At 39.8% G+C, this 72089-nt stretch overlaps 2 protein-coding genes and 2 long non-coding RNA genes across 5 annotated transcripts; 2 read left to right on the top strand and 2 right to left on the bottom strand.

Moving 5' to 3' along the window:
• The first annotated feature begins 45934 nt into the window (after positions 1–45934).
• On the top strand, positions 45935–46900 carry LOC121968355. Its single transcript, XR_006108088.1, has 4 exons — positions 45935–46005; positions 46341–46451; positions 46655–46708; positions 46797–46900. It is a non-coding gene; the product is annotated as an uncharacterized LOC121968355 (long non-coding RNA).
• Positions 46901–47390: 490 nt separating this feature from the next.
• On the top strand, positions 47391–48552 carry LOC121968354. The gene is made up of 4 exons (XR_006108087.1): positions 47391–47575; positions 48192–48307; positions 48373–48438; positions 48520–48552. It is a non-coding gene; the product is annotated as an uncharacterized LOC121968354 (long non-coding RNA).
• A 6171-nt stretch (positions 48553–54723) lies between these two features.
• On the bottom strand, positions 54724–56671 carry LOC122056546 (peroxidase 18-like). 2 transcript variants are annotated; one of them, XM_042618544.1, is made up of 5 exons: positions 56494–56670; positions 56169–56349; positions 55930–56109; positions 55681–55846; positions 54724–55272 (listed from the first exon to the last, which is right to left on the bottom strand). In XM_042618544.1, exons 1-5 carry the CDS (start codon positions 56514–56516, stop codon positions 54863–54865), a joined length of 960 nt encoding a protein of 319 aa, XP_042474478.1. In that variant the 5' UTR covers positions 56517–56670; the 3' UTR covers positions 54724–54862. The 2 variants fall into 2 exon arrangements, with proteins under 2 accessions (XP_042474478.1, XP_042474477.1); XM_042618543.1 differs by having other exon boundaries at positions 56169–56671.
• A 1609-nt stretch (positions 56672–58280) lies between these two features.
• On the bottom strand, positions 58281–63864 carry LOC122054933 (indole-3-acetaldehyde oxidase-like). The gene is made up of 5 exons (XM_042616346.1): positions 63847–63864; positions 58936–59901; positions 58621–58713; positions 58433–58531; positions 58281–58343 (listed from the first exon to the last, which is right to left on the bottom strand). The coding sequence occupies exons 1-5, from the start codon at positions 63862–63864 to the stop codon at positions 58281–58283; spliced, it is 1239 nt and encodes a 412-aa protein (XP_042472280.1).
• Between the last annotated feature and the right edge of the window lie 8225 nt (positions 63865–72089).

The raw sequence follows: 72089 nt of genomic DNA, 5'->3' as shown, positions 1-72089 counted from the left end.
CTACTTTGCTCAGCACTCTAAAATCTATGCACATTAGCATGGATTCGTCTTTTTTAACGAACAACTCTAGTGTTTCCCGGGGTGAATGACTAGGGCGGATCCCTTGTCAAGTAACTCCTGAAATTGTTCTTGTAATTCTTTCAGTTCTGCTGGAGACATCCAGTACTGAGCTTTTAAAATTGACTCTACTTCTCTGTTGGGAGGTAGTCCAGGTAGCCTTTCTGAAAATACCTTTGGATACTCACAGACCACCTGAACATCTTCCTGCTTGGGTCCTTCTTGTTCTTCTGTACTCCAGTTCTGATTACTTGACTGGGGTCTCTGTTTCCCCACTGTCTTGTCTTCTATCTTGATTGACTTGTGTTACGTTTGTTGTGCCTTATTGCTGTTCAGATAGTGCTCACTAATGCCCTGCTGACCAGCTCTTCACCAATCTATGGTCGGTGAGTTTCACTACTCACATTAGGTGTTATTTCTGGTCTCAGCATTAGGAGCATCAGTCTGACTCGTTCTTTCACTGTATTTACTTACTCTAGGCAAAGGTGAGCTAGCCTGTCAAATCTTTTGACCGCTTCTTCTACCGGTAGATCACCTTGTTTGAATTCTATAAGCTCCTCATACTGTTTATTGGTGATCCGTTGGCGGAAGACTTCTTCGTAAAACACTGTCTCGAAGTCAACCCAGCTTATCTGGTTGACTGCTCACTTACTCTTAACTCGCTCCCACTACATACAAGCATCTCCAGATAGGCAGAAAGAGGCACACTTAATGGTATCAACCTTCTCGACTTCTGGTTAGTCAAGAAGCTCCATTGTGCTCTCAAATGTCTTGAACCAAGCTTGGGCATCCCAGGGCTCAGTCGTTCCTGAGAAGCTTTCTGGTTTCAGCTTCAGCCACTGGATGAGATATGCTTCTTATCTTTTAGATGCTGTGGCGACTTCCAGGGCAGCTGATGGGACTTCAGTCACCACTGGGGTCTCCACATTAATGGTTGGGGGAGTGGGAGGAGCTGGCTTCTGATTGGCCATTAGATTGGCAATCACTTGTTGCTGCTCTACTACTTCTCTTTGGAGTTGGGTAACAACTTCAGAGAGATTGCGCTCAATTGATCTAAACTCTTCGTTCTCCTAATCTTGGTCCTCAGTACGAACGGTACAGGGATGTCCTCTTCTTGACATCTAGTTGTACAGAGAAAAAGACTTGGTATCTTCTCTACTCTTTCCTAAACATACATATATATGGATCAAGAAAGGAAAAACAATAACTTCTATCTTACTTAAGTACTCATAAGCAATTACTTTGTACTGCAGTTAATAATAAGGAAAGCAGAATAAAGAAAGAATTTAAATACTTTCTTACTTGAAGACGGCAAGGATGATGCTGATGTGTGTGATGCTGAAGAATGGGACCTGCTCTGATACCAACTATAACAACCACCCTTCTTACTACTACTACTACCCTCTAAGAGTGACCGTTACTTATCTACTAACTCTACTTAACCGGTTTATTAAAAATCTCTAGGAAAACCCTACCGAAAAATTTCGGCAAAGTCACCCTTGTACCGGTGACCATTTTCCATAATACAAGCATAATATACTCAGCCACAAGCGGCTGGAAATATATTTCAATCAACTACGCAGCTTAATAAGAAATGAAAACTAACCACAACCACGCAGTTTAATAATTCAATTCATGCGGATAATGAAAAACCGAAAACATAACTTCTTACTACATAATTTTCTTATCAACTTAATAAGAAATTAAACTAAATAAATTCTTAAACTAAATGAGTTCTTTAGCTAAGTCCCAAGGACCTCCATAGTCCACACATCACACACTCCTCTTGCATCTCCTTGTCGCCTTCCTTCACTGTATCTTTTCTTTCCCTTTATCTGCAGTAGGAGGAAATGCAGTCTATAAGCATAAAGCTTAGTGAGCGCTATCTACTCACAAAAACTCGATATGCATGTATATAAATAAAAACATGCTAAATCTGAATGCTAACATATAAAACTACTCATGCTCATATATAGCAAAGGAATCATGCTAACTGAAATACTAAACATGTATAGCTAATCATGCTCATAAGAATAAAACTATAAAAGAAGCATTCTAAACATGTAAAACTACTAAACATGTAAAACTACTAAACATGTAAAACTACTGAACATGTAAAGCTAAACATGCTGAATAATCTAGTAGCAAGGAAACAATTGAAACTACTACTGCATGCCTCAAATAACAAGAAACTAACTTTCTAATTCTAGACAGTTTTGAAGCTCGTTTCATTTGTTTCAAAAACTTATACTTTAATACTTCAAAATAATAATAAACTTCTTTTGGGCCCGGCATTGTACCACTTTGCGCGCATTCTTAATAAGAATCGAGGTAGCTAATCCCGAAACTACTAAGATACTTCTAGGCCTTGTGCCTAGGGGCAACTTGGAGCCCATCCCTTGGACCTTGTGTCCGGTACATGCCCTTTAAAAGTAAAATACTTATTATCTTATTTACTTCTTCTTTAAATGCCTTGGCATTTTAATAGACACCTTGTGTGCCAAAATCCCTAAAGTTTTGACTTTCGAATTTACTTAAGGCCTTGGCCTTTCTCTTCCCTTTTCTTTTCCTTTCTTTTACTTGTTAATACTTCTAAAAGTATTTACTAGGATTCTTATTTTTCCACTAGAATACATGGCTGTTCATGCTTATTAAAATAGCAAATGAAAACAACTTTGAGCTTACTAATCATGCTATAAAATAGAGCAAAAGAAAGCTAACTTGGACATTCTAAACATGCTGTAAAATAGAGCAAAAGAAAGCTAACTTAGACTTACTAAACATGCTATAAAATAGAGCAAACGAAAGGTAACTTGGACTTTCTAAACATGCTGTAAAATAGAGCAAAAGAAAGCTAACTTAGACTTACTAAACATGCTGTAAAATAGAGCAAACGAAAGCTAACTTGGACTTACTAAACATGCTGTAAGATAGAGCAAAAGAATGCAACTTTGAGCTTCCTATACATGTTGTAAAACAAAGGAAAAGAAAGCACATCTAATCTTACTAATCATGTCACAAAATACACTATATATATATAGCTGTTCGTGCCCTGTTTTGCACTTGCTAATAGGAAGGGCAACTAAATTCAATCCAGCAATACCAATAGCAAGTGAAACCTATAATTTCTCTAGCGATTAAAAGAAAGACTTCTAATAAACTCTTAACAACCTTACTATCCTTCCAAATTCCTGAAACCCAGCAGGAATCGTGATTCCCTTCTAAAACAGATCTGCTGTCCAGCAACAGCAACAGAAAACAAGCTAAAAATGACTACAATTCTTATACTTTTATAGAGCAACATGATCCTAATTTTTTTCTACAACAGATCTTAAGAGGAAAAGCCCAAGAACGCATGCTATGCTTAAACTCCCGGACTAACCCAATTTTGTACTCTATAATCTGAAACACCTTCTTAGCTTAACCCTTATTGTAAAGCGACCTAAAATTTCCAATTATACTTAATCAGATTGGTAAGGAACAATTCAAGGTTTAATTGCTTCATGAAAACCACAGTAGACAGCCAAAAAGGATACCAATGTGCTGCTAATAGGATAAATTGCTACTAGAAACCTAAATTTTGTAACTGTTCATCATGCCTAACCTAAACTAATCCTTCTCTTCTTCCTTTTGGTTTCACGGCAGCAAACCCAAAATAGCAGGAACCAAAAGAAAACTAGCCGAACAACAGGAAGGCGCAGAAATACCAAATCAGAGCTCATTCGCAAATCAAAACTCGCGGAACAACTCCTACTGCAGGTGAGAAGCAACTCACCTTAGGCTTTCCTTGACTTACAACCATCGGGAAGAATTCTAGGGTTCGGAGGAGCTTGATCTTCTCGGCCTCTTCCTCGTCTCTATGAACTCTCCTCGACAATAGGACCACAACCACCAAGGTTCGCCGGAAGGAAGCCTTCGCCGACCGTCGGAGGGAGGAAAACCCTAGCTCGGCTTCGTTTTCACCCGAGAGGGAGCCGTCGCGCGCCGTCGCGAGCGTGAGAGGAGAAGAGAGGTAAAAATTAGGTCTCGGGAAATCAAGCCCTAAGTTCCCCCTTTATAACTCCAATATTTCTATTATCAACTATCCTTTAAATTATTTCCGTTCTTTCCTTAATTAACAAAAACTCGTCGGCACAGCTGGTTAACCGGCTTTTAACCGAAGCAAGGGGTCTCGGCTTCAATCCCTCAGCCGCGCACTTTTTTTTCCAATTTATTCCCTAATCATTAACTATGTTATAAACTTAATTCTCACCATATAAGGTTAACAAAACCGTGTAGCTCAGCTGGTTGCGCCGGTTTTGCTTGGGTCAGTCCGACCCGAGGTCGTGGGTTCTAATCTCACCTTCAACGTTTTTTTTTTTAAAACTTCTTTCTTTTTGTAACCCTACTAAACGACCTCCAAAAATTATGTAAAAATACTCTAAAAATTCCTAAAAATCTCTAGAATATTTTAAAAGTATTTCCAAATATTTTTATGGACTTTTAGAACTTGAAATAGAGAAAATTGGGTCGTTACAAAAAAGGCATCAACAGAAAATAAAGCAATCAACACTCTACAGTGTGGATTAACAAGAGAAGAACTAAATAGAGTCGGTCCACACAAAAACGCTAAAGAGCTGTGGGACAAATTGATCGAGCTGCACGAGGGAACGAGCGATGCCAAGGTAACCAAACGAGACTTGCTCTTAAATAAAATTTTTAATATAAAAATGCAGGAAGGTGAAACGGCGAATCTGCTCCACGCGAGGATCAAGGACATCCTCAACGGGCTTCATGCGATAGGCCACCAGATGGAAAATAGAGACTTAATAAGGTACGCATTAAATGCTTTTCCACGTAATAGTTTATGGGCATAAATAGTGGATGCCTACAAAATTTCTAAAAATCTTTCTAAGTTAAAGTTAGATGAGCTTTTCTGTGAATTAGAATTACATGAACAAACTAATGCTGGAGCCGAGAAAGGTATAGCTTTATTTGCAGGTTCCACCAAAGAAAAGAAAAGCAAGCCTGAATTTGAAGAAGATTCCGACCAAGATTCTGAAGACGAAGAACACCTGGTGAACTTGGTAAGAAAAATGTTCACCAGGAGAAAAAGGAGCTTCAGCAAAAAGGACCTTCAAAAGATCAGTTCTCCCCTAGAACAAAAGAACGTGACTTGCTACGGCTGCAATAAAAAGGGACACTACAAGAACGAATGCCCAAAACTGAAGTTTGACAAACCAAAGTCAACCAAAAAGAAGGCACTCAAAGCAACGTGGGACGACTCCTCGGACGAATCGGAGGAAGAAGAGCAAAAACATCAGAGCCACCTCGCACTGATGGCCCGCGAAGATGAAACAGAAGACGAGTCGGAAGATGAAGACGGGTCTGAACCCGAAATAAGCCACGAGTCCGTACTCGTTTCCGAAGGCCCTAATGAGGTATATTGTAATTTAAACAAAAAAAATTTTAAAATTATTTCCTGTTTAAATAGTAAATTAATTAAAATAGAAAATGAAAACAAGTCACTTATTGAGGAAAATCAAAGCCTCAAAGAACAAATCAAAAATTCAAATCCAACTCAAGATCTAACACTTGAGGAGGAGAATTTATCACTAAAAAATGAGATTAACAATTTAAAAGAAATGTTAGAAAAATTCACAACAAGATCAAAAAATCTTGACTTAATCCTGAACAATCAAAAAGCATGTTATAATAAAACCTGACTCGGATACAAGTTAAACTCAAATAAAACTTTTAAGTCATTAATAACTCAATACAAATCAACTAATCAAGCTTGGGTTCCAAAAGCGTGTCTGACCACGCAAGTAGGACTTAATCAATATTATATACCTAAAGAAAAAATACATTATATAAAATCGAATAAACCAAACCAAAATCCTAAATACAAACCTAAATCAAATTCAAAATCTAAACAAAATTATCACCAAGTTAACCATAACTATTGATCCGGCAGTAAGAATGGGGAACCCACTTCCTGAAGGGGATCAACCTGAGGACCGATGAAAGGCTGTGCGGTGGATGGCCGAGCCGAGCGGATGGGTAGGTCCGAACGGAGCTAGAGATAAGCCCATCCATGGGCTCATGTTTCCGACGCCAGGGCAGGAAGACCGAAGGGCCGAGCGGGAGTCCGCTCGGCAGGGGCCAAGGGCCGAGGGGGTTGTCCGTTCGGCCAAATAGGGGCGAGGGTATAAAGGGTGCCGAGCGGCCTATGCGCTCGGCTCAGGATATGAGATATCAGCAGAAGCATGTCTGATGATTAGGCCGTACACAAGATCGCACGATCTTGCCGTCACATCACGGAGAGGCTGATACAGTAACATTATGGTCTCATGGACGTCTCCCTGACAGATCCATATTCAGACATGGCCCTTCTGACAGACCCATACCTGGGCATGGTCAAAGGCAGGTGGTTGCTTTGATTGGCACGCCCAGGCTTCTTTGAGAGATCTATATAAGGCTTCCATTTCTCCACTGGAGGTATGAAAAATCTTCATCTTGAAGCCACCTTTTTGTTATTCCTCGCCTGACTTGAGCGTCGGAGGGCCGTCGCCGGGACACCCCTCCCGGCTCGGTTTCGTTGCAGGTTCACCGGAGCATTCTCTAGCATTCGGACAGGATCAAATTGGCGCCGTCTGTGGGAACGCTCCCGCATCCGATCGGAAACAATGGACGAGGCTGGACGACAACACACGGTGACGCTTTCTAGGGAAGAACTCGACGCTCTGGTCGAGATAAGGGCCAAAATTGTTGAACAAAAGCGAGCGGTAGAGCAGTAGAGCAACAACAACATCTGCGTCGGTGGCGGCGGAAGCACCTCCGACCACCGTCGCATTCCACCGGCCTTATTCTGAAGCCGGACCAGCTCGGAGAGATAGAGACTCTTCTTGAGACGAAATGCCAAGCGAGATGCGAAAAGGAAAGCTCACGCGGATTCATCTCCGGCGGACCAATCGCCAATTCTGGAGGCTATTCAGCGGGACCCTCTACCCAAGCACTACGTGCCTCGGCGATAGGCGAGTACAATGGAACAACGGACCCGGATGACCATCCGGTAAGTTTGACAACATGACCACGCTCCATCAATACACCGATGGAGTGAAATGCCGCGTCTTTCTTACCACTCTCTCGGGATCTGCTCAACGGTGGTTCCGGAGGTTGCCGGACGGATCCATCACGAGCTTCAAGGAATTCCGAACGGCCTTCCTCCACCACTTCGCCAGTAGTCGGCGGTATCAAAAGACAAGTGTCATCTTGTTCGCCATCAAGCAAGAGCCGAGAGAATCGCTTCGAGCTTACATTCAGCAATTCAACCAAGTGGCGATGGACATCCCAACGGCCACTTCGGAGACGATGATGAACGCCTTCACACAAGGCCTGGTAGATGGTGACTTCTTCCGGTCGCTCATCCGAAAGCCGCCCCGAGATTATGATCACATGCTGCATCGGGCCAACGAATACATAAACGTGGAAGAAGCGCAAGCCGCTCGGAAAAAGGAAACTCTAGCCGAGCGTGCACCTGTTCAGGCCGAGCGGAAGCAGCACGCCGCTCAGCAGCCACCTAGAGGACCGAGGGTCGAAGCAATTCGATCCCCACACGCCAGATCGCACGTACAAGAGGTGGCTGCCGCTCGGCCCAAACCGAAGAAGAAGTGGAGCCCTCTGTTCTGCTCCTTCCACCAGTCGGATACGCACAACACGAGGGATTGTCGAAGTCTTCCCTTCGTGACTAATCCCGTTCCCAGGAGAGCCGAACGACGGTCTCCTCCCATCGACAGAAGGCAAAGGACCTATGAAGCTGACCGGACCCGCACCGAGAGGCGACATCGCCAGACGCCCGATCGGCACCGATCCCCAAGACAGGAGAATCGCCGGGCGTCCAGGGAACGGTCCCGACCGTCCACTCGGGAGGAGGAAAACCGGAACAATACTTCCCGGGGAGAAATCAGCGTTATTGCCGGCGGACCGACCGGAGGAGACTCCAATCGAGCCAGAAAGGCGGGCGTCCGACAGCTGCAGATCCACGAGGTCGGCTGTAGCCAAGAGCGGGCAAGTGGACCGGAAATCACTTTCGGACCCGAGGACTTGGAAGGAGTAGAAGTGCCCCACGACGACGCGCTGCTCATTAAAGCGGTAGTAGCAAATTACACCATTCACCGCATATTTGTTGACACAGGGAGCTCGGTCAACATCATATTCAAGAAGGCGTTCGATCAGCTGCAAATTGATCGAGCCGAGCTGCTGCCCATGACGACCCGCTCTACGGGTTTCTGAACAGCAGTTCGGTCGGACGGATCCGGCTAGCCACCTCATTGGGAGAGGAGCGCTCGGAGGACCGGGACAATAAACTTCGTGGTGGTCGACTCTCCATCATCCTAACGTCATTTTGGGACGGCCGGCGCTCGGCGAAAGCGGTTGTCTCAACCTTCCACCGAAGATAAAGTTCCCGTGGAGGACAAAGTAGGAGAAGTGAGTGGAGATCAGCTAGCACTCGGCGATGCTATATAGAGATGATCCGAAGAAGCTTGCTCCGCTCGGAAGGCGCCCGAATCGAGGTAAATGCCATAACCGAGAAACCTCCGCTTTAATTTATGATGAAAGGAGGAAGTTCAGATCCATCCGACCCAACCGGAGGCCCGACTTTATCTCCTCGGATCCGGAGGAAGAGCGAAGGAGAAGGCGATCCAATGCCTCAGCGAAATCATGATGTCTTTGTCTAGTCGACATGAGTTGCCCGGAATTTCGCCAAGCCTGGCGCAAGATGAGTTGCATGTCCGGCCGGACGCTCGGCCGATGAAGCAGAGAAAAAGGGACTTGTGCCGAACAAAATGTCATCATCCGGCGGAAGTAGAAAAACTTCGGTAGGCCACATCTGCGAGTGCAGTTCCGGTGGGCGTAACGTAGTATTTATCTCAAGCCGGGCGGCAAGTGGAGTGCATCGACTTTCGAGACCTAAACAAAGCATGCCCAGGACTTTTATCCTCTGCCGGATAGATCAATTGGTGGACTCTCGGCCGGTGCGAATTAATTGCATGTAGCGCCTACCAAGGATATCATCAAGTGCCGCTCGCGGGAGGATCAAGAAAAGTAATGGCCGACGGCACATATTGCTACAAAGTGATGCCGTTCGGATTGAAGAATGCGGGGCCACCTATCAACGCTTGATGAACAAGGTGTTCAAGGAGCAAATCGGGCGGAACTGGAAGTTTATGTGGACGACATTCTTATCAAATCCGTCCGAGCGGCCGATCTTTTCAAGGATATGGAAGAAACCTTCCGAACACTGCGCAAATATGGAGTCAAGCTAAATCCGAAGTGCCTGTTCGGAGCTAAAGGAGGGCGTTTCTTGGGGTATATAGTGACCGAGCGGGGAATCGAAGCAAATCCCAGCAAGGTGAAAGCACTGCAAGACATGCCGCCCCCAAGAAATACAAGAGAAGTGCAAAGGTTGACCGGTCGGATAATTGCTTTATCCAGATTCATCTCCAGAACCGCCGACCGGAGCCTGCCATTCTTCAAGATCCTGCGCAAGGCTACTAAGTTCCAGTGGGATGAAGAGTGTGACCGAGCATTTGAAGAGTTGAAGACATATCTAAATTCTCTGCCTGTGCTGGCCAAGCCGATCGTGGGTGAGTCACTGTATATGTATCTGTCGTCAACTGAGCATGCTGTAGGCTCAGCACTTGTGAGGGCGAGCGGCGAGGAGCAGCCGGTGTATTTTCTAAGCCACATTTTAAAAGACGCTGAATCTCGTTACACTGGGCTCGAGAAGTTGGCCTTAGCTTTGGTTCTAGCCGCTCGGCGCCTTCGACCGTATTTCTTGGCTCACACCATCATTGTCCGAACGAACAGTCCACTCAGAAGGGTGCTGTTGAATCCAGAAGCGTCCAGACGGCTTATCAAGTGGACGACAGAATTAAGTGAATTTGACATCCAATATCAGCCCCGCTTGGCGATTAAAGCCCAATCCTTGGCTGATTTTGTGACCGAAGTGCAAAGACCAGAGCCGGAGGCTATGTGGAGAATATATGTGGATGGATCCTCCACCCGGCTCGGAAGTGGGATCGGAATATTACTACTCTCACCTCAGGAGGAAAAGATGCACTTATCCATCCGGCTAGATTACAAAGCGACTAACAATGAAGCCGAGTACGAGGCCCTTATAGCCGGATTGCAGGCCGCTCGGCATGTGGGGGCCGGTCGGGTGACACTTTATTCGGATTCACTGTTAGCCGCTCAGCAACTCTCCGGCACCTTTGAAATCAACTGTGTTCGGCTTAAGCTCTGTTGAGGCCTTTGAAGAACTCAAAGCTACTTTCCGAGAGGTGCTTATTCAGAAGATTCCCCGAACGGAGAACCAGGCGGCCGATGAGTTAGCCAAACTCGCGAGTTCAATAACGCCGGTCGCCATTCAGCAACCAATTGAAAAAATGCTGCTGGTGGCGCATGTCGACCGGATGCAAGGCCTCACATTTCCAAGAGACTGGAGGACACCTATTATGGAATTTCTCCGTTCGGGCACCACACCATCCGATGAATATGCAGCCCGGCTCCTCAGAAGAAGAGCCGGTCGATTTACACTCATCGGAGATCAGCTTTACAAGAAAGCTTTCTCGCGTCCTCTGCTGAAATGTGTAAGCTCGGAGGACTCAGCTTACATCCTCCAGGAAGTACATCAAGGATCATGCGGAGGTCATCCGGGAGGACGCTCGTTAGCCAAAAAGATCCTCTTAGCCGGATACTTTTGGCCAACTTTACAAACAGATGCCGCTCGGGTAGTATCTACTTGCCTTTCATGCCAGAAGTATCACAACTTCTCTCACCGACCGGCAGAGGAGATGAAGGCATCAACCATCTCATGTCCGTTCGATCAATGGGGAATGGATATTGTGGGTCCATTTCCGATGGCGACCGGGCAGAGGAAATTCTTACTAGTGGCGGTGGATTACTTCTCCAAGTGGGTGGAGGCCGAGCCGCTCGCAAAGATTACTGAACAAATGGTTAAAAAATTCATCTGGCAACACATCATTTGCCGGTTCGGCATCCCTCGCCGACTAGTGTCCGACAACGGGCGGCAATTCACAGGGAAGATGTTAGAGGATTGGTGCAAGAGCTACGGCATTGAGCAACATTTCACATCCGTGGCCTATCCTCAGAGCAACGGTCAAGCCGAAGTCGCCAACCGGGAAATTCTTCGTATTCTGCGCGCTCGGCTCGACCATTTGGGAGGGAGTTGGCCAGATGAAGTGCCGAGCGTCCTGTGGGCCATCCGAACGACGCCGAAAGAAGGAACAGGAGTCACACCGTTCCATTTGGTATATGGCGGTGAGGCTGTCATTCCGGTCGAAGTTGGAGTTGAATCAACCCGGATCCAGAGCTACGATGATGACAACGCCGAACGAAGAAACATGGAGCTGGACTTGGTAGAAGAGGAGAGGGCGAAGGCGTCCGTTCGGCTGATGGCATACCGTCAGCGGATGAAGCAAAACTACAACCGACGCGTCATTCCCCGATCATTCCAGGTCGGCGATCTTATTTGGAAGAAGATCAAGCCGGTCGGTGACGTCGGCAAGCTTGAAGCTCCATGGGCGGGTCCTTTCAAAATCATCGAAAAGCTCCGCTCGGGCGCGTATTATCTGGAGGATGAGGACGGTCGGCAGCTAGATAGACCGTGGAGTGCGAACCACCTCCAGCCTTACCGGGCGGGGTGAAAGGTGTATCACTGTAAATCACCATGTGTACATTTTTCGACTGATTACTGAAAATGCAGAAATGAAAGGTCAAAAGAGCGAAAATAAGGCATTATCATCGAAAAACGAAGGCCCCGTGCCGCTCGGCCGGAGGTATATGGGTCGAGCCAAGCGCTCGAAAATCGGGGGCCCCGTACCGTTCGGACGGAGGTAAATTATCTGAGCCAAAATGCTCGACGAAATAGACAATGAGCCGTTCGGTCGGGAGTACGTTCTCCACGCTGGGTGACAGGTGCGCTAAATATAAATGTATATACTTTTTCGTCGCCTATATGCTTGCGATGCAGGAAGCAAAAAGATAAAAACACATTGAGCATTCTCCGATGAACGGTTCACCGTTCGGCCGTAAGGTTCATATCCGAGCCGGGAGCTCGGACTTGAAGACCCCAGGCCGCTCGGCCGGGCTGCGTATAGAATATAAGCACTGTTCGAACTTGAAGACCCCGAGTTGTTCGGCCGGGCAGCATACTAGGGTGGCAGAAACAAAAACCAAAACCCTGCGCTGATCAGGGTGATAGCGGGAGGTTATGGCCTGGAACGAAGGCCTGAGCCGTTCGGCCAGGTGTGTAGTCTCACTGGGACGCGTCGACGAGCCCCGTCGTTAAAAATCGAGAGACGGGCCGGCGTCTATAAATAATCCGAGCGGAAAGTCGACGAGCCCCGTCGTTAAAAATCGAGAGCCGCGCCGACCGGCTATAAAAACCGCGCCGTCGAGCTCCGACGATAAATATCGAGAGACGAGCCGGCGTCTATAAATAATCCGCGCGGACGCGTCGACGAGCCCCGTCGTTAAAAATCGAGAGCCGCGGCGGCAAAACCGGCGAGCACCGTCGTTAAAAATCGAGGCGGCGTCTATAAATAATCCAGTGGAAAGTCGGCGAGCCTCGTTAAAATCGAGAGCCGCGCCGACCGGCTATAAAAACCGCCGTCGAGCTCCGACGATAAATATCGAGACGAGCCGGCGTCTATAAATAATCCGGGCGGACGAGCCGTCGGATCGAGAGCCGCGCCGGCCGGCTATAAAAACCGAGCGGAAGGCGATAAATATCGAGGCAGGCGTCTATAAATAATCAGCGGACGCGTCGGCCAAACCCGTCGTTAAAATCGAAACACCGGCTATAAAAACCGCGCCGACGAAGCACCGTCATTAAAATCGAGAGAGGCCGGCGTCTATAAATAATCCGGGTGGACGAAGCCGACGAGGTTAAAAATCGAGAGCCGCGCCGACCGGCTATAAAAACCGCGCCGTCAAGCTCCGACGATAAATATCGAGGCGAGCGGCGTCATAAATAATCAGCGGACGTCGTGACCCGTCGTTAAAATCGAGCCGGCCGGCTATAAAAACCGCGGCGAGCACCGTCGTTAAAAATCGAGGCAGACGGTCTATAAATAATCCAGTGGAAAGTCGGCGAGCCCGTCGTTAAAATCGAGGCCGGCTATAAAAAAGCGCCGGCGAGCACCGTCGTTAAAAATCGAGGCGGGCGCGTCTATAAATAATCCAGTGGAAAGTCGGCGAGCCCGTCGTTAAAATCGAGCAGCGCCGACCGGCTATAAAAACCGCGCCGTCGAGCTCCGGCGATAAATATCGAGACGAGGCGGCGTCTATAAATAATCCGGGCGGACGAGCCGTCGTTAAAAATCGAGAGCCGCGCCGACCGGCTATAAAAACCGTGCCGTCGAGCTCCGACGATAAATATCGAGAGACAGGCCGGCGTCTATAAATAATCCGGGCGGACGACGGGCCCCGTCGTTAAAATCGAGACGCGCCGACCGGCTATAAAAACCGTCGAGCTCCGACGATAAATATCGAGAGGCGAGCGGCGTCTATAAATAATCGGCGGACGCGTCGGCGAGATCCGTCGTTAAAATCGAGAGCCGACCAGCTATAAAAACCGCGTCGAGCTCCGACGATAAATATCAAGAGGCGGCGTATATAAATAATCGCGGACGGCGTCGGCGAACCCCATCGTTAAAATCGAGAGCCGCGCCGGCGTATAAATATCGCGCCGACGAGGCCCGTCGTTAAAAATCGAGGCCGCCGGCTATAAAAACCGCGGCTATAAAAACCGTCGGTCGAGCTCCGACGATAAATATCGAGAGCGAGCGGCGTCTATAAATAATCGGCGGACGCGTCGGCGAAACCCGTCGTTAAAATCGAGCCGACCGGCTATAAAACCGCCGACGAGCACCGTCGTTAAAATCGAGAGCGGGCGGCGTCTATAAATAATCCGAGTGGAAAGTCGGCGAGCCCGTCGTTAAAATCGAGCGCCCGGCTATAAAAACCGCCCGTCGAGCTCCGACTATAAATCTCGAGGCGAGCCGGCGTCTATAAATAATCCGAGCGAAAGAAATCGAGAGCCGCGCGACCGGCTATAAATATCCGCGTCGACGAGCCCCGTGAGAGCCGCGCCGACCGGCTATAAAAACCGCGCCGACGAGCACCGTCGTTAAAAATCGAGAGGCGGCGTCTATAAATAATCCAGTGGAAAGTCGGACGAGCCCGTCGTTAAAATCGAAGCCGCTCGACCGGCTATAAAAACCGCGCCGTCGAGCTCCGACTATAAATATCGAGGCGGCGTCTATAAATAATCCGGGCGGACGAACCGACGAGCCCCGTCGTGCGGAATACCGGCGAGCACCGTCGTTAAAAATCGAGAGCCGCGCCGATCGGCTATAAATATACCAAGCGGAAGGACGAATATCGGAGTAAGAAACTGCGGAAACTATAAATATTAAAGCATTCAGGCCCGAAGGGGGATTGGTCCTTCGACACTCGGCGTTTGTTGACTTCACGCAAGCAGGATACGTGCAAAGCGAGTAGGTCTGCTCACTCGCACTTTATGCAATGAGCCAAGCCTATCGGACGCGTGAGGGAGAAAGCTTAAGAGCACGACTGGCGAAAATTTTACAAGCATTAGTGTTAAGCAAACAGAAGAATATTATGGACAATGGGTAGGAAGACAGGAAAAGGGACATCGTTTCATTAGAAGAAAAATTATACCGAACGACACGTACAAAAATTTCACATCCGTCGAGCGGAGGAAGTACAAAAAGTGCTTGAAATAACCCACATCACTCCGGGTCCTCAAAATTAAAAAAGGTGTCCGGGATGTCGTCGATCATGGCCGCCAGTTCGGGAGGGGGAATGCTCAGGTCAGCAGGAAGATGCCCCCCCTTTTTGAAGTACGCCGTGGTGACCTTGACGGCCTCGAGGAAGGTTGAGGAGACGTTGCCACCAAACTTTTCACCAAATCGCTTTGAGCGGATGTATTCTTAGCGCGCTACAGCTAGGCGACTCGGCTCTCCCTCCTTATATTTTTTGAGCAACGCCCGGGAAGCAGTTAAGGAATCTTGGAGTGCCTTCAAGTCCTTTTCAGCCTTTGTGCGTTCAGCCGAACGGACCTCCCGTTCGGCGTTCAGCTGGGCCTCCAGATCCTTAGATCGCTGATTTAGCGCATGGACATCTACTTTCATTCTGTCCAGGTCAGCGATCGCCTGCCTCTTCCGGCTACCGGCGCGCTTCACATCTTTGTCACGCTTCTTCACCAAGTCCGCTAGCCGAGCTACTTCAGCAGCCAGGTCGGCAGCCTTCTTCTGTTCGGCCTCAAAAGCTTGTTTCTCCCGCTCGGCCGTGGGACCTTCCGACACTTGGAGTTTTTCCAGAAGGCCCTCCAACTCGGCTAGCCGATGGCTAGTGGCAATTTGCTCAGCCCAGCGCTGTAAGGGAAATAATAATGTCAGGAATCAAACAATAGCATGACACGGGAATGAAGATGGGTTTACCTGAGTGGCCTGTTGCATATTGTTATCGCCGAGCTGCTTGGGCGTCATAAGGGCCACCTGAATCTGGGCGTCCTCGAAGAGTTTGGACCAGTCAGGGTTATTTCGTGAACGGGGCTCGATGGCCGATCGGCAGACAGTAAATATTCCTCCGATGGGAATCGGAGGGTAGTCTTGATGGTAGGGTGGCCGGACGGCGCTTCTTCAGTCGCGGCCGCCTGATGCGAGGACTCCCCTATGGTGGAAGTTTCGCCCAACCGACGTAAGCGGCGGCGAGGTCGGGGAGGAGAGCCAGAAGACTGTGCGGCAGGCGAAGCCATAGGGGTCCCGATCCGGGATGGCGTGCGGTCGGGCGAAGTTACGTCGATCGGCGCCTGTGGTTCCCCCTCTTGGGCTAGCGGAAGGCGGGGGTCTCTTCGACGTTTCCGCCGAACCTCCAAAGGTGGATCTCCAACCTGGGGAACGCCCAGCTCGGCGGGAGCCGAGGAAACAGGATCGATTTCCGCCTCAACCGCCGCTGAAGCGGATGAGGCAGCTTCTGTTTCAGGAGCGGACTGTGCCCCTCCCTCTCCTGCACCTGCCGGGCGGCTAGGGATTAAACCCCGCTCGGCGAGCTCCTTTTTGGTGGCCGCTTCAATTTCTACAGACTTCAATTTCAAGTGAGCGGTAGCCTTGGAGCGCCACATGACATCAGCTGCAGTGAAAGAAATTAAAATCAGTTAGACAAAAAAGACTAAGAGAGTAAAGAGTCCTTACTCATGCGGAAGGGGAGATTCGCCCGAACGGGAGATAACCCGAAAATATATAGCACCCCCTTCAGGAGCAACTGGTCGATCTTGTATCGCTGGCCGGACAACCAGTTCGCCGCATGAAGATAGGCTGGATTACTTCTGAACTTGCCGAGCTCCGGCTGGGTCGGCACGGCGGTTTGCCATTGGGTGCGGAAGGCTGGCCGATCGGGAAGTCGGATGAAGAAGAAAAACTCCTTCCAGTGTTTGTTGGAGGTCGGCATGTTATCAAAAAATTTAAAGCCTATTCTACTTTGGAAGATAAAGGTGCCCGGCTCGGATTGTTTGGGGTAGAAGAAGAAATGGAATATCTTGGGGTCAAGAGGAATACTGTGCAACTTAAAGAGGACGACCATCCCGCTCAGCAACCTAAAGGAATTCGGCACAAGCTGGCCGAGCGGGATGCGGAAGTAATTACAAACCTCCAGAATAAATGGATGGGTAGGAAATCTAAGGCCGCCTTGGAATTGGTCTAAAAAGAAACAAATGGAGCCGATCGGCGGGTCATGTGGACAGTCGGTCGGGCCGGCTATAATTATTTCGTGGTCATCAGGAAGCCCGTATGTCCAAACAAGGCGCTGGGCATGCTCCTCATCGAATCGGCTCTCCATGGTCAGGTACCAGGGGCCCGAAATGTTAACAGCGGGTTCGAAGGAACTCGCCATCTCAGAAAAAAATCAAAGGAAGGGAAACGAAAGGAGCGAAATGAGCAGGGAAGACCTATTAAGTGAAGGCAGAGGACTCACTGGGAAGGAAACGGGGGGAAAGAATCACCGATGAGGTGATCGCCGCCTAAAACCAGAAACTAGATCGCCGGACGCCGCAGCAACAGAACGAAGCAGAAGGCAACGTGCGAGCGAATATGCGGCCAAAAAAGAGACGGAGGCTTTATACGGCCGAGGCCGGTCAGCCACCGCCGTCCGATCCAGGTCACGAGAAACAAGGACGCCATCGGGCCGTCCATTTCAAACGGGGGCGTCCCATCGTAAGTGACGCCGCCGCCACACAAGGGTCGACACGTGGCGCCCTGTCACCGAGTGCAATTAATGCGCCCATACCGCGCATGCTCCGACTTAATGGAGAGGATTTGCATAATTTCCGAGGAGATCTAGACAAGCAAATATCAACATTAAGCGACAAGACAACCAAAATAAAGAGCCGAGCGGCTGAATTTGGCAGAAGGGCCGGACGGCCCCAGTGATATTATAAGCTACGGAAAAGCGGCGACCGCCCGCTCGGACACATATAGTCCAGTCAGTCGGACTCACTGCCTCCTTCGACTAGACTTGAAGGGAAGGCAAGTGATCCGGCAGTAAGAATGGGGAACCCACTTCCTGAAGGGGATCAACCTGAGGACCGATGAAAGGCTGTGCGGTGGATGGCCGAGCCGAGCGGATGGGTAGGTCCGAACGGAGCTAGAGATAAGCCCATCCATGGGCTCATGTTTCCGACGCCAGGGCAGGAAGACCGAAGGGCCGAGCGGGAGTCCGCTCGGCAGGGGCCAAGGGCCGAGGGGGTTGTCCGTTCGGCCAAATAGGGGCGAGGGTATAAAGGGTGCCGAGCGGCCTATGCGCTCGGCTCAGGATATGAGATATCAGCAGAAGCATGTCTGATGATTAGGCCGTACACAAGATCGCACGATCTTGCCGTCACATCACGGAGAGGCTGATACAGTAACAGTATGGTCTCATGGACGTCTCCCTGACAGATCCATATTCAGACATGGCCCTTCTGACAGACCCATACCTGGGCATGGTCAAAGGCAGGTGGTTGCTTTGATTGGCACGCCCAGGCTTCTTTGAGAGATCTATATAAGGCTTCCATTTCTCCACTGGAGGTATGAAAAATCTTCATCTTGAAGCCACCTTTTTGTTATCCCTCGCCTGACTTGAGCGTCGGAGGGCCGTCGTCGGGGCACCCCTTCCGGCTCGGTTTCGTTGCAGGTTCACCGGAGCATTCGAGGATCCAGCAGGAAGCGCCACGTGCCCAACGTCCACTGATTCCCGGTTCGGACAGGATCAACTATAATAGAAATAAACCAACTTATTAATGGTTACATAATACTTTGAATATGTTGACACGGATTTGCCTGCAACTTAACTGATAATTGTTTGGATGGTATCCTTATCATGGTACTGGTGAAATTTTTGGATGATAGTACGTTAGGGAAGCTTGGGCATCGCATGTCTAGAAATATATGGCTTCGATCTGGTGCATTTGGCCAAGTGGAACTGACCGAAGCTACCCTTAAATGGATCCTAATCAGTTAGACCAAGATTTAGTACTAAGCTCCGTGGATAGGACTATTCGGAAAACCTCGAAAGGTTGGTTACTTCTAATGACGTCCATCTGACTCACCAAGCTTAGAAGTTTATCCGAAGAATGTCTGTTTGTACAGACCAAAACTAAACTTGAATCTAATGCTAGTTAAACCAAACTCTGTAACCAAACCAATTTTATCTCACAAAATCATAGGATTCCCTGATTGATAATATAGATCGGGTGAGATGAATAAGGCTAAAATTTTTAAACTTAATTTCAAAATTTTAATTTTTAAACTTAAAAATTAATTTCAAAATTTTAATTTTAAACTTAATTTCAAAATTTTAATTTTAAACTTAAAAATTAATTTCAAAATTTTAAATTTAAACTTAAAAATTAATTTCAAATTTTTAATTTTAAACTTAATTTCAAAACTTTAATTTTAAACTTAAAAATTAATTTCAAAATTTTAATTTCAAACTTAAAAATTAATTTCAAAATTTTAATTTTAAACTTAAAAATTAATTTCAAAATTTTAATTTTAAACTTAAAAATTAATTTCAAAATTTTAATTTTAAACTTAAAAATTAATTTCAAAATTTTAATTTTAAACTTAAAAATTAATTTCAAAATTTTAATTTTAAACTTAAAAATTAATTTCAAAATTTTAATTTCAAACTTAAAAATTAATTTCAAAATTTTAATTTCAAACTTAAAAATTAATTTCAAAATTTTAATTTCAAACTTAAAAATTAATTTCAAAATTTTAATTTTAAATTTAAAAATTAATTTCAAAATTTTAATTTTAAACTTAAAAATTAATTTCAAAATTTTAATTTTAAACTTAAAAATTAATTTCAAAATTTTAATTTTAAACTTAAAAATAAATTTCAAAATTTTAATTTTAAACTTAAAAATAAATTTCAAAATTTTAATTTTAAACTTAAAAATAAATTTCAAAATTTTAATTTTAAACTGAAAAATCAATTTCAAATCTTTAAAACTTAACTTAAATAATGTCTGCTCAAAAAGACTAACTTTAAATCCTACTTACTGTAGGAAACTAAGTGGATTTTGGACAGTGGTTGCTCCAAACATATGACTGGAGATCACACCAAGTTCGCTCAACTCACTTACAAAAGCTTAGAAACAGTTGCCTTTGGAAACAACGGCAAACTCAAGGTAATTGGTATAGGTAATATTGAATTAAAATTAGACTTTATAATTACAAATGTTTTACTTGTTGAAAATTTTAAATATAATCTTCTAAGTATAAGTCAATTGTGTGATACTAGGTATAAGGTTAAATTTCTATCCACAGAGTGTTTAATCAAACATCTAGATAATCCTACTATAAGGCCATTAGGACTACCTGCATAGATAAATCGTTTTTTCTAAGGTCATGTCCCTCCGCTTTAGAGGTTATAGACCACTATAACTTAAGGAACCTTGTCGAATGTACCAGTCCAATAAACATAAGTCTATGTGCCGAATTTTGCAATAACCTAGTGAAAGTAGATGATCTCACCTATACCACTAGGGCAGCGGGCACTGATATCACATTTTCCCCTACGACTATCCGAGAGTTTTTAGAGTTGCGTCCATCTACTTGTTCCTTTTTGTGCTATCCTCCTAGGGATCTACCATTCGAAGATCCCTACTCACATATTACTCTCGATACGATTTATTCGTATTTTTTGGGGGGAGAACGAGATCCCACTGTGACACAGTTTAGGTCGGTAGAACTTCGGGTCCAGGACTACGCTCTTTATAGGGTTGTAGTCCTTTGCATTTTACCACTGACTACTCGGGACATCATTCGTTCTTACTCTATGCCCTGAGTCATAGGTTAGAAATTGACATCAGCCTACATATTTTCTCCACCATTATCTACTCGGCTGGATTCGTGACTGATAGACGAGTCCATATGCCATTTTGTCACATTCTGACAGCCTATATGTCCTCGTTGCGCATTGATGTCACTAGAGGAGACATTGCCCATATGACCGAGTTCGATGTTATAGCAGCTCGAAACTTCTCCCTAGCTGGTGTCCAGATAGATAGAGATGACGGGACTATGTCTTGGCGGAGGGGGGCACAGCACCAGCCCGATCCAGACGCACAGGTGGACGAGTTCATGCTCGCACTATTTCCAGAGGAAGCCGCACCGGCTCCACCACCTCCCCCAGCTCGAGCACCACGTCACGCTCCCCGCACTCTAGCCGACCGTATGACCGGACTAGAGAGAGCTATGGCGAGTCTCCAGCAGGAGAACTCTGATTTTCATCGGGACATTCGGCGAGAGGTTGCCGAGTTACGAGCTGCCGGGGATACCCGACACATTGAGCTGATGGCGCTTCTCCGATCCTTGGGATCTGGACCACCCCCTTCATCATCTTAGTAGATCTAGTTATGACTCACTTCTGTAGCTACACTACCTGTAAAATATTTTGGATTTATCTAGTGATATTTCAGACTTACATTGATTATGTTCTATTTTGATAGACTAGGATCTTTCAAAAATACTTTCAAAAATGGTTTTATCAAATTATAAGTTAAACTTGTTTGTTTTCAAAACTTTCCATTTTTAGATTTTCAAAAACAGTTTTGGCCTTAGACTAGTTTTGAATCCTTAGAAAGCATGTACCCATAGGACTAGTTTTTGAGCATCTCACCAACACCTTAGGTTTACCTTGCTTGTGTTTGACAAACATAGAAAGGGGTGAGATGCATAGGCCAACTGTCTGAACTTAAGATGCTTATTTCAGTGCATCAGCATAAGTCTGGACGTTAAATACAACTCAGATATTAATCAGATTAAGTTCATCAGTCAAGTCAAACACTGACTGCTTATAATCAACTTAATCTGACTAACCAAGTGAAAGCTACTATCTTCTGATAGTTAGTTAGTACCTAATTGGTTAAACAGCTGTTTAATTTTAAGTGTCAAGTTCATGGGGAGAAATTAATTACTTGTTTAATCAAATTAGCTTTAAAAATTTATTTTGGCAAATTTAATCTTACTTGTTTAATTTTTGTTTTGTTTTGAAAAATTGAAAATTTACCTTTTGAAAAGTAAATGTTACTTAAACCTGAAAAGAAAATTTACCTTTTGAAAAGTTGAAAAACCTGATTTAAAAATTTTTACACGCTTGAAAAGTTAAAACTTGATTAACTTTAAATTTATACTTTTCAAAATTCAATTTGTCTCCCCCAAGTCAACTTGATTTTTTTTACTTGGATTTAAAAATTGTACTTTTTGAATTTTGAACCAAACTCAGATATTTTTCAAGATTAACTGTGATTATTTTTTTACAGTAACTCTACACTATGATTGTTTACCCTTGTTTTTTTTTTATGAATGCCAAAGGGGGAGGGTTAGGTAGTTAAGTTAGATAAACCAAATTGAAAACACTAAAACTAACTTTAAAATCGATGTAGCTATTTTTTGCGTTCTTTCACTAACTTAACCAGGTTGTCATTCCATCAAAAAGGGGGAGATTGTTGGTGCGGGTAGCACTAACGGTCTAACCTAGGTTTTGATGAATGACAAATAGGTTAAGTTAGTTTTGTTATTGTCTGACACTTTGATCGAGTGTGCAGGAGAAGTCCAAAGCAGTCGGGGTGATCGGATATCGCACGAAGTCGGCTAGGTCGACGATGGCCGGATAGTGGCGAGAAGTCAAGCGGTCGGCAGGTGGCCGGGCAGCAAGAAGTCAGCGGGTCGACGGGTTGACCGGACGCTTGGCGAGAAGTCGAGGTCGACGGGTGACGCGTCTGGCGGTAAGTGAGGTAAGTCCTGGAGGGAGTGATGCGAGGGGCGTTCCCGGGAAGGGAACATTAGGCGTCGATCCGGCTTAGATCCATTTCGGATATCTAAGTCGAGATCGTGACTAGATTCCGGTCTCGGAAAGACGGAATCTAAGTCATACTGTTTGTGCTAATTCATACTATTATAAAATGTGCTAACAATCTATGTTACAGGTTATATATTGCCTCGGACTAACTTTGTTTTGCAGGAAAAGGGAGTTTTCTGGAACAAGGTGGTCCGGGCGCCCGGAGGGGATCCGGGCGCCCGGAAGGGATCCGGGCGCCCGGAAGGCAAATTATATCCAGCCAAGTCGTCGCCACGTGGAGCATCTCGGTTTGAGCAGCTACGTCACATTCCAGGCGCTCGGAAGGAATCCAGGCGCCCGGAGCAACATATAAAAGAAGCCCCAGGCAGGAGCTTCAGATAATCAATCATCAATCTGAGAACTCTTCTACTGCTGGTCCTGCTGCTCTACGTTCCTGCAACGCCGACAAAGCTCCGACAAAGTGCTCCTTCGGTTTTTAGTTTATTTCTTTGTCGGTATTACTTTGTTTCATTAGCATTTCCTGTATTCATCTTGTAACTATATTCGAATTGCTAGTGATTGCCCAACGAAAGTGGTCAAGGACCACGGGCCTTTGAGTAGGAGTCGTCACAGGCTCCGAACGAAGTAAAAACAACTGTGTTCATTTACTTTTCCGCTGCGTATTTTTACTCGACTTTTCGAATCGATATTCACCCCCCCCCCTCTATTGAATCTAACGGTCCTACAATTAATTCCATTAAATATTAATTTCCATAATTGGTTCCCAGTACTGACATGGCGAGGCACACGACCTTCTTGGATATGGGAGCAACCACCACCGACTAGACAAAACCTTTTATAGAAAGCTAATATTTAATTTTCCTAAAATAACTTTAGGTTAACCGAAAAGAACAATCAAATCACAAGGAAAAATAGAACAAAAGAACACAACATCGAAAAACATATTCAAAATACTAGAATCGTAAGCCTCTTGTATTTTGTACTATTTCCAAAAATAACTAGTATGATGCGGAAAGAAAAATTACTAGTTATACCTTGTAGAAAAACCTCTTGATCTTCTACCGTATTCCTCTTCTAACCTCGGACGTTGTGTGGGCAACGATCTTCCGAGATGAGAAACTACCAAGCACCTTCTTCTCCTCCTAGCTAGGTTCGGCCAAAACAAGAAAGCTTCACCAAGGAAGAAGAAAAACACCAACCAAGCTCCAAGAGATGCAAGCTTTCTCTCCTTCTTCTTCTTCTTCTCCAAGTAGTATCCGGCCTCCACAAGAGCTCCAAGCAATAGAGAGTTTCGGCCACCACAAAGAGGAAGAGGAGAAGAGATGATGGTCGGCCACAACACCAAGGAAAAGAGGGAGAGAAATAATAGAGGTTCATCTCATGAAGGCACCCCCATCCCTTCTTTTATATTCCTTGGCCTTGGCAAATTAGGAAATTTAATTACAATAAAATTTCCTTAATTTATTTGACATTATTTAATTGAGAAAAATAAAATAAAATTTCCCAATTAAATCAATATTGACCGGCCACATCAAGAGAAAGAAATTAGACAAGTTTTAATCAACAAATTAAAACTTCCTAATTTGTTTCCAGAAATTTTAAAAAATAAAATTTCTCTTCAAAAAATCTCTTCATGGTTGATAAAAAGAAATTTCTATAATTTTAATTTTACAACATGTGAATAATTTTTAAAGAAAAAATAAAATATCTCACCAATCTACAAATAAGGAAAGAGATCTAATCTCTTTCTTTAATCTTTTGTAGATCCTTTTCAAGAGAGATATTTTAATTTTAATTCTCTTTAATAAATTATATCTTCCACATAATAAAAATTAAAATTAAAAATATTTTTTAATTTAATTATGGTCGGCCCTACTAGCTTGGGTTCAAGCTAGGGTCGGCCACCCTAAACCCATGCTTAGGCCGACCCTAGCTTGGTTCCCAAGCTTGCTTGGCCGGCCCCCTTTAGGTGGGTATAGAAGGTGGGTATAGTACTCTATAAATAAGAGGCTACGATAGGGACCGAGAGGAGGAATTGGTTTTGGTCTCCCGATAAAATTAAGCATCCCGTGTTCACCCCGAACACACAACTTAATTTTATCAATAATAATTCATTCCACTAGAGAACTATTATTGAACTACCGCACCAATCCCAAATTACATTTTTGGACTCCTTCATATTATGAGTGTGTTAGTCTCCCTGTGTTTAAGATATCGAATGTCCACTAATTAAGTGAGTTACTGACAACTCATTTAATTAATATCTTAATCCAAGAGTAGTACCACTCAACCTTTTCATCATGTCAGACTAAGTCCACCTGCAGGGTTTAACATGACAATCCTTATGAGCTCCTCTTGAGGACATTATCAACCTAGTATCTCTAGGACACAGCTTCCTTCTATAATCAACAACACACACTATAAGTGATACCATTTCCCAATTTATCGGGCTTATTGATTCATCGAACTAAATCTCACCCATTGATAAATTAAAGAAATAAATATCAAATATATGTGCTTGTTATTATATTAGGATTAAGAGCACACACTTCCATAATAACTGAGGTCTTTGTTCTTTTATAAAGTCAGTATAAAAGAAATGACCTCAAATGGTCCTACTCAATACACTCTAAGTGTACTAGTGTAATTATACAGTCAAGAAAAACTGATACCTAATTACACTACGACCTTCTAATGATTTGTTCCTTTCCATTTTGGTCGTGAGCTACTGTTTATAATTTATAAGGTACTGATAACATCATCTTCTGCATGTGACACCACATGCTATGTTATCTACAATATAAATTAATTGAACAACTACAAACAAATGTAGATAATTTGATCAAATGTGATTCTTTATTCAAAACAAATGTTTACAAAAGCTTAGGCTTTCAGTATACACTCCAACAATCTCCCACTTATACTAATGACTAAGCTGCCATATCTTCTACCATACATCTGATTCCTATTCCCTCCACATGTCGATCGAAAGCTTTCGCCGGAAGGGCCTTAGTGAAAGGATCTACCAGGTTATCCGCTAATGCAATCATGGCGATGACAACTTCTCCTCGCTTCACGATATCTCGTATCAGGTGGTACTTGCGCTCTATATGTTTACTTGCCTTATGAGCTCGTGGTTCCTTTGAGTTTGCAACTGCACCGCTATTATTACAATAAATTGTGATGATTTTGGGCAAACCAGAAATCACATCTAAGTTCATTAGAAAGTTCCTAAGTCATACTGCTTCTTTAGCTGCCTCAGAGGCTGCTATATACTCAGCTTCCATGGTTGAGTCCGATACGCATTTCTGCTTAACACTCCTCCATGAAATGGCTCCACCTCCTAAAGTAAACACATAGCCTGATGTAGACTTACTATTGTCCCTATCTGATTGGAAATCTGAATCCGTGTAACCCACAGGGAGCAAATCGTCTGCTTGGTAAATTAGCATATAATCTCTAGTCCTTCTCAGGTACTTTAATATATGTTTTACCGCAGTCCAATGTCCTTGTCCAGGGTTACTCTGATATCTGCTGACCATGCCCACGGTAAAACAAATATCAGGTCTTGTACATATCATTCCATACATAAGGCTTCCTACAGCCGAAGCATAAGGAACTGCTTTCATGTCTTCTATCTCCTTTGATGTCTTTGGAGACATCTCTTTAGATAGAGCTATTCCATGCCTAAAAGGTAAGAAACCTTTCTTGGAATCCTGCATACTAAAATGAGCAAGGATTGTATCTATATATGAAGCTTGGGACAGACACAACATTCTTTTCTTGCGATCCCTAATCACTTTGATCCCAAGAATGTGTGCACACTCTCCTAAGTCCTTCATATCAAATTGTTTGGACAACCATACCCTTACGTCTGATAATACCTTGACATTGTTGCCAATTAACAAAATATCATCTATTTATAGTACAAGAAATACCACCACGTTTCCGTTACACTTCTTGTATACACAAGACTCATCCGGACACTGAATAAATCCATATGACTGGATTACTTCATTAAACCGGATGTTCCAAGACCTTGAAGCTTGCTTCAGTCCATAAATGGACCGATTGAGCTTGCACTTTGCCTTTTTCAATGAACCCTTCTGGTTGCTTCATATGGATGTTCTCTTCAAGACTTCCATTAAGGAAAGCTATCTTGACATCCATTTGCCAAATCTCATAATCCATATGAGCAGCAATGGATAAGAGTATCCGGATAGACTTAAGCATGGCTACCGGTGAAAAGGTTTCCTCATAATCGATTCCCTCTTTCTGAGTATACCCTTTCGCAACAAGCCTTGCTTTGAAAGTTTCTACCTTCCCGTCTGTCCCTCTTTTCCTTTTGTAGATCCACTTGCATCCAACGTCTTTTACACCATCAGGTGGTTCTACAAGCTCCCAGACCTTATTAGAGTACATAGACTCTATTTCAGAATTCATCGCCTTTTGCCAAGATGCTGCATCTATATCTTGGAGTGCTTCGTCATATGTTCGGGGATCAGGTTCATGTTTACCCGGGATCAAGTCCGAAGACTCTCCCAAAAACATGAATCTCTCAGGCTACCTTACAACCCTCCCACTACGACGAGGCACTGTCTGTGGTTGTGTATCATGTGTGACACGTGTTGCAGTCTCTTGTGGTACTTCATCTTGTACTGTTGGTACTAAAGTAGACGTGTCCTCTCTTAGTTCTTCTAAAACAACTTTACTACTGGGCTTGTGATCCATTATATAGTCTTCTTCTAAAAACTGGGCATTGGTGCTAACAATGACCTTCTGGTTTTTAGGACTATAAAATAAACCACCTTTCATTCCTTTGGGATATCCTACAAACACGCGAACTTCTGTACGGGATTCTAACTTATCAGCATCTGGTTTCAGCACATGTGCTGGACTACCCCAAATCCGAATATGTCTTAGACTAGGTTTTCACCCATTCCACAATTCTATGGGAGTAGAAGAAACTGATTTAGAAGGTACTAAGTTCAGAACGTATACTGCTGTTTCCAGAGCATATCCCCAAAACGAATTTGGTAATTCTGAATAACTCATCATCGATCTAACCATCTCCATAAGAGTCCTATTCCTTCGTTCTGCTACACCATTCTGTTGGGGTGTTCCAGGTGAAGACAATTGGGATTGAATCCCGGTCTCTGATAAGTAATTCCTAAACTCTCCTAAGAGGTATTCGCCACCAAGATCAGATCGTAGTATCTTGATACTTTTACCTAATCATTTTTCCACATCAGCCTTGTATTCTTTGAACTTATCAAAGCACTCGGACTTGCGGCACATTAGGTAAATTTATCCATATCTTGAATAATCATCTATAAAAGAGACAAAATATTCAAAACCACCTCTTGCCTGGACAGACATAGGACCACACAAATCAGAATGAACCAATTCTAACACTTCTTTGGCTCTATACCCCTTGGCCTTGAACGGTCTCTTAGTCATTTTACCTTCCAAGCAAGATTCACAAGTTGGAAAATTTTTCAACTCTAATGAACTCAAAAGTCCATCAGCTATAAGCCTCTGAATCCTACTTAAGTTAATATGACCAAGCCTTAGATGCCAAAGATATGCTTGGTTCATTTCCGAAGGTTCTTTTCTTTTATTAGAGTTAGAAGATGAGTTATAAATTTCCATATTTTGCCTTGTGGAAGAAATTGGATTTAAAATATACAAATTACCAACTAATGCACCAAAACAGATAATCACTTTATTTCTTTTAATAACTACATCGTTATTGAAAAAAACTGAATATCCATCTAAAAACAGTTTAGAAACTGAAATTAAATTCTTTCTAAAACTGGGTACATAAAGACAATTTCTTAAAATCAAATTTCTATTTCTACTAAAAGATAAGTAGACGTCTCCCACTGCAACAGCTGCCACCTTAGTAGCATTGCCCATGTAGACGGTAATCTCTCCTTCAGATAGTCGTCGGGTTTCCTGGAACCCCTGTAAGGAATTGCAGACATGATCAGTGGCTCTCGTATCTACACACCAGGTGCTGGTAGATAACACCGCTAAACATGTTTCAACAACTAGAGCATGAGATATACCTTTGTTTTGGTTCTTTCGAGGACAGTCCGCCTCCCAATGTCCTGACTGCTTGCAGATGAAGCACTTGCCCTTCGGCTTCTTCATTCCAGCTTTAGGTCCCGTACTCTGATATTTATTCACTTTCTTTGCTGAACCAACTTGTTTCTTCTTCTTCTTTCCTTTCGGTTTAGAAGTAGAACCATTTTCAGCATAGTGAATATGAGAATTGTGACGAAACAAACCTTCTGCTGCCTGAAGTTCTGTCAGTAGTTCCACCAATGAATATACCCTTTTGTTCATATTGTAATTCAGGCGGAATTGCTCAAAACTTCTAGGCAGTGTTTGGAGGATCATATCGATCTGGGTTTCCCCATCAATTTCTCCTCCAAGGATCTGTATCTCGTTCAGATAAGCCATCATCTTTAGGATATGATCCCTCACAAGAGTACCCTCTTGCATGGTGGCTGTCATTATCTTTCTCATGGCTTCTTGTCTAGAAGCCCTATCCTGATGACCAAAGAGTTCCTTGAGATTGTTCATAATATCATAAGCTGTTGGTAAATCTTGATGCTGATGTTGCAATACATTTGACATTGAAGCCAAAATGTAACACCGCGCCATCTCATCTACCTTTACCCATCTCTTATGATATTCAATCTCCTCTTGGGTAGATTCACCAGTGGGTGCATCAGGACAAGGTTCAGTCAGTACAAATTTATAGCTTTCAGCAGTCAGAACAATGTCCAGGTTCCTTTTCCAATCTATGTAATTAGGTCCAGTAAGTCTATTCTGTTGAAGTATGATGGACAATGGGTTGAAAGTCATCCTAAGAATCACAAATAATTTTTGGTCAGAACTCTAAATTTAGAATAATATTGATTCCTCAAACAATACTATTTTAAATTAACCAACACCTCAAAACACCGTGAATTTTGTATGCCACGTTAGTGTGGACGTATACAAATTCAACATTTGTAAAAGGAGGGTCTTAACCCATTAATTTTATTATCTTGTCAACCTAACTTTTTGACAAATAAAATTAATAGTTGGTGTCTTTTGGTCACACAAATAATAGCAGTGACTCCGATGGGGAGGATACTATTAGATGTGTCTAAGTGTATACCATTACTTGACACTAAGTCCATTAATAAGATTATGCCCCTTCCGTTGGGGAAGATCACACGCTCTTAATTAACTTCATATAGTCATCCAAAAATGGAAGTATGTTCTAGTGATCCACAAACAAGCTCATCCGTTATAGAGGAAGGCACTCAGAGCCAACGCGCAAGCTTGTTTGCATCAATTACAAACCAGTAATGGAGACCATGGGATTTATCTAAAAATCCCTCTCCCACTTAGTTATTTATAAACAAGGAATTTTAACTATGCTAGGCTACTAGTCATGTATACTAACATGCACACACAGCACAATATAAAAGCAATAAATAGAAAATTTAATTTTCAACTATTATGGCTTTTATCTATAATTATCCTCCGTGTGTTGTCATCCCAAGCTGCTGCCATATTTGGCCACCGCCACCGGGTCTAGCTGTCGCATCCATCTTGCTCCTAGTTCCGCTGCGCCTCTGGTCCTTAGAAGGTTCCATGCTTTGCAAGATTTGATCCGCGACATAAATAGAATTTTACATTTTGATCCTATATTCCATAAAAGGAATGTACATGTATCTAGATCAAAAATAAAATCCTAATAAAACTAAATACAGCTCCTGCTGTATTTTTAATATAATCATGCACACAAATAAATGTCTTTGACATGTCCAAGGGTCCAATCACACACATAATAACTAAAAGACATAATAGTTGGATCCTGCATCCACAAAGTTAGCACATCCTACTATTAACCTGCCTAAATTATGTATGACATGTGCATAATTAAACTAATACCAAATACACAGAGGCAAAACCCTAGCTCTGATACCAATTGTTGGTTGCTACTCGGAAAACCTAGAGGTTCCACTGTACAAAAATTTTGTACAAAGGTCTGAACCTTTTCCTAGCTACCATGTGTTCTTTTAAATTAAATTTTGGATCGCCTGCGGAACTTAACACATTTGATCCAAAACTTAATCTATTCGTTCTTTTAGGTTTTGACTTGGGTCTCCTGCGGAACTTAACACGTTCGACCCAAATCACCTTAAATTATTAATTCCATTAAATATTAATTTCCATAATTGGTTCCCAGTACTGACGTGGCGAGGCACACGGCCTTCTTGGATATGGGAGCAACCACCACCGACTAGACAAAACCTTTTATAGAAAGTTAATATTTAATTTCCTAAAATAACTTTAGGTTAACCGAAAAGAACAATCAAATCACAAGGAAAAATAGAACAAAAGAACACAACATCGAAAAACATATTCGAAATACTAGAATCGTAAGCCTCATGTATTTGGTATTATTTCCAAAAATAACTAGTATGATGCGGAAAGAAAAATTACTAGTTATACCTTGTAGAAAAACCTCTTGGTCTTCTACCGTATTCCTCTTCTAACCTCGGACGTTGTGTGGGCAACGATCTTCCAAGATGAGAAGCCACCAAGCACCTTCTTCTCCTCCTAGCTAGGTTCGGCCAAAACAAGAAAGCTTCACCAAGGAAGAAGAAAAACACCAACCAAGCTCCAAGAGATGCAAGCTTTCTCTCCTTCTTCTTCTTCTTCTCCAAGTAGTATCCGGCCTCCACAAGAGCTCCAAGCAATAGAGAGTTTCGGCCACCACAAAGAGGAAGAGGAGAAGAGATGATGGCCGACCACAACACCAAGGAAAAGAGGGAGAGAAATAATAGAGGTTCATCTCATGAAGGCACCCCCACCCCTTCTTTTATATTCCTTGGCCTTGGCAAATTAGGAAATTTAATTACAATAAAATTTCCTTAATTTCTTTGACATGATTTAATTGAGAAAAATAAAATAAAATTTCCCAATTAAATCAATATTGACCGGCCACATCAAGAGAAATAAATTAGATAAGTTTTAATCAACAAATTAAAACTTCCTAATTTGTTTCTGGAAATTTTAAAAAATAAAATTTCTCTTCAAAAAATCTCTTCATGGTTGATAAAAAAAAATTTCTATAATTTTAATTTTACAACATGTGAATAATTTTTAAAGAGAAAATAAAATATCTCACCAATCTACAAATAAGGAAAGAGATCTAATCTCTTTCTTTAATCTTTTGTAGATCCTTTTCAAGAGAGATATTTTAATTTTAATTCTCTTTAATAAATTATATCTTCCACATAATAAAAATTAAAATTAAAAATCTTTTTTAATTTAATTATGGCCGGCCCTACTAGCTTGGGTTCAAGCTAGGGCCGGCCACCCTAAACCCATGCTTAGGCCGGCCCTAGCTTGGTTCCCAAGCTTGCTTGCCGGCCCCCTTTAGGTGGGTATAGAAGGTGGGTATAGATGGGTATAGTACTCTATAAATAAGAGGCTACGATAGGGACCGAGAGGAGGAATTGGTTTTGGTTTCCCGATAAAATTAAGCATCCCGTGTTCGCCCCGAACACACAACTTAATTTTATCAATAATAATTCATTCCACTAGAGAACTATTATTGAACTACCGCACCAATCCCAAATTACATTTTTGGGCTCCTTCCTATTATGAGTGTGTTAGTCTCCCTGTGTTTAAGATATCGAATGTCCACTAATTAAGTGAGTTACTGACAACTCATTTAATTAATATCTTAGTCCAAGAGTAGTACCACTCAACCTTATCATCATTTCGGACTAAGTCCACCTGCAGGGTTTAACATGACAAACCTTATGAGCTCCTCTTGAGGACATTACAACCTAGTATCTCTAGGACACAGCTTCCTTCTATAATAAATAACACACACTATAAGTGATACCATTTCCCAATTTATCGGGCTTATTGATTCATCGAACTAAATCTCACCCATTGATAAATTAAAGAAATAAATATCAAATATATGTTCTTGTTATTATATTAGGATTAAGAGCACACACTTCCATAATAACTGAGGTCTTTGTTCCTTTATAAAGTCAGTATAAAAGAAATGACCTCAAATGGTCCTACTCAATACACTCTAAGTGTACTAGTATAATTATACAGTCAAGATAAACTGATACCTAATTACACTACGACCTTCTAATGATTTGTTCCTTTCCATTTTGGTCGTGAGCTACTGTTTATAATTTATAAGGTACTGATAACATCATCTTCTGCATGTGACACCGCATGCTATGTTATCTACAATATAAATTAATTGAACAACTACAAAAAAATGTAGATAATTTGACCAAATGTGATTCTTTATTGAAAAAAATGTTTACAAAAGCTTAGGCTTTCAGTATACACTCCAACACGACCTACGCGTCGTGCCTTCCTCTATTTTATATTTCCTATTGTAACTTAGTTTAGACTCGAATGTAACTCTAGTTTCACTTTTGTAATGTACAAAATGGAGCGGTGGAGGGTCAACTCGAGACGGAGTTACGAGGAGGGCGCGAGCAACACAAGGTGGTCAAAGGGAGGAGCCTGAGAAGCTATTGACCTTAGGTTGACCATCCGATCTTCTCATTGGCTTGAGAAAATCGTAGTAGGGCCATGACTAATCACAAAACATTTAATTAATTGCTTGTGTGTGTATATGTGATGCATGTTAGAATAAGTAATTAATTAGCGCCTTAACGATTCGATTCGATCAATCGCGTATAAGATACACCTCGACGATTAGATTAGATCTAAATCGAATACATGATGCGCCCTAACGATTAGATTAGATCTAAATCGAGTATATGATACACCTCATCGATTAGATTAGATCTTAATCACGACAACTCGTAATGCCTACCATGCCGTGAGACCTATCACTACCTCGATCACATGTAGTTGTTGAATCTGCCAAAGCAGAGCAACACATATTATCTTGGTAGGGTACGGAGTGTAACACCCACGAAATTATAAGATATGGATATTATTTTTCGTTAGAGCATAAAAGTAAGAGGAAAAAAAAGAAATAATAGAAATAAAAAGAAAGAGAGGTGAATGTTTGAACCTTGAACCTCCCACAAATAATAGAGTTAAATTGGTATATGATAACCACTAAAATAATGAATAATAGATGGATAGAAAGGAATGGAAATTGTAGTTAAAGGTGAGAAGAAAAAAAAACTAAGTAAAAGAGCAAGAGAAAACCATGTTGCTTACCTTCTCTTCCTCTTGGTTAAGAGAGGGAGCAAGAAAAAGGCAAATTGCCTTCCCGCCCTCTTTCCTTCTAGTTTTCTTGGGAATTAAAGAGGGAAGAAATAGAGGAGTTAAGGGGGAATGAATAAGGACATGATTCATTCCATGATGAATAAATAGTATTTAGAGGAGAAAAGAGAAAGAGAATTTCTAATTCTTCTTCTTCCTCCTTCTTCCTCCTTTTTTCTTCTCCACCGAAACTTAGAGCTTTTCTCCCTCATTCTCAAAAGTCAAGTTAAGGTTTCCTCTCTAAGAAAACCTTATTTCCAAGAAGGAGTCTCAAGGTTTACCTCTTACAAGAAGAAGAAAACAAAAAGGGAAAACTAAGAAGAGAAGTTCTTCTTCCTCCTCACAAGGGTATCATTTTCTTAAGGAACAAGCGGGAATTAGGTAAGTTTCCCCTCACCTGTGGTACAATAGTTCATGTATTTTTCTATGAGGTTAGGTTGTTTAAAAACTTAGGCTTTCTTCATGGACTTTCGGCCAAGACAAAAAGAAGACCTAGGAAATTTTAAGACCCAACTAGATATGCTCAATATGTTTCTTGTAATATGTATCTTATGGTAGGGGATTAATCTAATGTTTCTATGCTGGAATGTTTGGTTAGAACTTGGATTCATGATCCTAGACTCTCGGCCAAGCATGAATAAAAGAACTAGGTAAGCTTAAGACTCAAACTAAACATGCTCCCTTTGTTTTTTATGATATGTACCTTATGATAAGAGAGTTGTTAACATTTCTCATACTTGTATGTTGCTTGGAATTAGGATGTCTCCCTTTCAACTTTCGGCCATGATAAGATTAAGGGCCTAGGAGAACCTTAAACCTAATCTAAGCATGCCATGATTCTTCTTAAGATAAGATAGGAATTTAATATGATATGCTCATGCTTGTATGTTGATTAAACTTTATTTCATGCTCATGAACATTCGGCCATGGTAGGATTAAGGGCCTAGGAGATCATTAAACCTAAACTAAGTATGCCATGATTTTCCTTAGGGCAAGATATGAAGTTAACATGACATGCTCATGCTTGTAGGTTGGTTAGAACTCTATTTCATACTCCATGAACTTTCGGCCACAACAAGTTTATAAGCCTAGAAATTCTAGAACTTGAACTAAACATGCTCATGATGTTCTTGGTAATAAATACTATGAAATTTGTTTAGAGTTCACATGCTTGTAGGTTGATTTTTAACCAAATGTGATGCTTGATGGTATTCGGCCATGACAAGTTTATAAGCTTAGGAAACCTAGAACCAAAACTAAACATGCTTATGATGTTCCTTATGATATATATTATGATATTGGTTTAGAGTTCACATGCTTGTATGTTGCTTTTAACCCAATGTAATGCTTGATAAGATTCGGCCATAACAAGTTTCTAAGCTTAGGAAACCTAGAACCTAAACTAAACATGCTTATGATGTTCCTTATGATATATGATATGATATTGGTTTAGAGTTCACATGCTTGTATGTTGATTTTTAACCAAATGTGATTCTTGATGGTATTCGGCCATGACAAGTTTATAAGCTTAGGAAACCTAGAATCTAAACTAAACATGCTTATGATGTTCCTCATGATATATGATATGATATTGGTTTAGAGTTCACATGCTTGTATGTTGCTTTTAACCCAATGTAATGCTTAATAAGATTCGTCCATGACAAGTTTCTAAGCTTAGGAAACCTAGAACCTGAACTAAACATGCTCATGATGTTCCTTATGATATATGATATGATATTGGTTTAGGGTTCACATGCTTGTATGTTGATTGTTAACCTAATTTACAATCATATGTTTCGGCCACTATATGAAAAATTAGGGTTAGAGACCTAATTATGATCTCCATGTGTCTCACATGCAATGCTTCATGATATGATAAGGACTTTCTATGCTTCTATGTTTATTTACGTATGCTCATGATCTATGCATGTTGATAACCCTTATGATATGCTGTGTAACACCCCATATTTCATGATTTGGAGTCCTAAAAGATCTTATTAAAATCTAGAAATGCTTTAGAAAAATTCTAGAGATTTTTAGAAATTTTTAGAGTATTTTTACGTAATTTTTGGAGGTCGTTTGGTATTTTTACCAAAAGAAAGAAGTTTTGACAAAAAATATCCAAGCCGAGCCTCGAACCGGCAACCCTTGACCCGAGCAAAACCAGGCAGACCAACTGGGCTAGCAATTGCTACTTGAACAAATAAAGGAAGAGATTTATTTAAGTAATAGGAATTAATAACAAGAAATAATAGGGAGAAAAATGGTTGCAGCCAGGATTCGAACCCGCGATTCCAACCAAGGGCCAAACCCGACTAACCAGGTGATCCAGCCGCCGGTTCTGTTTAGAAAAGGTAGGAAAATTATTTAACAAGTTAACAGAATATGAAGATTATAAAGAGGGATAAGTTGAGGTGGTAAATTCCCAAACCGAAAACCCTTTTCCCTCTCCTTTCCTCTCCCGATCGCAGCGACGGCGGCGACTTCTCTCAGGCGGAAAGCGAAGCCGAGTTAGGGCTTCTCTCCGGCGGTCGGCGGAGGGAGATTTCCGAGAGCTCTTCACACCACTGAGCTTCTCTCGACGAGGAGAAGTCGGGAGCACGAGGAGGAGCCGCGATTTCGAGTCCTCTAATCAGAGCTCCGAAACCCTAGAAGTTCTTTCCGGCTGTGAGTTCGAGAACAACAAGGTAAGTCACTTCTCACCTGCAGTAGGATAGCTCCGGATTCTTTTTCCTTTTGTTTTGAATTTTCTGTGAAGATTGTGGGTTGGATTTGCTGCCGTGAGGTTTAAGGAAGAACATGAATGGTAAAGTTCCAAGTATGCAGGCGTTTTACCTCCAAGCTTTGTAGCTGGATTTTGGGTTTTGTTGTTCTAGACAAAGAGCATAGAGAACAATTAAGATTTTTTAGGTTTCAGTAGCAAATTTGCTGGATTCTTTTGGTTGCCGTGGATTTCATCAGGAAAATTAGAAGAGGATTAATTATTTGAGCACGTAGTTCAGTTTGTTAATGCGTTGAATATATCTGTACCTTCTTCTTGGGTTGCAATTAATGTTGCATAATTTACTTTTAAGGTTGTGTTGGATTCTTGCTTTTGGGTTGCTGCCGTGGGTTGATAAAGAAGAGGGGAAGGGATTTGAATGGTTTTAGATCTGTTCAAGTTTAAAGCATGCAGTGTTAGCTTTAGATACTTGCTATTTAGATTTCCTTTGTTAATGATTCGGTAAGCTTGAGCGGCCTTGCATTTAGCACTACAGATTTTAGTTCTTGCACCTCATTGATTATAGCATGAGCAGTATTGATTTAATTCCTAGTTTTGTTTGCTATGTGTTGAGCATGATCAGTTTCCTCTGCCACGAGATATGCATGGGTATACTTTCTTGTTTTCCTATACTATTAGATTAACCTGAGCAGTTATATATATGTTGTTTATTTCAAGTATTCAGAATTAAGTTTCTTGTCACCTCAATATGCATGAACGATTTCGTTTATAAGCATGCGGATTTTATTACGCATTAGTATGCAGATTTTGTTAAGCTTAGTATAGTGCAGATTTTTCTTGAGTATCATAGTACATATTTTGGTTAAGAATTATAGTTTTAGAATTTGTTTAAGCATACATATTTAAGTTTAATTGCTACTTCAATATGTATGATTATGTGTTACATAGTTAGTTTCATTCATAGACGCATAAGAAAGATAAAGAAAAGTATAAGAAAGATTAAGAAGAGAAAGAAAAGGCCGAGGCCTTAAGTAGATCCCAAAAGTCAAGACTTTAGGGATTTTGGCACACAAGGTGCCTATTAAAATGCCAAGGCATTTAAAGAAGAAGTAAGTAAGATTATAAGTATTTTACTTTTAAGAAGAGGCTGGTACCCGACTTCCGAGGTTGTCGTTAAACAAATCCAGGTGTCCAATTCCGAGGTCTTGGCCCTGGTAGACCGAGGTCTGCTCTTTTAGGATTGGTGGCTCGCTACCCCAACCTATTAGGGAACGCGCATAAGATGGTACTATGGCTGGGCCCAAGAAGAAGTTGATTATTATTTTGAAGTATTATAAGTATAAGTTTTTGGACAAGTAAAACGAGTTTTACATAAACATAAAGTATTAAAAATTAAGTTTAGAACAAATGAAATAAGATTCATATAGTTCTAAAAATCAGTAAGTTTAGATCTTTATTCTACCATGTTTATCTAGTAGATGAGTAGTTTTCATGTTTACCTATTAGAAGAGCAACATGATTAACTATTAGAATTACATGAGTAGATTCCTTAGCTTTTCTTTGCTATTAGTTTGACATGAGCAGTTATGTTTATGCTTTATTTCTTTTTAGAGCATATAGTTTCTAGTTCTTTTCGTATACATGCACATTCGTGATTTTGTGAGTTAGATAGCGCTTACTAAGCAAATTTTGCTTATAGACTACACTTCCTCTTACTGCAGATACAGGAAAGAAAAAGATATAGAAAGGAAGGCGACAAGGAGGTGTTCGAAGGATGTGTGATGCCAGGACTATGGAAGACTTGGGACTAGGAAAAAAGTTTTAATTTTAGTTTCTGCATTTTAGTTATTGTAAACATTTGAGTTGTATTTTAAGTTCATGTCATTTGAGATTATTCTGTTTAGATTGCATGTAGGATGAGTTCCGATTAGGAAGTAGATATTTGTGTGTTTGATACTTATTTAACTGCGTGGGTGTTTGATAAAAGTTCCAGCCGCCTGTGGCTGATGTATACTATGCTTGTATCTTGATTTATAGTCACCGGTACAAGGGAGATTTTGCCAAAAATTTTCGGTAGGGTTTCCTTGTGATTTTAATCATACCGGTTAAGTAGAGTTAGTAGTTAAGTAACGGTCACTCTTAGGTAGTAGTAGTAGTAAGAAGGGTGGTCGTTACAGTTGGTATCAGAGCAGTTCCCATTCTCCAGCATCACACATCAGCACCATCCTTGCCGTCTTCAAGTAAGAAAGTATTTAATTTTTTTATGCTTTCTTTATTATTTGCAGTATAGAGTATCTGCTTATATGTGCTTAGGAAAGAAGAAAATTCATGTTTTAATTTTCTATGTTTTGATACATATGCTTAGAAAGAATAGAGACAATTTTAGTTTTGTTTCTCTTATATTCATATATACATAAGTATGTTTAGAAAGGATAGAGAAGTTAAGAGACTAAGGAACAAAAGAGTATCATTAGTAGGAGTCATTTAGAACCAGAAGCATGAGGAAGTTACTTATGAGCGTGAGGATAGTATGAGATAGAAATATTCAGAATTATTCTAAGTTCGAGGACGAACTTTTTATAAGGTAGGGAGGATTGTAACACCCCAAATTTCATGATTTGGAGTCCTAAAAGATCTTATTAAAATCTAGAAATGCTTTAGAAAAATTGTAGAGATTTTTAGAAATTTTTAGAGTATTTTTACGTAATTTTTGGAGGTCGTTTGGTATTTTTACCAAAAGAAAGAAGTTTTGACAAAAAATATCCAAGCCGAGCCTCGAACCGGCAACCCTTGACCCGAGCAAAACCAGGCAGACCAACTGGGCTAGCAATTGCTACTTGAACAAATAAAGGAAGAGATTTATTTAAGTAATAGGAATTAATAACAAGAAATAATAGGGAGAAAAATGGTTGCAGCCAGGATTCGAACCCGCGACTCCAACCATGGGCCAAACCCGACTAACCAGGTGATCCAGCCGCCGGTTCTGTTTAGAAAAGGTAGGAAAATTATTTAACAAGTTAACAGAATATGAAGATTATAAAGAGGGATAAGTTGAGGTGGTAAATTCCCAAACCGAAAACCCTTTTCCCTCTCCTTTCCTCTCCCGATCGCGAGCGACGGCGGCGACTTCACTCGGGCCGAAAGCGAAGCCGAGTTAGGGCTTCTCTCCGGCGGTCGGCGGAGGGAGATTTCCGAGAGCTCTTCACACCGCTGAGCTTCTCTCGACGAGGAGAAGTCGGGAGCACGAGGAGGAGCCGCGATTTCGAGCCCTCTAATCAGAGCTCCGAAACCCTAGAAGTTCTTTCCGGCTGTGAGTTCGAGAACAACAAGGTAAGTCGCTTCTCACCTGCAGTAGGATAGCTCCGGATTCTTTTTCCTTTTGTTTCGAATTTTCTGTGAAGATTGTGGGTTGGGTTTGCTGTCGTGAGGTTTAAGGAAGAACATGAATGGTAAAGTTCCAAGTATGCAGGCGTTTTACCTCCAAGCTTTGTAGCTGGATTTTGGGTTTTGTTGTTCCAGACAAAGAGCATAGAGAACAATTAAGATTTTTTAGGTTTCAGTAGCAAATTTGCTGGATTCTTTTGGTTGTCGTGGATTTCATCAGGAAAATGAGAAGAGGATTAATTATTTGAGCACGTAGTTCAGTTTGTTAATGCGTTGAATATATCTGTACCTTCTTCTTGGGTTGCAATTAATGTTGCATAATTTAGTTTTAAGGTTGTGTTGGATTCTTGCTTTTGGGTTGCTGTCGTGAGTTGATAAAGAAGAGGGGAAGGGATTTGAATGGTTTTAGATCTGTTCAAGTTTAAAGCATGCAGTGTTAGCTATAGATACTTGCTGTTTAGATTTCCTTTGTTAATGATTCGGTAAGCTTGAGCGGCCTTGCATTTAGCACTACAGATTTTAGTTCTTGCCACCTCATTGATTATAGCATGAGCAGTATTGATTTAATTCCTAGTTTTGTTTGCTATGTGTTGAGCATGATAAGTTTCCTTTGCCACGAGATATGCATGGGTATACTTTCTAGTTTTCCTATGCTATTAGATTAACCTGAGCAGTTATATATATGTTGTTTATTTCAAGTATTCAGAATTAAGTTTCTTGTCACCTCAATATGCATGAACAATTTCGTTTATAAGCATGCGGATTTTATTACGCATTAGTATGCAGATTTTGTTAAGCTTAGTATAGTGCAGATTTTTCTTGAGTATCATAGTACATATTTTGGTTAAGAATTAGAGTTTTAGAATTTGTTTAAGCATACATATTTAAGTTTAATTGTTACTTCAATATGTATGATTATGTGTTACATAGTTAGTTTCATTCATAGACGCGTAAGAAAGATAAAGAAAAGTATAAGAAAGATAAAGAAGAGAAAGAAAAGGCCGAGGCCTTAAGTAGATCCCAAAAGTCAAGACTTTAGGGATTTTGGCACACAAGGTGCCTATTAAAATGCCAAGGCATTTAAAGAAGAAGTAGGTAAGATTATAAGTATTTTACTTTTAAGAAGAGGCTAGTACCCGACTTCCGAGGTTGTCGTTAAATAAATCCAGGTGTCCAATTCCGAGGTCTTGGCCCTGGTAGACCGAGGTCTGCTCTTTTAGGATTGGTGGCTCGCTACCCCAATCTATTAGGGAACGCGCATAAGATGGTACTATGGCTGGGCCCAAGAAGAAGTTGATTATTATTTTGAAGTATTATAAGTATAAGTTTTTGGACAAGTAAAACGAGTTTTACATAAACATAAAGTATTAAAGATTAAGTTTAGAACAAATGAAATAAGATTCATATAGTTCTAAAAATCAGTAAGTTTAGATCTTTATTCTACCATGTTTATCTAGTAGATGAGTAGTTTTCATGTTTACCTATTAGAAGAGCAACATGATTAACTATTAGAATTACATGAGTAGATTCCTTAGCTTTTCTTTGCTATTAGTTTGACATGAGCAGTTATGTTTATGCTTTATTTCTTTTTAGAGCATATAGTTTCTAGTTCTTTTCGTATACATGCACATTCGTGATTTTGTGAGTTAGATAGCGCTTACTAAGCAAATTTTGCTTATAGACTACACTTCCTCTTACTGCAGATACAGGAAAGAAAAAGATATAGAAAGGAAGGCGACAAGGAGGTGTTCGAAGGATGTGTGATGCCAGGACTATGGAAGCCTTGGGATTAGGAAAAAAGTTTTAATTTTAGTTTCCGCATTTTAGTTATTGTAAACATTTGAGTTGTATTTTAAGTTCATGTCATTTGAGATTATTCTGTTTAGATTGCATGTAGGATGAGTTCAGTTTAGGAAGTAGATATTTGTGTGTTTGATACTTATTTAACTGCGTGGGTGTTTGATAAATGTTCCAGCCGCCTGTGGCTGATGTATACTATGCTTGTATCTTGATTTATAGTCACCGGTACAAGGGAGATTTTGCCAAAAATTTTCGGTAGGGTTTCCTTGTGATTTTAATCATACCGGTTAAGTAGAGTTAGTAGTTAAGTAATGGTCACTCTTAGGTAGTAGTAGTAGTAAGAAGGGTGGTCGTTACATGCTGCGTGCTAAATTATGTATGCAATTATGATGAGCTGTGTGCCCAAAATATGCATGTATTTATGATGTGCTGTGTGTCCAAATTATGCATGCTATTATGATGAGCTGTGTGCCAAATTATGCATGTGTTTATGATGTGCTGTATGCCCAAATTTATGCATGCTATTATGATGAGCTGTGTGCCCAAATTATGCATGTTTTATGATATGTTAAGAAATATGATATGCATGAAATAATAAGAACCATGATATGTATGACATGCTACTTTACTTTATATGGCTTGTACCAAGGGTGGGCTCCATAAGCGCCCCGTGATCGATGGACTAAGAAACGGGCCTCGTTAGGGATGGGCTCCTAAGTGCCCCTAGGTCGATAGACTAAGAAACGGGCCTAGTATGTATGCCTTGTAGGGTTCAAGACTTGCTACCTTGGACCTACATAGGACGCGCGTATTTATGTATGTGGTACAAGCCGAGGCCCTAGTTATGTTGAGATTATGTTTAAGTATGTATATAATAAGTTTTCAAAAGACATGTTGCATATATATGTTCATGATACATGTTTCGAAAGTCATCTTGCATATACCTTATGATTAAGCCATGATATGCCATGATACTTATGATTATATTATAATATACCAGAATGCACCTTATGATTATGCCATGATATGCCATGATACTTATGATTATGTTATAATATACCAGAATGCACCTTATGATTATGTCATGATATGCTATAATACCTTATGATTATGTTACGATATGCTATGATGTGCTTTATGACATAATATGATTTGATGCTCTTATGAATATGACATGATATGATAAGATGTTCTGTATTTTATGTTTATGAGAGTTACGATATGATGCTTCTATACATGATATGATGAGTTTACCTCCATGCTTTATGCCTTGTGATTATGCTACGCTATACGATTTTTGTGAGTAGGAAGGATCTTACTGAGCCTTGTGTGCTCATAGCTTACTTTCCTTGTACCACAGATAAAGGCAAGGAATGGATGAACTAAGGGAGCAGCAGGAGGGGCAAGAAGGATGTGTGTGGTAGTGGCTCGGCTAAAAGAGAAAGACCTGCTTTTATTTAATAAGAATTATGCTTAGCTTATGTTATTGTTTCATGACTCCATGACATCTAATCATGCTTACTGGTATTATGATTTAAAATCATGTTAAGCATGCTATGTGACCTTATATGCTAGGTAGTTAGTAATGGTGATTTGAAAAGAAAAGAAAGGTTTTAAAAGAGAAATTTTATAGACAAGACTTCCGCTGTTTTAAGAAAAAAAAAACTTATTAGTATGCAAGTAAGTAAGTAAGTAAAGTAACCCCCGTCCCTTGAGGAGGAGGGGCGGGGCGTTACAGGTTGGTATCAGAGCCAAGTTTTAGCCTTTTCACTACACACATGTCAAGCCTCCATCCTGCCGCTCCAAGTAAGAATCTATATGCTTAATTTAATTCTTTTATGATGCTTTAATATTACGCATGTTTACTTATTCTCTTTGATTATGATAAGTCACAGTTCTAGTTTAAATACGCATGATGGTAGGATAGGTCCTAAACTCATTTAGGAGCATAAGTAATGAGCGGTATCTAGCAACACATCATTACTACCCAAGTTACAAGAATGTTGAGATCCAACATCACCTTGTGACTACTAATTATGACTCTTCACAATATATGACAAGTGTCCTTCTATCCTTGACATCTAGATTTATCAATGTGAGGCATAGACCGTGTCATCCTCTAATCAATCTAAATCTTGAGCTCCAAGTAGACTCACTCAATCAAATGAGCTCAACATCTCATATTGACTCATTTGGGCATGGTTATGCACTTAGTGGTCTCACTCTATTAAAAATATAGATGTCTCTCCCATCATATAGGAGGGATAGATCTCATCTACATCACTCACATCCCTCCGTATAATTTGTTACATACCTAGTAATCGCCTTTATAGTCCACCCAGTTACGGGTGACGTTTGACGAAGACAAAGTACGTAACTCCTTATGTAGGGAAACATGGTGACTTCAGGTCCAAGGACTAGTAGTCATACTAATAGCCACATGAGAAAGTATATGTCACTCATATAACGATCTATGATACTTTCTCATAGCGGGACATTCAGTATACATTCTCCAATGCATACCCATGTGTCAACTTGATATATCTATATCCATGACTTGTGAGATCTAGTCATCGAGTTGACCTACATGCTAGTCTCGTTGTATTAACATTGTCCCTGAATGTTAATACTCGACTAGGAATGATTAAGAGTAGTGTTCCCTATATCATCTCACTATCGATTCAACCAATCGATTGATATAGGTAAGAACCTTCTACTCAAGGACGCTATTATACTTAGTTATTTGGCATCAATACAAGTAAGTATAATAACCAAAAACAAATATCTTTATTTATATACAAGAATATGATACAACGAGTCCATACAACAATTATCAAATGATTGACTCTAGGGCTCTAACTAACAGTTCCTGGCATATGCACCCCGACGCTCAAGTCAGTACAAGACCTTGCGAAAAGTGGAGAAGAACTATAGTAAAATTGAGTGAGCCTAGTTAGGAGTAATATTGTGTAATAATCTGTAAAGCATACCTCACCAACGGAGAGAACCTCCATTTTAATATCACCTCTCACAATTCCATAATAATGATGTGACAGACACTACAACAAAAATGTTAAACGACAACACCACAAAGACAACGGTTTTAGAAGAAACTGTTGTAAATTTGGTAAAAGACAACGGTTTTAGATAAAACCGTTGTCTTTGAGCTCCCATAAAATACAAAAGACAACGGTTTTGTGAAAACCGTTGTCGTTGAGCAATATTTTTTTAAATCAACAACGCATTTTACAACGGTTATCTAAAACCGTTGTCTTTAAGCACTTTTTTAGGCGATACGACAACAGTTTTGTAAACCGTTGTCTTTTACTTTATTCTTTCGGTGTTTTTCCCTCTCTGTGAAAAATTTTTGGCACCGTGTTTTCCCCCTTAGCCTTCCTGAACCCCTCTTATTCATTTTTATTTCCCTCTCTCCATACGATCTCTTCACGCTCCTGCTACCGAAAACCTAAGCATCTTCATTCAACCCCTCTCCGGCGAACCCCTCTCCACAAATTTTTAAGTGGAGAGGAGGTGGAGGAAGGTGATGAGTTTGTTCACCGGAACATGCGCCAATGACGAGAACTCGCCGAACCTTGTTTGCTAGCTTGACTGCATCTAGGGCATGGTCGATGCTCTCTCTTTTGTCCGGTGGAAGTGTCATCAGGTTAATGTCTCCCTTCACCTCTTTCCTCTGCTTACTCATTAGGGTTTCATCTTACCTGCTTCTTGATGAGGATGTTGTCGTTGAGATCTCCGAACATGAACTCGTCATCATTGTGGAGGAGTTTGGGTGAGGGGGACGAAGAGGGGACGAACCGAAGCCAATCCCCAAGGGGAAAACCAAATCTCCGGAGCAAATATTTCCGGTCATCTCGCCGTCGAGTGCATTCTTGATTTGTTCGCCCCCCAGTTTTCAGGGCTGCGTTAGTTGAGCACCGTACGGCAGATCGAGATGTGGATTTCCTGGGCGACGCGGATGCGGGCCTCCTTCGGAGCTTTCTTCCTTTGGCTCATCACTTTGGTCTACTTCACTCAGGTTCCCTTCCTTTGGCTCTTATTTCCGACCTTGTAGAGTAGGGCTTCTTTGTCGATTCATTCTTGTACCTGCCTTTTTGGTAGTTTTCATTGATCTTGTTTCTCTATAAAAGACATAATTTCGATCGTCATTTTTATATACTTTGGCAGGGTTTCAGATCCTTTGTGTGGACTGCAATTTCTTACCAGATGAAAGACATACTGAAGTTATCGCCGTCTTCATCACAGTTTCTAGTTTCTGTTGCTCATTCTCCATGGAGTATCAAACCAATTTATGGGTAGCCACTTAACCGTCTTGTGTTTGGTCCACTTAACCGTCTTGTGTTTGGTGGTTCGATGGATCTTATTGCCTGCTGCTTGCGTTGTGATTGGTACTTCAACACTTACAGACAAATGATCTGCATTTTATGTTAGCAATCACAATATGTAGCCAATTTATCTTATAAAATTGTTTTAGTAATCTGTACGCAATTCTAATTCATGACTCTTTTGTTGTTGATGTGCATGTTATCATGAGCTTGCTAACGGTTAAATTATACTAACTCGACGTGTTTATTTCTTTTGGAACACTAAACTTTAAATGACTTGGTCTTTGTATATTTTCTCATAATAGATACACATAGCTGGACTCACAAGAACATTTGGGCATTATGTGTGAGATCATACTGTTTCTGATATTGATGCATGAAGGTGCATAACTTGTTGAGCAACACAAGGCAAATATGTCAGTATAAATTTCTTAAAACATAATATTTCATATCAAATTGTTTCCATATTTGTGATGCTGCTAAATGCATTTCTATTACTTACATTTGCATTGCTCGTATGAATTAGCTTATCCACCCAAATCAAAGAATAAAGGAAAACAAATGTCAAACACGATTGTTCTCATGGTGATAATTATTTTTTCTTGTTGAACTCACACAGGATATTACTCTTGGTGTTTCCCTTGGTTCAGCAACCCAGATCTCCATGTTTGTTGTAAGGATTTAATTTGATGTAGCTTTGAAATGAAATGTTGTGTATATGTTAAAGAATAGCTTACAATGTACTAATTTGCCCTTTTAAGGTTCCATTATGTGTTATGGTGGCTTGGATAATGGGAATCAAGATGGATCTTGATCTTAATCTGTTAGAAACTGGCTCATTGATCATGGCAATACTAGTAATAGCATTCACATTACAGGTAACTCATTGGGGTATGCTTGTTAGTTACACTAACTTCTGTTGTTGTTTTTCAGTTATTTTGAAATGCTAGGATTCAACCAAAATTCTTCCTGCAAGACTCAACTAATGGTACTTTTACAGGATGGAACTTCACATTACTTAAAGGGGCTTGTTCCCTTGCTGTGCTACTTGGCAATTGGTGCATGCTTCTTTGTTTTCAAATCCCCACTTGAGTAAGTCTCAAAAAAATTAAGTCTCCTTAAGTGCATCTTTTTCATCATTATGGTTCAAATTTATGAACTCTGATATAAATTTAACTGACGAATACATGAAGGCATCAGCCAACAAGTTCCATAACCAGAACAGCTGTAGTGATTGTGGCCTAGCTAATAGCTAGTAAAAAAATGGTAAAATATTCTTCATAATTATCCATTAATTTCCTACTTGTTGGCTTTACTCTTGAATTCAACACGTACTTGCTTGTAGAGTAGGAGCTGGCGAATTGCTGCTTCAACCAAACCATATTCCCCTGAACAAATTGAGTCTTACAATAACTTTTTTACATATACTTTTAATTTGAGTTTTGCTTAGTTGCTTTCGTTTACCTCATGACAGGTGATGCTGAGACGGTTTTGTCCTCGTAAGACTACTCTACTGTTTGTTATACGAGATAAAACAAGGGTGAATATTTTCATATGTGCATTTTTCAGCTTCCGTATTGGAGACTCCTAATCTAATGAAAATGAGTATTCATGTGCATTTTTAAAACAACGATTTTTAAAAACGAAAGCAACATATGGTATAGGTCACGAATATTTTCACTTGTGACGAGTTGAAATGATATCAGCTGGTTCTAACAGTTATACTGATCCATAAAATTGGTATAGTTAGCACAATTTGGTTTATGCCAATGTTAGTTCAGATCTTATTATAGGTTTGTAAAGGTTATATGAAAATGATTCACATGGTATAGGCCATCAACTAGCTGGTAAAATCAGTCTTGTTCAAAGTTTTGGACCATGGTCACTCTGGCTTGTTATGCCCAAAGAGAGTAGCACAAACAACACCACTAAATTAGAAGTTGAAGCTTAACTAAATATACCAAACTTGATTTCCTCTTGTTAGAGTCAAGTTAAACAACACCACTAAATTAGAAGTTGAAGCTTAACTAAATATACCAAACTTGATTTCCTCTTGTTAGAGTCAAGTTTATTATGTTCTAGTGTACAATTTTGTTCATACTACTGTGGCTTTAGTTTTGCTGATAGTTTCATGCTATGTGATGGCCTTATTTCAGTCACAATTGAATGAGGCTATTTTAAGAGAGGATTATGGAGAAGCTGCAAAGCTGAAGTTGGCCATAACTGGTGCTACAAAAAGGATATTGTTGGAGCAGCATTGACTATTATGAATGTATGAAACTTGTCTTATACACTTATTGTATTTAATTTATATTCTAAGCACTCTTGTTGCCATAGAGAGCTATAGAGGAAGAGCGATACATCGATGCAACTTTCATTCGTGATCATGTTGGGGCAGGACTGGTCAGTTTATTGGAATTAACTTGTTGCCAATTCTTACATCATCTCCATTAAGCTATGCTTGTCCCAATTTTTTGGTTTCAGCTACATGAAGCTATTCACTCCATTGAGCTTTATTCATTTTTCTATATGCAAGGCTATAACAGTGGTTGCCAATTCTTATATATTGATTGAAAAAAATTCTTCAAATGTTGAACGCATACAGAAACTTAAAGTAATGTTCAGAAAGGATACATGCGACTTAAATACTGATGAAAAAGGTAGTTGCTCAGTATACTGCTTTGTGGTTTTTATGCAAACTGCACATCCTCAAGCTTTGAGATCTTACTAGAGTGTTGCTGCTGTAATGTTGAGACATAAGGTACATGACTTCCTCTATGATTCCTTCTTGCTGCTGTTAGCTATTCGATCTAGCTGCTTTCACATAATACATGGTTTAAGATATAATGTCAAGTTTATATATTCATCAACTTTTTTCATGCTCACTTGCTTGACTACTCATGAAAATGTGAAGCGGCAACGTTTCTCGTGCTTATTTGGCCATTCTTTTACTTAAACATTTCAGAAGGTCCAGATTTATGTACGTACTTCACAATTTGGTTTCTACTGTACAAAAGATGCAAAGCTGCAAGAAGTTTATAATTATTTATACATGTTGATAAGTTCTCTACTTTTGGAGCTTGTTTGTTTTAATTATCAATTTAGTTTGTAGTGGTTTATTAGATTTATTCGTTTCAATTATCAGTTTGCAATGATTATCAGCTTATACATGCATGTTTATACTTTTTTCTATGGCTTTAATTATATTTTATTTTCAGAAAAGGGAGAAAGCTGGGCTTGCAAGCTAAGTCTATGAAATTCTGTATGCAGAAAACGGACCAGTACGTGAAGATTGTTGTGGTCTGATAAACTTAATTTTATGGTCTTATCTTTTGTGGTTATGGTCTGATAAACTACTTGTGGTCATGTTTGGATAGCTTGTAGTAATTGTAGAAGTTTATAAATTTAAGTGAATGTACATATATGTTGTACCAGTTTTTGATTGAGACAAGATGTATAAAAGACAACTGAATGTATATATGTTGAAAACAGTTTTTGTGAATGTATATATGTTGTACCAGTTTGTGTGCAAAAGAATTATAATGTTTTATCTATTCGTGATGCATTTTCTAATCAACATAGACAACGATTTTTTAACCATTGTGAAAAGTATTCAAAGACAATGATTTTAAACTAAATTTTGAAGAAAGACAACAGTGTATTTGTTGTCAAAAGCATATCTGCGATCAAATTTTTGCAAAACTGGCAATTACAACGGTTTTATACTGTTGCAGAAATGTTGTCTTTGGTATTAAAAGACAACACTTTAAATCCGTTGCATGACTGTTGTCTAATGTGGTCAAAGACAACGGTTTCAAACCGTTGTCTTTTACTGCACATTTAACAACAGTGTCAGTTACAACGGGTTTAAAGGGCCTATGACAACGGTTTTTAACCGTTGTCTTTTAATATTTTTGTTGTAGTGAGAGAATATTTAGTGTCTGAAGATTTCGAATAATGGAAGACATACAATCTGGAATTTATACAGTTATCCTCCGAGAAATCTTTCGCTATACATATATGAACAATCTCGTGTAAGCTCCGTAATAATGATAGAATTTATACAGTCACCTTCGTAAGAAGATTTCATTAAATGCATATGTTATAACGAAAGAATATTCTCTGACAGATAATGTAAGTACCTCATGGTACTTTAGATGTGATCAACGAAGTCAGAGTTAGGTCATGTTGTCTTTTGATGCCTTATATCTAAGTGTGCAAGAACTTAGGATCGGAGGACAACAAGTCGAGTGAAATACTCAGCTAGTGAGAAGGACGGCATGGGAGATAGCCGACGAGCTTGGTGTGTCCGAGGGACGAGGCGCTGTGGAAGAGTACGCTGGCGGATAAGAAGGAAACGCATGAAGGTTCCGAGGGACGAGAAAATGGAGTAGAAGGTTACTCGAGAAGGTCGAAAAATAGGTTCGGGTGTTCCTTATTCCGGATGATCGAAATCAACCAAGCGAACAGATCTGGATCGAGGAGAAACTAGATAGTCAACAAAAAGTTGACTGTCTAGGGAGCCTGGACCAAGTCCAGGTACCCAGACAATCTGTATCCCCTAGGCGCCCCCAAGGTGCCTCACCCAGGGGGAGCTGTGTCAACACGGTCCGGGTGCTTGGAACTCTTCCAGGTGCTCGGACCAGAAAGTTTATCGAAATGCCAGTTATCACGATCCGTTATAATGAGAATAAAACTTTATCCACCTCCAAGCACCTGGAACCCTTCCAGGCTCCCCGATTAGGGGTATAAATACAGCCCTAATCCAGTAGCTAAAAATAACACTTGAAAATAATTCTTTTCTTGTTTAGCTTTGTAATTGAGTGCTTCAACTGCTGTAAGAGACTTCTCTGCCTGAAGTAGATTGAATAGTGAGTCTTTAACGTCTTGGATTAGCAATCCTTTGATTGTAAATCAAGTAATCCTTTCGTGCCTCTCTCTTTTAATTAGTTTGTTAATTCCTTTTATGCAAGTGTTAGTTTTAATCAAGCTGTAAAGATCGAGAAAGGTGTTCAGTTTTTGTGCAGGGCAATTCACCCCTTTTGCTGGCCTCTAAGGGACCGACAAGTGGTATCAGAGCGAGGTCTACGTCAAAAGGACTAACCACGACCAAAGCACGAGAGATGGTCGAACCAAGCATCTACCCGCCTAAGTTCGAGGGGGAGTTCACGTTTTGGAAAATAAAGATGGAGGTATTCTTCAAAATGGACTTTGAGTTATTACTAATATTAAAATATGGTTTTGTAGCACTAAAGGGCAAAGAAGAATGTCAATTGACCAAGAAAGAGCAAGCATACTTCGTAGCAAATGGACGAGTCAAATTCCATCTACTGAGTGTGCTACCTCCACAAGAAGTCAACATAATCGGTGCCTATGAATCAACAAAGAAACTTTGGGAGAAATTCCTGGAGCTACACGAAGGTATGCCCGAAGCCAAACTCGCGAGATGGGACTTGCTCCGAAACCATATCTACAACCTCCGATAGGAAGAAGGAGAAACCATCGCACACTTCCACTCAAGAATCAAGGAGCTCATCACCAGACTCACGAATCTCGGAGAAAATGTAACCAACCGAGATTTATTAAAGTATGCATTTAACGTATTTCCTAAGACTCCTGAATGGTCAACTCTAGTAGATGCTTACTTCATCTCTAGGGACTTAGAGGTAAGTAGTTTAGAAGAACTTTTTTCAACTTTTGAAATTTATGAGTCAAGATATGCAGATCTAAGAACGAAAACAACGCAAGACATTGCCCTTAAGGTAATAACTGACAAACAAGAGTCTGAAACATCCCTTGATGATGACAAAAATGACGTTCATGGTAAGGAAATTTAAAAAATTATTTAAAACTAATAAGTTTAATCAAGTGTAGGGCAAAAAGAAGGAAACGAAGAGTAAGATGCTACTACTGTAATGAAGAAGGGCACGTGAAAGACAACTTCCCAAAACTACAGAGCAAGGACAAAAGACCAGCCTAGAAAAGGCACAAGAACCTAGAAGCAACATCGGATAAAACATCATTAGAATCAGAAATTGAAGCCTATGTTGGACTTACGCTGATGGAAAGTCACGAAGAAGAAGATGAAGCAAGCTCTTCTGCAATGAGTATTCAGAGTATCGATGAAGGGAGAGCAACGTCAGAAGAGAGCAACTCTACAAGGGGAGTCTCGGATATTGAGATTGACAAGGTAAGTCAGGTACGATCTCTATCGCCTGATAAGTTATTCAAATTTATAAAAATCCTATCTAAAACTTCATGTAAATTAGAAATTGAGAATAAAAAATTATTAAAAGAAAATAATGATTTAAAAGGAACCCTAGCAACATCTTGTTGATTGAAAGATTTCGACAAACTAAAGATAGAAAATGAAAATTTAAAAAAATAAATACAAAACTTGAAAAATTTTGCATGTACAAATGTTACTCTTTCAAATTTTAGAAATTTTCAAGGAATCAATTGGCACCTTAGATATCAAAAGGGAAAAATTAGAAAATTGTCACATAAATATTTTCCCAAAAAATTTTTGATCAATCCGTCAGGTAAGAACCTATATTGAGCTCCAAATCATGCTTAAATTAAATTTTTATGCTTGTCATACTTTTAATTAATTTAATCTTATTGTTTTCTTATGATTACCAAATAAATTATTTCACATCATTTTTTGTTAGAAATTAATTAGAATTTAATTTTTTGGAGAAAGAGAATTTCATCACTTATCTATATGAAAATATTTCAAATTTTTATGACCGTTAAATTATATTTTATGAATTTTTTAATAAAATTTATATATTTTTATTTAAAAATAATTCTCAAAGTTTTTTTACAAACTTTATTTTTCTGTGAACTCTTATCATGTTATCGATCAAAGATTTTTTTTTTTATATTTTGACCGTTATAGTATTTTTCTATGATTTTTTTTACAAAAATTATATTTTAAATATTAAAAATTCTATTTTCTTTCAATTTTTGGAAAATATTTTTTTAATAAAAATACTTGCTCTATTACATCTTCAAAAAAAATTTACGATTTAGGCCCCGTGGTAGTTTTGATGGATCATAATCAATTAAGTTAGAGTTAGGTCATGTTATTTTTTGATACCTTGTGTCTAAGTGTGTAGAAATTTAGGAGCATAAGAAGTCGAGCGAAAGACGCAGCTAGCGAGAAGGATGACATGGGAGAGAGCCGACGGGCTTGGTGCCTCCAAAGGACGAGGCGCTGCGGAAGAGTACGCTAGCAGACGAGAAGGAAACACACGACGATTCCGAGGGACGAGAAACATGAGTGGAAGGTTGCTCGAGAAGGCCGAAAAATCGGTTCGGGTGAGCTCTATTCTGGATGGTCAAAATCACCCAAGCGAATTGACTGCCCGGGGCCCTAGGGCGCCTCGCCCAGGGGGTCTAGGCGCTCGGATCCTCTGGGCACCTCAAGGCACCTCACCTAGGGGGAGTCATATCAACACAGTCCGGGAGCCCGGAACCCTTCCAAGCGCCCGAACCAAAAAGTTTATTGAAATGACAGTTGCCACGATCCGTTGCGACGGGGATAAAACTTTATCCACCTCCAAGCGCCTGGAACCCTTCCAGGTGCCCCGATTAGATCTACAAATATAGCTCTGATCTCAATAGCTAAAACAATACATGTAAACAATTCTTTTCTTGTTTAACTTTGTAACTAAGTGTTTTAACTGCTATAAGAGACTTCTCCGCTTGAAGGAGATTGAATAGTGAACCTTCAACGTCTTGGATTTGAAATCCCCTTATTGCAAACCAAATAATCATTTTGTGTCTCTCTCTTTTAATTAGTTTGTTAATTCCTTTTATGTAAGTGTTAATTTTAATCAAACTGTAAAAATGGAGAAAGGTGTTCAATTTTTATATAGGGTAGTTCACCCCCCTCTTGTTGGTATCCAAGGGACCGACAGATAATTGTTATTTTGACAATATGTTGAGATTCCCTAACAATGTTGTCTCAAAGAATATAGCTCGACCGAATACTTGGATGAACGGGGTATCCTGATTGTCTCTATGTCCGACCGACTTTGTAATGAGAATACCCTTATGCATTTTGTCTTGAGCGTTCTCTTGGAATATAGCACGACGGGATACTTGGATGAACGAGGCATCCCGATCGTCTCTATGTCCTACCGGCTTTGTAATGAGAATAACCTTATATATTGTACCCTTTGAAAGGGGAGTTGAATCTCATAAGCCCGACCAACAATATGTCCTATCGACAATATACTGGTATAAGCTCATGCTGAAGATCTGGTAAGTAATATTTGGGAGCGAAGTCTCGCCTTTGGGTTGGCCGGATAAATTATAAGGATCATAATTTTGACTGGCCCTTGTGTCAGTTGATTTCTCACAAGTGGAGCACTTGATTCTTTAAGTATGACCGACTCTTAGGTTAATTATCCTTGTACCGAAAACTATAACGTCGAGTGAGAAACTAAGCTCTAATAAGAATGACGCCTAGACTACCGCCTTATTTTTATTTTGACTTCCATTTTAGTTTTGAGTTGGTTCATTAACATTCCGTATTAAAGACTAATTGGTATTATGTTATGTTACAATTATCTAACAACTCCAGATCGTGGTACTGTAACATCATAAAAATAAAAACAATTTCGAAAAATAAATGAAACCCCATTTTTTTCACAATTCAAATAAAAAGAGACGTCTTTTTAATTTTTGCTCAATTTTAATTACTCTTTTAAATATTTTATGATATATTACATACTCGGGAGGAGGCTTTGCCCCTTTAAACGATAAGAAGGTATATCAAACACTTACATCAACTTTGCTCGAGACAATACTACTTATATCACATATTTGTGCATGAGACCTTGATCTGGCCTTGATCCCCAGTCTTGACGCCGACCGTCGAGAGCTTCACGAACGAGTCGGCCCAGCTCGCAAAGAACTTCTCCGGGCTCTGTGCGAAGGCCTGAACCCTACTCTTTGTCCTTGGATCAGTGACTAAAATTGAGTCCGAGTGGAGGAGGCCCTTGTTGGCCAGCAGATTGGCATAGTATTGGTTATCGAACGTCGAGGGAGTCACTGGGTCGTTGGCGACGCTAGTGCTGTCGCTTGCACCGGCAAAACACTTGTTGGCGAGCTCCATGGCATAGTTGCTGTCCAAGGAGTTGTCGGCGGGCACCAGGCTTCCGTTCGAGGCTTGCTGGAACCTGTCGCCGAATGTTCGGCAGTGCGAGGAACCGATTGTGTGGGCACCTCACACACAAGGAGGAAAGTTATGTGAATTATTAGCGATGTTATTTATCAACAATCCTAGGTGCAATGGTAAAGCATTTAGAGGACGAGGAATTTTAAATGGAACGAATATTTATTGGTCGATTTTTGAGTGTGTACTTCGAATTTAAGAAGTCTCTAAAATTAGTCCAGTAAAAGCTAAGATTAATTATGTGAGTTTTTAAATTTGAAAGTGTTATAATTAATAAGATATTACGATGATTGTAAAAGTTCGCCGAAGGGATGACAAGGTCATCAATCGACAATCACTCGAAGTGAACATTAAGCAAAATCCTAAGTCATGCGATCTAGATTTTGATAAATAAAAAAAAAAAAAAAAAAGGAACTTAGATTGTGTTGGTAATTAGAGAGTAGGGTTAAAAAAATTACCGGAAAGAACGACAAGGTCATCGATCGACAATCCCTTCGCGGCGAAGCGTTGCATCATTTGGTCGAGGGAAAAGACCGTATCCACCATGTTTGGTCTCACATCCGAAGCCGATGAAACAATGCCATCTCTTCTCCCTAACGGAACCTCTACGGAAGGGCCTCCCGACTATAAAATTTTCAAATAATTATATAATTTTTTTTTTATTTATTTATTTTTTGAAATTTGAACTCGATATCGAAAAAAAATACCAGTTCCACGGCATCTCTCGCAGCGAGGACAAGGATATCAGCACAAGAGACGGTCCCCGGGCACCATATCTCTAACAGTCTCTTAGCGGACTCGACTACATAGAACCCGTCTAGCGACTTATTCGCGGGATCGCTACTCTCCGCTCCGTTCCCTTGCACCAACACTGACCCATCGCACCCCTACAAAGCCACGAGTCACGACTATTCATGGCATCGACAATAACAATTGGACGACCAACCTCGACTAGGCAATCATGGAAGAGCAGCCGAAGGAGTTTCGCCGGAACCGTGGAGTCCATCGCGGAAGCCGACCGAACGGCACCCCTCACGAGCAGCTCTGCATTCGGGCATGAGAAAGAGTAGAAACCCGGAGAGAGTTGTGCTGCAGCAGGAGAGGCGAGCAGGGCGAAGAGGCTGAGCCTGAAGAAGGAAAAACGAAAGGCTTGGTCGAGTTTCATGGCGCCAACTACTTCCATCAGATTAGTTGAAGTGAATGGAATTGTATGTTCCATGCAAGCTATTTATTGTGAGCAAATTGGGTGAAATTCAGAGTTCGTGAATTACTCAGAAACCCAGGTGGTGGGCATTGTGATGAGTTTGATAGTAAAGCATAAGTAAGTTTGTGTCGAAATTAGCTCGGACCGAAAGCGAACTACATTAACTCCTTTACAACCGCTACTAGAGTGGCTCTACTATGAATTCGCAAGCCTCTTCGATCTCCCCACATGCGTTATTTTATAGATCGATCGATTGTACTATTAAGTAGTTTAGTTATATTTGTGGAGATTTATTTGGTAGTCCCCTAAAATTTCAATTGTGTGGAGTTGCGTTATTTTATAGATCGATCGATTGTATTATTAGGTAGTCCCCAAAACTCTCAATTGTGTATAATTGAATAGATACATATCAACCTAAATTTTGAGGCATTAATGTTGGGGGTGAAGTTGTTAAATGGGAAGTTGTGGGTGCAGCATGAGGGTGTCCCCTACTGCCTTTATGAGGCTTGAAGAACAAATGCTACCTGCATTTGCTTGCCTAATTAAGATGAAAGAACGACTATAATAAAGTTAAATAGGCAAAAACCTAGAGTGCCCCTTTTTCTTTGTTTTTTGCTATAGCGTCTCTATTTTAATTTTTTATCAGAAGTGCACTGCATCCTACTAATTTTCTTATAAAATAATATAAGTATGTTATTCAATATTATTATTTTTTTATCATACGTATTAAATCCTAAATTGATCCGCAATTATATGAACATGATAAATCTGTATTGTAGCAACTATAAAACCATAACTACTATAACATTATAATAATTATGATTTTGTAGTTGCTACTGTAATTATAGTAGTTATAGTTTCATAAATACTATCATAGTTATAACAATTATAGTTTCATAGTTATTACAATATATACTTATCTTGTTCAATAATATTCACTTTGTAATTATAAAATTGTAACTGCTAACTACTGTAGTAATTATACAAAATCGTAGCTTCTAGGGTCAACAGCTTTTACAAGTTTATACATTTGACAATTGCACTACAAGAAAAAAGCTAAACAACAACGCTTTTTTGGCGTTGTCGTATGTACTTAAAAAGTGATGTTGTAGATGGTGTTGTAGAAAGTCATATCAAAGACAACGCTTTAAAAGCGTTGTGGTTGGTCACAAAGACAACGCTTTTTAAGCGTTGTCTTTTCGTTCTTAAAAAGCGTTGTTAAAGATGCTGTTGTAAAAATACACATATCAAAGACAACGCTTTAAAAGCGTTGTGGTTGGTCTCAAAGACATTGTTTTTTAAGCGTTGTCTTTTATTACTTAAAAACGTTGTCTTTTTAAATTTATAAAAAATAGTGTTTTGCTTAATTAAATAGCAAAAATTATAAAAAATACTCAAAATTTACATATAATTGAATATCCACAACCACAATCATTTTTATAATAAGACTATTTAACAAATAAATAAAACTTTATATTATACAAACAAAATGTATACATATTGATCCACAAATTAAATTTGTATCATACAAGTTATCCTTAACTTCATGACAATAATTTTTCAAACACACAAGTTTTACAAAACCTCATCATTGACTAACCACTGTTGTTGGTGTCCATCGCATGGAATTGCTTCTTTAAGTCCAGCAATCTCTTCTTCTGAAAGGCTTTCAGCTATCACTCTTAGAGCCATCTTCTTCAACTTGTCATCAGCACACCTGGGGTTGTAGGCAATCAAGAAATTTTGTATGAAAACTTTCATACATGTAAATCTCGTACTAAATAATATGTCAATGTTATATATACATGTAATTCATACCGTAAGTGTGTTTATATCGTAACTGACAAGTTTTCTTTATATATTGAACAAAATCAATAGGACAAAAAATCCAATTCCTTGAACAAAAGACCCTTCAACCTGCAGAAACACTCAGATATAAGTATATGAACATACGGCTGATTGTGATTTAGGATTATAAAATCAATAGGACAGATGAAAAAAAAAACCTGTCCTAGATCCACGGCAGGACTCAAGCTCTGTCCGCAGTCATATGTAAGGTCTGCTCTCAATATCGTAGTAGCTCCAGTGAGAACATCAATTTCTACCTAGAATGCACACAATTTTCAAAATCAAGAAAACAGACTAGCAATGTGATTACAAGCCAATCATATGAATGATCTACAAAGGAGGTTACCTCGCTTATAGCAGCCCCATAATTTAGATATGATGAAGTATCGTCAGCAACCCAAAATGTACTCGCTGATAAGTTCACATATTGCAAATTTGCCTGTATATTGTAAGGTAACTAGTTCATAATGGATGAAAGGAAGTAACTGCTTTGATTTCCAAAATATAAAAAAGCCCAGGAAATCCCTAAAAGTGAATGCATATAAGCTATCCTGTCCTTCACTTGCATAAGCTAGCTAACACATACAGACTACAGAAATAAGCTTAGCTTCTTGCCAATAAATAAACAGTAGTACATTTGATTAATGACGTAATTACACACCTGGGTAATAAGGGTGTCCCATGAAATTGATCCCATTTGCTCTTCCAAACTTTGCTTAAGAGGCTTTAATCTGCTGACTAGAATAGAGCATGCTAGACGAACTGCTTCGCAGCTTGCTTCAGATTTGGTGCTTCCAGCAGTTAAACCTCCCTGAACCAAACTCAGAGTATCTGCTTGAATGATTCTAACCCTATCCAAAAGATATTTTTTCTCTTCATCCCATAGCTGTTCAAGACCGAATGCAGCCATTTGCTTCACCTTTGTCCACAGTCCCTGGCCTATTTCAATTCCTCCGACTTCAACAACAATTGAACCATCATTTAGAATGGATACTTTCCCTGGTGTTGGCATTGGTTCCACTTCATATACAATTGGTACCCAAGAAATCCCTCGTTTTTTCCATTTGTTGCAACTATTGAAATGCAATACCATTTCAAGACGATTGAAGTAGCTTGCAGATGTAAACAACTCATCAACTATAGCAGGTAAAGTATATTCCGGAGCTTCTCCACTGCTACTTCCATAAAAAAACTTCAGGCTTTCATATGTATGCAAATTTCTTTTTCTCACAACATCGACATCCAAGGACAGGAAAGATGCTACACGCTCAATAATAGCTTCAGCAATGTAAGATCCCTGTACCTGCCCTGGTGCTCGCATCGATGATTTACTTGTAAGATTCGTCTTGCATAGTTTAATATCAAAAGCGAGAGCACCCCAGTTGTATTTTTTTAGACAAGTTATAATGGCATGTGAAATAAGTGGACTATAATCCTCTGATATGCCTGCATTTACCAACAAATTCAAGTACAAGGCCGTAATCTTTCCATCGGATTTAAAACCCACAGAATAGGTTATTTTCATTGGATGCCTTCCTCCTACCATTACCATATCCGTGCTACGATCAAGGTACATCTTTATTGGATGACGCAACTTAAAGGCTGTGAGAGCACATGCTGTTGCAATCTGTGAGCATCAAGGAAAAACCATAGTCTAACGGTTTATTAGCTAAATCATAAACATTCCAAAGCCAGAGAGGGAGAGATAGAGAATGACATCACACATTATTATTTTGTCTAAAATGTAGCAAAATGATATGATTGAACGATTTTGAGATTTTGAGACATTTTGACTGGATGTACAATGGGCTAAAAATATAAATTACATCTATCAACAAGAAAAATCACAAGTAACTACATTAAGGGATGACTTCTTTAAAAATTTTAACATGATTTACCAAACCAATATAAACTAATTCTTTTATTGAGCATAACTTCATTACATACTGCCAAGTTTGATATTTTTTATTTCATGTAAGAATTCCATAACTCAACTTTGTTTCAATAATAGAGAAAGTTAACTAAGGAACTGGTTAAGAAATCCAAACATTGGTAGCAAAAATAAATATTAAGAACATCATGAAACAAGTTCCTACCATTAATATTTTTCTAAGGGATCCCCTATAATGATGCTAGTTTATGTGCTATGCAAAGAGTTCTGTAATCTGTATTCTACACTTATTATGCACTTCATACCGTAAGTGTGTTTATATATTGATGTTTGACCTGTCTTTATTGGATTTTGCGGCCCCGGTCTTCTTGTAGCCAGGCACAATGTAATACTTGATGTTGACTCTACCTTTGCAGTTGTTTCGGCTTGAGGAGTGGCAAAGAATGGTGGAGTAGAGGATGGATTTCAGGTATTCATCCGTGCCATCGAGGAAATGACTCCAGTAGGTGACTAGCATGTTGACCAGGGCATGCTTGGAGAAGATGACTTGTTTCAGAAGCTTTTTAGATCAAAGATACGAAGTGCATTGTTATAAAACTAGATGCACGAACACTTGCTTATACGGTTCTTGAAATAAAATACATTCGTAACCGTCACTAGCCGAAGCTCAATAAGGAAAATTCACGGTAAATGTGCATAGTATACCTCAGATACTGCAGATGATAGGGAAGGCCAGAAGACAGTTTGACGCAAATATTGAGATTGCCCAAGCCAATCCATGGTACTAATCCTGACAGCTCCTCCAAATCGCACTGACTTGATTGTGTCCACCCATCCTTGTTCATCAGCTTGGAACCTTTGAAATGAAAGCTGCATTGGGTACATGGAAAAAACAACAAAAAGGGAGGATAAATGATAGCCACCAACCTAATTGTTCACAAATATCTGTATAAGTTATTAAGGGTGTTCATAGAAGTTGATCCTTTAGCCGTGTCTATTAGATGGTCAAATCTAGGCGCCAACTCAAAATGTTGGCGTCCAAGTGTTAGTGTTCAACTACTTTGATTTTCTTCATCTTTGAATTGTTAAATACATAGGGTATTTATAGGAATACTCAAGATGTATCTAAATAAATACATGAACCAATATTAAATGACATACATTCATCATCCGAAGAGTCATTCATGAATCCTCCAATATTCATGCTCCAGATGACCATACATTAGATTATAAGTCCAATTAATTTGATTGCAAGGTTGTAAACAGTCCTTGAGGGCTATTGATAGTGATTCCAGTACGTACTGGAAAATAATGGAACAAACCTATGAAACAGCTATCAAGGGATTCACTTCAACTTTCCTAAACCAAAGAAGAAACAGATGGATTACAAAAGAAAACAATTTGCACCATCAAACTGAAACTTATAATAAGCCTTAATAAATTAATGAAAAAAGAATTGTTTAGAAGTTCACTGAGAAACATATGAAAATACAACAAATGCAACTGCAAAAAAAAAATAAAAAACTAGTATCCAATTAACTTTTTTTTATACTTTCAGATCAAAAGGTCAAATTTATATACTTTGGTTCATGTTCAAGCAAGAGGATAACAATCTCATCGACAGTTAGTATCTCCTTTTAATATAGAACACTAAAAAGAAGGAATATCAATGATGAAACAAACCTGAAAATGCGAGCTACTGAGGCAGCGAGCAATCTGCTTGAACAAGGTAATCATGCAGCGTTGGAACTCTGTCGTGAGCATCAAAGACCAAATATTACCAAATATTAAGATCACTGACAAACCAAATAATACCTTATTTTTAACAGCTATCTAGAGGATCTGGCTTTTTGACTTGAAGCTGGTTCAAAGAAGACAAATCAAATATACAAATACTAAGATGAAAGCATAATGAAGTAGTTAACTTTTTCTACTTTACCTGATTATAAGATCTACAGCTTCTTGCTCAGTATTTTGCTGCACGAGTAATTATTAGAAAAACAAACCCAATAGTGGAACAAAAGCTAGATAAAGAAACTAGATAATTTACACTGACAGAACTTTACAGAATAACATATAATACAGTGCTTTGTGCTTGCATATTAATCCAGAAAACATCCTTTCACCTAAGTGACAATTTTTCCAAAACATCATCATTCACAAAACATCATCATTCACTAAAAATTTTCACAAGTTTTTAAACTTCAGTGACAACTTTTCTTTGGGGTCAACTACTCAAGGTCGATCTGGTAACTATGCACTACATCAAAAAAATTGGCATTAACTATGATTCCATTACCAAAAAAAACCACCATTCCATGAACTTAAATCTAAATAGAATTATGGCAACTATCATTCCATACCTATTCATAAATATGATCTTGTATGCACTCCGCCAACTCGGACCGAACCTCATCAATTTGTTCACGAGAGTACCCTATTTTTGTGAACTGTGAGCATACACAATTTATGTTAATGGAAAAAATAATCAACACTGATCACTTTGCAATTTTAAATAGTTTATGTCAAATAATTTGAGATAAGCTAAATAATGTTACTATTGATTGCAGCGAATCTCTCTCAATAGTCTCAACTTCTTCAATAATTTCTCTCATAAATCGCATCACAAAAAAACCACATTGTTTCGCAGGAGAGGAGATTGAGGAGCCTATATATAGTAATTAGAGTCAAATTGTTAATGAAAATTATACACATTACAATATATGTTAAACAAAAGTACACATACCTTAACTACTTCCCACTTAACATTTTTCCTACCTTTCCTTCCCTTGGTTGAATTAAACAATTTTAAGGCCCTTCATACGTTAAGAATATTTGTTAAATAAGATTTTTATTATAATAAATATTTACTAAAAGAAATCTGAACTCACATTTCCATTACGTATTTTGAATCATCATCGCGAATGCGGCAACTTAGGGAATCCAGCAGGTAAATAGCATCCTTGTAAGGTTCAATAACACTAAGATTCCAATGGAAATTAACTAGGCAAATACATAGGATTATACCGATTACGATCCAATGTATGAAGGGCCAAAATTGCATTGATTCCAATGCAGCAACCAAAATTGCATTGATATAGATTAATTAACCTTAATTGCAATTTTAATTTGCTACAAAAATTTGATTCAACAATCATCAGATCTTCACCTGGCTAGGCTACCAATATCTAATCCCATCGGATTTCATCCTAAAAAAATAGAACCATTACTTATCAACCGATATCGATTAAATCGGCTCATCTAATCTGCATCTACCTTAAAAGATATTCTAATTAATGAAAATATTTATGTATTAATTGCTAGTGATATCAGAACACCTGAGATTCTCAAGGACTTGATGAACAGGCCAGAGGTATAAATAATCATAGAATTATATCGTGGATTAAAAATGCCTTTTCTCTAATATCATACAGCTAACCAACTTCAATACATACTACCAAAGAAGCATAGGACTTTCATTCAATTATGTATAATCAAACAAATTTCCTTTAAAATTTTATAAGTTAAAAATGGATGTTATGCATTTGCAATAGCAATCAGAGAAATCCGTGTTAAAATTTCACTCTCAATATTAATTGATAAAAAAAATGCTGCATTTAACATCACTAAGTATATTTAACCGCATATTAACTATGGAAACAAAATCCATAATTATTTTACCGGTATCAAGTAGTCCATTAGCTCTTATGGTACTAGAGTGTAGACCCTTGATACAAATATTTAGAAAAATCTCCACTAATTCAATTCTGGATGGTCCTATATGATGTACTTTTATAAGTAAACTAAGTTTCAAATAAAGAACAAACATCATAGGAACATAAATCACTAAACTAACAAGCATTACATGGAATTAAACTAAAGAAAATGTATCAACTAAAATCTATATAATGGAAGAGACATTTAATCAAACACTTGATGGGCATGAGTCAATGAAATCATAATGTGTACAAATTGAAACATAGGATGTGTACACTTGATGGGCTGAACGAGAATATTAAGATCCAAAGAAGCCGATTACGATGAGATCTTCATAATTAAACTTAAAAATTGATTTGCAGCTTGAATCATCAAGGCCACGATGCTTAATGTTCTTTGGAAATGGTGGTAGAAAGTAGTGTTCAGCAGCCCCTGCTTTCGAGATAAGATACAGACAATTCTCAGAAAGTAACAAAAACACTCACCGTTCAGCTTGTATCTGGCATCTAAGCTAAAGTTTTCAGTGGACCTTTTGCAAGTGAGTAAGAGTAATAAAATTAACTCGGACGAACTTTTGATCTGCTTTAATGCATCACCCGGGCTCTCCTTCCAGGGGGAAAAAAATGGCTTGAACTAATTCCCCCTCTTGCTCCAGCTACATATATATAACTGCAAAACCAGTGAAGTGTCATGCACAGGTTTCAAAATCAAGTCTAGGACTGTGCCTTCATTCATGTGATGCTGCTTCACCTTTTTACCAGGTAAACATAAAAATGCTCTGCTAAAAAAGATCAACACATGCTCTGATAAGCAAGCACTTCGCATACTGTTAGCAAACCTGAAGAATATCACGGACAGAAAAGTTAATGCATATAACTTTCTGAATACAGACCAACAACGTTACAATCTGCGATCTTACTGAAAGCTCAATGACACTCTAGTTTTATATATATATATATATATATATATCCCATGCAGAGGTGGGTACTGAATTAGAAATTAAAGCATCAGTCAATGGAGAAACAGATCATAGGAATCAGGGGAGGGGGAAAATTGATGCAGTATGAATCCGGCAAAATGGCTAGTTCGGAAAATAATCAAAAATAAACAAAATCTTATTCTAGAGGGATGGAAGAAATTTTACCTTTCTTTCTTCCGTTCCTCCTACTCTCGAATCTGCTCTGCGAGGAAGGAACTAAGATCGAAGGGTTCAGAGGAGTTGAGGAGCCGTGAGAAGATTAGGAAGGGTAAGCTGACTTTGATTGAGGAGATGGGGAAATGCGAGATTAGGGATCTCGACTTGGAGGAGTTGGGCCGGCGTGAGGAGTTTTGCGTGAGGAGTTTGGGTCGAGATTAGGGTTCAGAGGAGATCACGCGGCAAGGAGAGGAGAAGGCGCTCGTGGAGAGGAGAAGGCGCTCGTGGAGAGGAGTGGAGAGGAGAAGGCGCTCGTGGAGAGGAGAAGGAGAGAAGAAGGCACTCGTGGAGAGGAGAAGGAGAGGAGAAGGCACTCGTGGAGAGGAGTGGAGAGGAGAACTCGTGGAGAGGAGTGGTGAGGAGAAGGCGCGCGCGCGTTGAGGGTTTAGAGTTTAGCAAAGCGAGGGCTGCAAATTTATTTTAAGTGAGTTTAGGGGAAACATACACAACACTTTAAAAAACGTTTTTTAAAAAAATGTTGTCTTTGACCATAAACAACAACACTAAAGACAACACTTCATTAAAAACCGTTGTCTTTAGTAAAAAGTAAATACCATAGACAACGCTTTTCACTAAAAGCGTTGTAAAACAAAGAACGACAACGTTTTTATTAAAAAGCGTTGTCTATTGGGTGTTGTTGAATGCAAAAATTCTTGTAGTGTTGGTTTAAAATTTTAATACGTGTGACAATAGATAATAATGTCTTGAGAGGGCTACCGCCCCCATCTACCTCAGATTTAGTCCTTATGAATAGTGTACTTAAGGACAGCTATGTCATTTTACAAACACATTATTGATAAAAAAATAATAAAGATGAAAGCCCATTTGATTATTTAGAAAAAAAAGAGCCTTTTTCATTTTAACCTAAGTTAAATCACTCCTACTATTATTATTATTATTATTATTATTATTATTATTATTATATGCTTAGCGAATTTAGTTTAGAGTTTACTATTGGACTAAATGACTGTTGGTTGGTTCATCCGTTCTTTTATAGTTTGCTCTTCTTTAGCAATATGAAGGAATCCAAATTGAATGAATTGGGTGAAGCACTTACGAGTCTAACAAAATTTATACATTCTATTCTAATTTCTAAATGACCTAGATGAATACGATTTGAGGATGACAATGATAATGGTGGAACTGAGACGACGGTGCATGCTTGCCCGAGTAAGCAATAATAAAGACAATGTCTATAGGATAATTAGCAATCTGTCTGGCTTGAAAATGATCGGTCCATGATTGAAAAAGAGAAGCTTTATTTCCTACAATTATTTGGAAAAGACCAATTTACCTAAACATCGATTAAGGCTACCTAATTATATCCAATCTCACATAAGTGGCAAAAAATAAAAAAGGTGAAGCGCTTGTCCCAGCATCCCCACCAACTCATCCTAGGATCAACACGGATAAGATAAATCACGATAATTGAGGAGGTAAGTTGAAGGGGGGGCGTAGGGGTGAATTATATGGGATGCGGGATTTATACCCCATCAACCCTGAATTTCAATCCCTCGATCTCAAGTGATAAACTTTCATTCATTTATCACCTCAGTTTTGCTCGTGAGAGAATATCCACTCTCAATAGAGGCTGCAAAGAGGAGGTGTCTTTAGGCACATGGTAGGAATGGTCATCGAGATATAACTGATCGATATTCATGGATCTTCAGTATGTTTAACTTTGGTTTGTGTGCCCAATTATATATGGTTATATCAGTATTTGTAAGAAATAAGAGGTTTAGGTATTAAAATACAAATATTTAACATTATCTGTAGATCCTGATCCTGTCTAAAATCTGAGAAGATGGTTTGTTAGGAACGTAACTCTACTATTGATTAGATGAAGACTCCGCACTATCTTATAACACAGAGAGCATTAGTGCTGAGCCAGGGAAGGGGTCATCGACGTTGGTCCTGTAACGCTCACCCTTCTTACCTAAGGGCGGGCGCTACGTTCTTATCCTACTTACGTACATGTTTTACTATAACAGCGGAAGAATAAAAACTTTAAAGAATTTAATTTATTAAGCATAATATCATATATTCTGATTTGTTCAAATGTGCATATATTGAACTTATAACTAAAAATATTAATTTGTCCGAATCGTCCTAGCCGAGCCACCACCACACACATCACTATCTGCTCCTCCTGCTGCTCTGTTGTTCATCCAGCTTTCTCTTTTATCTGCGGTACAAGGAAAGTAAGCTATGAGCACTCATGGCTCAGTAAGTTCCTTTCCTACTCACTAAAATCGAGAATCATCGTATATCAAGAATGGATCAACATATCATCGTCTCAACTAATCATAACATAACATATCATTCTATTCAAACATATCATGCATATTTCTTATTCACATATCATTTCATAGAAGCATGAATATCATATCATAAAACAAATAAATCACAAGCATAAGACATACAAGGGCATCATATTCATATCATAATATCACATGACATTATATCATATCATCATATAATTCAAGCACATATGAATGTAGGCAATGCATCGTGAATTTGAAAACTTATACTTAATAGTACTTGAAATTAATATCATCATCATTTGGGATCCCGGTTTGTACCACATACATAATGCGTAGGTCCAAGGTAGCAAGTCTTGAGCCCTACCATGCATACATACTATGTCTGAGTCTTACTCCATCGACCTAGGGCACTCAAAGGCCCATTACTGACGAGGCCCGAGTCTTACTCCATCGACCCCGGGGCGTTTACGGAGCCCACCCTTGGTACAAACCATAAAAATAACTTATCATGCATAACTATCATATCATGTCCTTAACAATCTTTCATGCATTTATTCTTTTCATTTCTTTTCATTATGTATAGCATTTTCTATGCTATCACATATCATAACATAACTTCATTTCTTTTCATTATGTATAGCATTTTCTATGCTATCACATATCATAACATAACTTCATTTCTTTTCATAGAATTAAGAGTGCTATACATAACTTCATTTCTTTTCATTATATATAGCATTTCCTATGCTATAACACATCATGGCATATTTCATAATATAACTTCATTATGCATATCATTTCGTAACTAAAGCAATTATGCATTGTAACTTATTATCATATCATTTTCATACAGCATGGCATAGACATATTTAATTTTTGTTCTAGAGTTTCTAGGGCCTCTATCCCTTCATGGCCGAACACATAATGATTTCTTTAGGTCATACAAACATGTATCACATTCACACATTATCAAGTTTTCATAAGAAGTACTTTTAACCCCTTAGATTTCATTTCCAAGGCCTCTAGGTCCTTTAAACCTTACTTGGCCGAAATATTAAGAGTAAGGTTCATGAGTTTCTTTCAACATACAAGTATACAACTCTTAAGAACTTTATATCATGTCATATAAGCATAGTTATTTTAAATTCAAGGTCCTCCTAACCCTAAATTCTTTCTTGGCCGAAACATGAGAGTGGGGTTCTTTTGGTTCCAATCAACTTCCAAGCAAGAAAACCATAGGAAGGTCCTTAGCATTTCATAGAGGGAACCTTGCACTAGTTTGGTTAGACAATAATTTTCCTAACCTATTTACAATATTTTTGATTGAAATTCTAGGGTTACATACACCTCTGATCATGCATCATATATGTATAAAAACATAGGGGAAAACTTTCTTTCAAGGCATAGAAAAAGAATCCGAAAACACATGAAAGCCTTGTACCACAGGTGAGGGGAAGCTTACCTTCTTTGCTTAAGTTTCCTAGAGTTGAGAACTTGCTTGTGGACCTTTCTTCCTTGCTTGCTTTGCTCGGCACCAATGGAGGAAGAAGTGGCTAGGTCTTTTGGTGGAGAGGAGGAGGAAGAAGGGAGGCTTCTTCCTCTTGTGTTGCTCGGCAACAAAAGAAAGAAAGAAGGGGAGAGTTGTTGCTCTCGGCAACAAGAGGAAAGAGGAGGGAGAGTGCTCGGCACAAATGGAGGAGAGGAGGAGAGTGAGTTGAGGATGAAGCCCCCTCCATGCCTATTTATACTAAAGTGAGGGAGGAAAACTTGACTTGATTCATCCTCCTCATTTACTTCTCCTCTTAATGAGAAAGAATATGCTAGAAAAATGCTTCTTGAGTTTCTCTCTTTTCTTTCTCTTAATTTCTCTCCTTTCTTTCCTTTAATTATAATTCCCATCTCTCCTCTTACAATATTCACTCCTATCACACTTGGTTAACACATGCATGCATCCACAAGAGAACCAAGGATCAAATCCTTCTCCTAACATATTTTTGTACAAAATAATTCATGTATATGCATTATGCATAAATATTTCATACATGCATATATAATATCTCATATTTCTTTTGTTTACATTAATTCCTTGCATTATAAATCATGTATAGAACTTTATATTCTCAACTTTATTTTCTTTCATAAAGTTTTTAATCATCTAAATCCTTCCCATCGTAACATTCAACGTAGACTATCTACACATTCTTTTCATTACATTCGTACTCTCATTGCCCTTACTTTATCTAGGCTTTCTAGGGGTGTTACAGGTCCTCCGACACTCAAGTCAGCACTTAGTTCGGGATGAGAGAATAGTAGAAGTAAATAGTAGCAGAGAGCGCGTAGAATAATGGAGCATTGCATACTTCTGCCTGTAGATAGAGACCCCTTTTTATAGTATCTATAACTTCTGTGCATGCATCCCAAAGTATATACACATTTTCCAATGCTTCCTAAGAAAAGACAAGTCAAAAAGTATCTCTGATACCTTTCCTTAAGCGAGTATGCATATCTTTGTGATGTAACAAGCTAGAAGTTTCCAAAGTACGATTTGCTTACAGGGCATTCTTTGTCCTTTCCGGCATAAACTTCTAAAATAGTACGATATGACATATATGTGGGTCCCACTGTGGGTCGACTGGCCAACACTCAAATGTAATATTATCAGATCAATCGTATAGAATGTAGCTACTGACCTGTTCTTCCCTCGGCTTACATATTATTAGAGAGGCACATTGTATCCGATTAGCCTAGACTATCCAATCTGCAAAGACGGTGGGTTGGGTAACTTAGTGTTTGTCTGTCGACTTCATCTACAAGGTACGGATGACAACCAATCGAACAATTTGGTTACCCTTCATGTTTGACCAGCTCTGCACTCTTGCTCGGCCAAACACTACCTGGTTCAGTCTTTGGGTCCATTTGACTATGTGACTTTGACCAATTGACTTTAACCTCCACGTCAGCTGGTTTTCACTACTTTACCCCACTTTTTTTATTTTTTGAGAGGGGGGGGGGGGCATCTTTATCACCATATCACAAGCATTCCTCTCAAGTTTAGTAGAAGGAGGTTACAAGTCCGACTGACTGGACACTCAATGTTCTCTGCAACTCTTCTTCCCAACCAGGCATTTTGCTATCTGAGCTGCCACTCGTCTTGAACAATTACTGCCCTTACAACTTCTAAGAAAACTTATTGCCCTTACACTTAACTATTTGTTATTTGTTTTCTGATCCCTTTCCCGAGTGGTCTCCCATACTTATAGTGCCTTTTAATTGTTGATAATGTCATCCTGATTTCTAGGAAATTGCTCAAATCCTTTGTCATTAACGTAAATCATGTCGCACATGCTTTTTCATTATGCGCCCACTGATTATTTCCATTTCTCATTAATGTCATCTGTGAGTGAATGTCACATGTCGTAATCCTCTGCCGCCGACTATTCGATGTGACAAGCGACTGTTGGGATTCGATATGACAACGACCTTTTCAAATTTTGATGGTTTGGATCGAATCTCGTTTTTCCCAACCCTTGATTGGATGTCTCGGGATAGTCATCGACAGGTTTTTAAAGCACTTATTTCTCCCTTCACTGTATCGCCTTCGTCTTCACCCTCATTCGCTTTCTTGCTCCTTGCTCTCTGTTCATCGTCGGTGATTCTCTTTCAGTAAGTCCTATCTTCTTTTTGCTTTCGATATTCGATCTTCGTCTTCCTTCGTATGGTGCACTCTCCTTCTCCTTCTCCACCTCCTCCTCCTCCTCCTCTTGCTATCCCGGGACTATGGTACACCTCTACTTCGTCAAATTTTAATAGCGACGAGGTGGATCAAATGAAAATGACTTATCATATTCCTTTTGATCACCAAATCGCTATCTCTTCGGCATATGATCGTCCCCACACGTTTCCTTATGGCTGTTGGATCGTGAATTTCGATAGAGGGAGGGTGAATATCGAATACAAAAATTTCGAAGTGAATAAGCACAGCGGAAAAGAAAAGAACAAGCCAAAGAGAACACAAGGATTTACTTGGTTCGGAGCCTTTGGCGACTCCTACTCCAAGGCCCGCACACAAGGGTGCTTTCGATGGGCAATTCACTAGCAGTTCGAAAGATATTACAAACTAAGTACAGAAAATGCTAATGAAAGAATTGAAGCAATACCGAGAAAATAAGAGACTTAAAAAAAGAAGCAGCGCGTTTGTCGGAGCTTTGCAGCGTCGCAGGAGCACAGGAGAGCGAGTTCTTCAATTCAGAGTTGTGTTTAAAGATCCAGCCTTGACCCTTCTTTTATATGAGGCTCGGGGCGCCCCGGATCCCTTCCGGGCGCCCTGGCCGGTGTGACGTGGCAGGTCCTGTAACGCCCCGCCCCTCCTGCTAAGGCGACGGGGGTTACTTGAACACATACATGCTTAATACAGCGGAAGTCTTACTTAGAGAATTTAAAAACTTTTCTTACTTTAACATTACCATAGACATAAAAGAACCACATAACATACCCATCATAATTTTTAAGTCTCAATACCCAAACACATACTTAATGTCATGGAGTCATAAAGTAAAAATATCAACATGGCATATTTCTTATTAAACAAAAGCAGGTCTTTTCCTTTAGCCAATCCACTACCACACACATCCTTCTAGCCCCTCCTGCTGCTCCCCTAGTACATCCATTCCTTGCCTTTATCTGTGGTACAAGAAAGTAAGCTGTGAGCACTCATGGCTCAGTAAGTTCCTTTCCTACTCACAAAAAAC

Source organism: Zingiber officinale, chromosome 3B (assembly GCF_018446385.1).
Source record: "Zingiber officinale cultivar Zhangliang chromosome 3B, Zo_v1.1, whole genome shotgun sequence".
In the NCBI taxonomy this organism is placed as follows: Eukaryota; Viridiplantae; Streptophyta; class Magnoliopsida; order Zingiberales; family Zingiberaceae; genus Zingiber; species Zingiber officinale.
The sequence above is the reverse complement of the archived record's forward strand: the minus strand, read 5'-3'. Positions and strand labels throughout refer to the sequence as shown.

Coding starts and splice junctions, on each gene's coding strand:
- LOC122056546 (XM_042618543.1), bottom strand. CDS start 56,441: ATGGAACATACAATTCCATTCACTTCAACTAATCTGATGGAAGTAGTT. Junction 55,847..55,929: donor CGAGAGATGCCGTGGAACTG/GTATTTTTTTTC, acceptor AAAATTTTATAG/TCGGGAGGCCCTTCCGTAGA. Junction 55,273..55,680: donor TGACCTTGTCGTTCTTTCCG/GTAATTTTTTTA, acceptor CTTGTGTGTGAG/GTGCCCACACAATCGGTTCC.
- LOC122054933 (XM_042616346.1), bottom strand. Junction 58,714..58,935: donor GGGACACCCTTATTACCCAG/GTGTGTAATTAC, acceptor TACAATATACAG/GCAAATTTGCAATATGTGAA. Junction 58,532..58,620: donor ATGGGGCTGCTATAAGCGAG/GTAACCTCCTTT, acceptor TGTGCATTCTAG/GTAGAAATTGATGTTCTCAC.